This window comes from Trachemys scripta, chromosome 12 (assembly GCF_013100865.1).
Source record: "Trachemys scripta elegans isolate TJP31775 chromosome 12, CAS_Tse_1.0, whole genome shotgun sequence".
Lineage (NCBI taxonomy): Eukaryota > Metazoa > Chordata > Testudines > Emydidae > Trachemys > Trachemys scripta.
The window spans coordinates 1,040,652-1,097,608 of record NC_048309.1 but is presented as its reverse complement, the minus strand read 5'-3'; the positions used below and the strand labels follow the sequence as shown (position 1 = coordinate 1,097,608).

Below are 56,957 nucleotides of genomic sequence, written 5' to 3'. Positions count from 1 at the left end.
TGCTACGGTGTTGGGCTGCTGTGGTGTTTTCCCCGCTACAGGGACGTTACATTTAATTATATTATAGTCACTATTACTAAGGGGTCCAGCTATATTCACCTCTTGGATCTGATCCTGTGCTCCACTTAGGACTAAATCAAGAATTGCCTCTCCTCTTGTGGGTTCCAGGACTAGCTGCTCCAAGAAGCAGTCATTTAAGGTGTGAAGAAACTTTATCTCTGCATCCCATCCTGAGGTGGCATGTACCCAGTCAATTGGGGATGGTTGAAATTCCCCATTGTTATTGAGTTTTTTATTTTAATAGCCTCTCTAAACTCCCTGAGCATTTCACAGTCATTATCACCATCCTGGTCAGGTGGTCAGTAATATATCCCTACTGCTATATTCTTATTATTCGAGCATGGAATTACTATCCATAGAGATTCTATGGCACAGTTTGGTTCATTTAAGATTTTTATTTCATTTGATTCTACTCTTTCTTTCACATATAATGCCACTCCCACACCAGCACGACCTGTTCTGTCCTTCTGATAGATTTTGTACCCTGGTATTACTATGCCCCATTGATTATCCTCATTCCACCAAGTTTAGATCAATATCTGCATTTTAATACAAGGCACTCTAGTTCACCCATCTTATTATTTAGACTTCTAGCATTTATATATAAGCCCTTTAAAAACTTGTCACTTTTTAGCTGTCTGCCATACATGATGTAATTGAATGGGACTTTTTTTCATTTGACTGTTTCTCATCAGATCCTGCCTGTATTTTATCTTCCAGCCTCTTCTCCTTACTAGGACATAGAGACTCTCCATTATGGACTCTTTGGTTGAGGTGTCTGTTCTTTGTTCTGGAATTGGCCTGAATACAGCTGAAACCCTAAGAATTTGAGGCACAAACACATCGGATACTCATATGACACTTTCTTGTTCCTTCTTTTTCTTGAACTCAGAACAAAAAATGACTGAACAAAATGGTTTTCAGTTAAAATGTAAAATTGCACATTAGCCATTGCTCTACAGCCCAGCCTGGGGCAGAACCTGCCACCCCTTGGGAGTTAAGTGATCGCCTCTCGTCTGACTCTCATTCTCCAGCCTTCCTGACCGCTGTGCTGCTTTTCATGCTGTCAACCATGACATCCGTCCCAACTGCCTGGGTCCGTGTGCTGGAGTCTCCGAGAACTGGCCAGCTTGCTCCCAGCTATCAGAATCCCCTTTGTTTGCACCATACAGCAGGGAGAGAGGCTGGTCTGCTGCATTGGGAGCTGGCCCTGAGAGACCTGGGTTCTACTCTCCCCACGGACTTCCTGTCTGACCCCAGGCCAGTGCTTTAAGGACAGAATTTCAAAACCTTTTAAGCGCTCAAAGATGCAGCTAGATATCTAGTGGGGTTTACAAAGCACCAAACCTTCTAGGTATTTGGCTGTATTTTTTATGAGATTGGGTGGGGCATGGGGGGGGGGGCATTGCAGCCCAACAGTGGACGTCGATAGTGGGGGAGGGGTGCAATTTAAAGGTTAAGCCGCCCCCCGAAGAGCTTGGTCACGCCAGTGGCGTAGCCAGGTTCTAACATCAGGGGAAGCGAACACATTTAAAAAAGGCACCACCTGACGCCATATCAAATTACTAGTTACATACTTTTAAATTTGTTATACATATTTATTTTGTACTTAAAATAAAAACACAAGAATGATCTTGTTTTATAAGTACGTGTGTTATTTTGCATTTAATATAAAAAAGGTTTACAGTATTGTATATAAAATCAAAACATAATAAAAACACGTGTTATTTCCTTATTTTATATTTCAAAGATAAGATCAAAACACTATGATAATCTATGAAGCACTACAACCGCCTCTTTCGTCTAAGCTTCATTCTAGCAAAATGATCTATTCACCCATGTGAAAAAGAGACTCCGTATTGTCTGGAGCCACCAGATTTCCGCCTTTTGTGAATTAAAAACTCCAAAGAAGAAGCAGATCCAGTGTGGGTCGCTTTAAGAAGGTCTCAGATGGAGTAAAAGCGGTTAAGGAAGTTGAGCAGCCCTATGACCAAGTGCCTGTGTGTGGCCAGCTTGTTGGGAAGACAATGGTGTTGGGACAGGAATGTCTCCATGCTAATTCTTTCAGTGAGCAGTCTGTGCTTCAGGGTCTGAGGACAGATTTGGTTACTGGGGTTTCAAAGCAGAACAGTTTTATGACCGAATGCTTGAGGATGCAGGGGAGAGCAAGCAAACTCTCACCCTCAGACTCTTTGGATTTGTGTGGTATCTCTGTAAGACAGAGTCCAGCCTTGGAAATGATAGCAGTTAAGGATATGAAAACTGGTGGACTGGCTCCTGTCTGTGGTAATGCAAATTACTTGCCTGGCTGGGAGAGGAAGGACTTGCTAATAGCTGTTAGCCCAGCGAGCCCACCCCATCAGCTAGTGAATTCTGTTAAGAAAGAGAAATCAGGGTTTGATCCTGCAGGACCAGGAGGAAAGAGAAAACTGAATTTTGCAAAGGGAAGCCACAGGTTAACCCTAAATTGCCCAAACTCCAATGGTATTGAGCCAAAGGTGTGGCATGACAAACATGATTGTAAATGGACACGTGCAATGAATTTGTTGTTATTGCTAACAGTAATTTTTGTAACAAATGTGTTGCTATTACCACAAACTGTAAAAATGTACAATGTGCCTAATCATTTGAAAAATCCCTTGAACATGTTAAAAGGAATACATAAGAACACACGTTATGTTAAAAGGCCTTGTTATACTGGTGTTTCACAGGTAATGCCTATAAACAGTATTGGAACTTTTCACAGGGGAAAAGACATTCCAGACCTAATGTGCTGTGTGAAAAGGGAAACTGAGGCACACTACCATATTGCTTTCATGGCTAAATGCCAAGATTCCTGTACTATGAACAACATTAATATCTACATTAATTTGATGTTAACTGGGTTCCAAACATTTGCCAGAGCTTGTATGGATAAAGTAGCTGTTTTCTTTAGCTCTTGGGAAGATCACGAGTCATACAAGAATCCTGCTGCAAGAGCAGATCCAATCCACTATTGTTCTAACCAAGTTTTACCTTGAGTTTGTAAAGAGATTCAATCAGGTTATTGAACATGACTTTGATAAACCATTTCTGTTATACAGTGGTATGGCTTCTAACCATGTACTAGCTGTGGCGAGACAGACCCAAGGATGGGGAGCTCTTGGGATGCAGTCAGTGATGTTTATGTCATCCCTTCCTGCATCCATTTTGCGTTGGGGGTGTGATGTTATTGATATAATTTGGGACCATATAGAACATGGTTGCAACCAAAGTCCAGTAGTGGCACCAAATCTTGTATAAAGGGGGGTCAAATGACGTGTCTAAGACAAGGTTCTGGTTTACTGGTTATGATTATGCTCTCTGTATGTGTGTATCAATTTTGTAGTTGAAGTTATGAATATTGGCTCTATACTGTCTGTATTTCAAACTTATGCTATGCTTCTGGGAGACATCCCAGACAAGCTGGTGTTAGCTCTGCCTAGCCTGCTTGATGGCCCATTAAGAACCATCAGCTATACAATTGACCCATGAAGAGAAGGCAAATATGCCTTGAGACTCAGCAAAGTATGCAGGAACTGGCCCATGTGACTCCAGACTCCATTTTGCTGTAATTTTCCACAGTAAGAACAAAGAGGTGTTACACCTGGAAAAGACTATAAAAGGCTGATGCCTCATCTCCATCTTGTCTTTAATCCTGCTTCTTACCTCTGGAGGGACTTTGCTACAAACAGAAGCTCTGAACAAAGGACTGAGGACCCATCCCAGCTGGGGATGTATTCCAGAAACTTAATTTGAACCTGCAGTTTATTCTATCACTGCTACAAGCCTGAACCAAGAACTTTGCCATTACTGTATCTAATTGATTCCATTTAGCCGATTCTAACCCTCATCTCTATCTTTTTCCTTTTATGAATAAACCTTTAATTTTAGATTCTAAAGGATTGGCTACAGCATGATTTGTGGGTAAAATCTGATTTGTATATTGACCTGGGTCTGGGGCTTGATCCTTTGGGATCAGGAGAACCGTTTTTCTTTTACTGGGGTATTGGTTTTCATAACCATTTGTCCCCATAACGAGTGGCACTGGTGGTGATACTGGGAAACTAGAGTGTCTAAGGGAATTGCTTGTGTGACTTGTGGTTAGCCAGTGGGGTGAGACCAAAGTCTTCACTGTCTGGCTGGTTTTGTTTGCCTTAAAGGTAGAAAAACCCCAGCCTTGGGCTGTGACTGCCCTGTTTTAGCAATTTGTCCTGAATTGGCACTCTCAGTTGGGTCCCGCCAGAACCGCATCGTCACAACCCCCCCTTAATGCAATCCCAAAGCTGCTGCCCCAAGGGACTTGAGCCCCCAGGATCCCAATGAAAAGGGCTGGGGGGGAAGCTGGTTTGCTTTCTGAAAGGCAAATTCTGCATGAAAAAAGCAAGTCCTACTGATGTGTCATTGAATGAAGGAGAAGCCCGGAGCACTAGCTCCGCACTTGGGCACACCTGGAGTGTCAGCGTTCAGGCTTGCTGGCCTGGCCCCCATCCCCCATGCTCAGCTCACGCTGCCTTGCACTCCTCAGGCCGGGGTCACCACCCAGACAGGGGCAGGGGCAGCGCTGCATCTCGCTGTGAGGGGCCATTGCTCGCACGCCCCCGGTTGGACAGCCTCTCTCATCTCTCCTGAGGGGGCTGCTCTGCCATCTGTGCCCCTGGAAGCAGGCAGCACACAGGAGCAAGGGGGGGCACAGTCCCCCACATGAGAGAGACAATCGGACAGAAGTGGGCAGGGTCTGTTGGGGGTTCGCATGGGGGAGAGGGGGTGGGGGGCTGCACTGGGAGACTCTCCAATGCAGCACCTAGCCAGGCCGGCTCTGTGCATCATGAGGCCTCTCGGGAAAAGGAGGCAGCATGAGAGAGAGGCCGAGGAGGAGGTGCCCTTCCCCTCCCAGCTGGGTCTGCGAGTCCCTGATCTCAGAGTCTCAGCGCTGCCGGCCCCCAGCCCCCAGGCACTGGGCTGCAGCGCAAGCTAGAGGGCCTGATACAGAGAAGTCAGGACCAGTCAGAGCACTTCCCATGTCATCATGGGAACTCACTCCTGGAAAGCTGGGGGGGGGGTAATATGGGGGGGGGGGTGATATATATCCGGGTGGGGGGGGGAATAGGGGGGGTTTATGTAGTATGGGGGGGGGGGGAAGACGGGGGGGGGGTGTTGTAATAGGGGGGGGGAGGTGAGGCGGGGGTGGTNGGGGGGGGGGGGGTGATATATATCAGGGTGGGTGAGGTAATATGGGGGTGATATATATCAAGGTGGGTGAGGTAATATGGGGGGGGTGATATATATCAAGGTGGGTGAGGTAATATGGGGCGGGTGATATATATCAAGGTGGGTGAGGTAATATGGGGGGTGATATATATCAAGGTGGGTGAGGTAATATGGGGGGTAATATATATCAAGGTGGGTGAGGTAATATGGGGGGTGATATATATCAAGGTGGGTGAGGTAATATGGGGGGGTAATATATATCAAGGTGGGTGAGGTAATATGGGGGGGTGATATATATCAAGGTGGGTGAGGTAATATGGGGGGGGGTAATATATATCAAGGTGGGTGAGGTAAAATATTTTTTATTGGACCAGCTTCTGTTGGTGAGAGACACAAGCTTTTGAGCTTTCACAGAACTCTTCTTCAGGAAGAAGAAAACTCCGTGAAAGCTCAAAAGCTTGTCTCTCTCTCACCAACAAAAGTTGCTCCAATAAAAGCTATGACCTCACCCACCTTGTGGCTCTAATTTCCTGGGAACAACAGAGCTACACTACACCAACACAGCATACAAAAATGCAAGAGTCACATGAACAGCACAGAGTGACCATCACACCAGGACACTATTTTCACGATTCATCTTAGCATAATGTCATCATCACACCAAGGAAGTAGCACCAGCACAAGGAGATAAATATAGCCACATGTGCATGCCAAAAATTCACAGTACAAGCACACTGGGATCCACACAGCAGGATAGTGGAGTCAGTTTAGCTCTCAGTCTCTGAGTCCATCCCCACTAAACTGAGTCCATCGGTTCAGCTAAACACAAGGGCACCTGCAAATAGCTGTACTAACAGCAGGATCTACACTGGCCCAAGAGGAGGAGTTGCAGGGCACTAATTCCCAGTCCCAGTGCAAGGCAATATGGGATCCAGGCAGCAAGTCCTTAGAACCAGAATTTGTACTCCCAGGAGAGTGGGATGAAATTAGAGAAGTTACAGAAGGCAACTCCCAAGAAACAAGGCACTTGACCAAATGGCTGGGTGGATGTTAAACAATCATCACCAGCCATTGTGTGCAGCAAGTGAATGAGAATTAGTAATTTAATGAACAGGAGTACTTGTGGCACCTTAGAGACTAACAAATTTATTAGAGCATAAGCTTTCGTGGACTACAGCCCACTTCTTCGGATGCATATGCATCCGAGTACAAAGCTTATGCTCTAATAAATTTGTTAGTCTCTAAGGTGCCACAAGTATTCCTGTTCTTTTTGAGGATACAGACTAACACGGCTGCTACTCTGAAACCAGTAATTTAATGACCACCATCACCAGAGAATTACTCAACCCTGGGACTCCGCAATACGCCCCCTCCTCCTCCCAACATGATCACAAGACAAGCCCTTTGCTTAGGAGACAATTCAGGTTTCCCCTGATAGGAGAGGGAAAATCAGGCTACCTCTCCCTGCCCACCAACATGGTGCCTGGACTTATGTTTGCCAGAGCACATGGACTAAACACATATAATGTTTTCACCCCTCAGCTCACAGAGAGCACAGCAGATGGTTCCAGCCATCCCTTGGGAGACAATTCCATCCACACCCCCAAGGCAGAGATTGTAGCTATGAAGATTTCCCCTGATAGTTTTCCTCTCCTACCCACCCCCCACCCCATCCCTTCCCCACTGCCTCTTCCCTTCCACCCCTCACCCCTAAGAGGCAGTCACCCAGATGCCAGGGAGGAGGAACCAAGCGCACTACATGGCCTGGGCAGGGAGGGCAAGCAAGGACACCACACCCCACAGGAGACGCGCCTCCCTCCACCCCCCATGCCCGTCCTGGTCCAGCTGCCCGGCAGGGGCTGGTACTCTCAGTCTCTCTGTGCTGCGGGGGTGCGGGGGTGCCTCTGGCTGAGCCCCCTGCCCCCCACCATGCAGACGGCCATCCCACCAGCAGCCAGGTGCAGGCTCTCACAGCCACTGGGGGGGTTTCATCCACCCTGATATACACCTACCAGCTGCCGCTACTGGCTGCCTTTAGTGGGGTGAGAGGTGAGGAGCTGCTGTTGTAGAGCCAGAGGAAGCCGCCTGCCCCAGTGGCACAAGGAGCAGGTCGGACTGTCACGCCCCATCCCTTGCCCTCAGCCTTCTGCTGCATGTCACTGGAAGCCGAGCGGTTGGGGATCTTCTTCCTCTCGCTGGTACTGAGGCTCTCAGGAAATGCTGCTGCTCTTTGTCGAGGAGCAGCAGGTCAGGGAATTGCCTGATGGCAGAGGAGGCCACAGCCATAGTGAACCGCCAGCCAGCCCCAGCCTTGCCAGCAGCTCCGAGCAGCCAGAGCGTGGCCGGGAGCACAGGGTGGTCATCAAACCTCAGCCTGGCTGAGCAAAGGGGTGCGGGGCGAGGGGAAATGAAGCAGAGGAGACAGGGCGTGAAACAGCTACCCCGTCCCCAGCACCGCTTCCAGGTTTGCAAACGCAGCTGCAGTGGGAGTCGCCCTGTAAAAACACCCACGAGGGCAAGTTAAACCAAAATAGATCTTTTATCTTGGACTAGTACCTGAGCGAACCAATCAGTAATCCCATGCCCACTGCGCTAGGGATGTAAAAACACTTCTTTATCGAAACCTTCCCTGCCCCACCGTGCTTACATCCCAGACCCAGATCCTGCCAATGATTGGGCACACGTGTAGCAGGGCACCCTGGGTAACTGTACGGTAAAGTTAATGCATTGGCCTCTGCTGTCTCTGCTTCCCCAGTGGGGCTGCTGTTCAGTGGGACCCAGTGCTGCATGTGGGTCTATAACAGACACTACTGAGCAGCAGGAGAGTTTTCAGGATGTTGCTGAAATGTGACCGCAAACCTCACCCCCCACTCCAGGACTCAACAGCCCCGAACACTCAGCAGCCACCATCCCAGCTTCAGGGCTGCAGCACTGATGAATAGCGCTTGAGACTTCCCTGACACACCCAGGCAAGGCAATGGCTGCTGGATCCAGATAGCCATGTCCTGGCCCTCACCAGTCCTAGCTCTCCTGCGACGCCCCGCTACCTGTACACTGCCCTCGCCTCAACACAATGAGCTCCTCGAGAGAGATGAGCTCTGCAGCACACAGGGAGTCAACAGGAAACCCACCTGCCGGAGTGGGGAGGACCAGTCCCACCCAAGCCCCTGGAGGCTGGGTGATTTCCACCCATGGCTTCCAAGGCCCAGGGCCGGTGCAACCACTAGGCAAACTAGGCCGCCGCCTAGTGCGCCAAGATTTGGGGGCGCCGCCACCAATCAAGACGCTGGCTGCAGATCGCAGACTGTAGGGAGGTAGGACGTATATGATAAGAACCACGCTCCCAATGAATTGCTCTCCAGCCATTTAGAAAGCCAGTGAAGGCCTTTGATTGTGAATTGATAATTGTACAGATATTGCTGTGTTGGTACATTACAGTACTAGCTCCTCTGTCTTGTAGATTGCACAGCAGCCAGAAGGAGAGTGGAGCAGCTTGGGGGGGAGGCGGGGGGGAGTGTAAGACACCCCCCCGCCTCCCCCGCCGGGGCTGAGCTGTGCTGTCAGTGTGGTGCAGCCGGGGCCAGCTTGCACATGGCATGCTCGGAGAGCGGGCTGCAGGATTTCCAGGCAGGGGCTCTGCTGCTCCCTGGGGAGAGACGGGAGGGACGCCGCGGCTGGCAGCTCTGCGGGCTCTCTCGCGTGGAGGGGCGGCTAAGCCGCTTTAACCCCAGGAGCGCCGCCAGGTTTTCTGCCGCCCTAGGCGGCGGAAGGTCCCGCCCTGAAATGCCGCGCCCCACAGAGGCGGCGGAAGGTCCCGACACCGAAATACCACCGCGGTCGCCGCCCCCCAAATTGTAGCACCCTAGGGTTGTGCCAGCCCTTTTAACCCACGTCCCTGCGCCCCAGTTTTCTACCCTCCTGACCCTGCTTTGGCGTGAGGGCCGCGCACACTCTGCCTCACAGTCCTGCCTGCCCCATGCCCCCCTGCCGGAGTGAGAGCCCAGCACTCAACGCCCTGGCCCGGGCGCAGGACGGACTCGTGAAGGCAAAGCCGGCAACATGCTCCCATTGCCCTGTTGCAATTGCACTTGGCTCACTGCTGCATGCCAGGGACTGGAGAGGAGAGCGCCCATTTCACCTTGCGGCTCTTTGAATCCTACCCCCCCCCCCCCCCCCCCCGGCCAAACCCAGATTGCGCCCTCTCCCCCCCGTGACAAAGTGGGACTGTTCTTAATGTTTCCTCTGAATACTGTGTGGGTGCCTCAGTTTCCCCTATGCATTTCTTAAGTCTCTAGGGGACGAGAATGTTGCAGAGCAAAGGGCCATTGTGCATAAATGGCCGGCACTCTGTCTCCTGGCAACAAATGGCCGGGGCCCTTCCCCCCTGCAAGGGGATAGCTAAAGGTGAACAAAGCGATCAGGTGACCTCCTGGCCTGGGAAAGAGACAAAGCCAAGAGAAGGAGGGGCTGGAGGGGGTTTCAGTTGGGAGCTGGTTGGGGACAGGGAGTGAGGTGCAGACGTGGGTGTCTGTCCCACTGCCCTCCAAAATGGACCTGGCTGAGGGGTCCTGTTCTCTGTACCTACAAGCTCTGTTTTAGACCGTGTTCCTGTCATCTAATAAACCTCTGTTTTACTGACTGGCTGGGAGTCACGTCTGACTGAGTTGGAGTGCAGGACCCCGTGGCTTTCCCAGGACCACGTGGCTTCCCCAGGACCCAACCTGAGCGGACTCGCTGTGGGAAGCGCACAGAGGGGCATATGCTGAATGCTCCAAGGTCAGACCCAGGAAGGTGAAGCCGTGTGAGCTTCTTGCCCTGAAGACAGTCTGCTCCCAGAGAGGAGACTTCACCAGAGTCCTGATTGGCTTTGTAGGGAGCAGATACAGAGCATCGCCCGGGGACTCTGTGACAGAAGGCTGCTCCCCTTGCATTCCCCAGCCAAACCCGATCCTCCCAGTGACCGAACCCAGTCTGTTTCCCTTCCCCACCAAACCCAGTCCCCCAGTATGACGGAGTATCCGCCCTTCTAATTTTATAAAAACAACAAAGAGTCCAGTGGCACCTTAAAGACTAACAGATTTATTTGGGCATAAGCTTTTGTGGGTAAAAAAATCCCACTTCTTCAGAGGCATGGAGTGAAAGTTACAGATGCAGGCATTATTATACTCACACAGGAGGAGAAGGGAGTTACCTCACAAGTGGAGAACCAGTGCTGACAGGGCCAATTCAATCAGGGTGGATGTAATCCACTCCCAATAATAGATGAGGAGGTGTCAATTCCAGGAGAAGCAAAGCTGCTTCTGTAATGAGCCAGCCACTCCCAGTCCCTATTCAAGCCCAGATTAGTGGTGTTAAATTTGCAAATGAATTTTAGCTCTGCTGTTTCTGTTTGAAGTCTGTTTCTGAAGATTTTTTGTTCAAGAATAGTGACTTTTAAACCTGTTATAGAATGTCCAGGGAGATTGAAGTGTTCTCCTACTGGCTTTTGTATGTTACCATTCCTGATGTCCAATTTGTGTCCATTTATTCTTTTACATAAAGACTGTCCGGTTTGGCCAATGTACATGGCAGAGGAGCATTGCTGGCACATAATGGCATATATCCAGGGCCGGCTCTACAGTTGTTGCTGCCCCAAGCAGCGCGCCGAATTGCCGCCATGGACGGCGGGGGCAGTCCGTGTGCCGTGAGGGCAGCACGCGCATTTCCATGGCGGTGATAATGAAGCTACCGCCGAATTGCCGCCGCGGGCAGCTAAACATAGAACCTGCCACCGAATTGCCGCCGCGGAAACGCGCGTGCTGCCCTAACAGCACACGGACTGCCCCCGCCGTCAATTTGGCGCACTGCTTGGGGTGGCAAAAACCCACGGACTGCCGCCCCTGGCAGATTGCTGCCCCAAGCACCTGCTTGGAATGCTGGTGCCTGGAGCCGGCCCTGCATATATCACATTATTAGACGTGCAGGTGAACAAGCCCTTGATGGTGTGGCTGATGTGGCTGGGTCCACTGATGGTGTGTCGCCAGAGTAGATCTGGGGTCCAATAACGTGTATTAATTCTAATGAACAATGCCACATTACGCAGTATTCATTTTTGAAAGTTTATAATAAGCAATGCTCCGGGGAAAGTGGGGGGCCACAAGGTGGAAGTTTCACCTAGGGCACAAAATATCCTTGCACCGGCCCTGCCAAGGCCCCCCCCGGCTGGGGGCTGCTGCGCATTAGCCACACCCTGACCCTGATAAAATCCCCTCCGGGTCCCTGTGCAAGACCCAAACAAACACCAGGCCAGTGGTGAGCCCACGGTGGGCCCAGCCCTGCAAGCCTCAGGCAGGCGCAGAATTTGCCTCTCATGCACGGCCGCATTGGCCTGGCTGGAGTTCCCTCCCCCCATGCACCGAGTCCAACTATGCCTCGGAGCAGCCTGTGGCGGGTCAGTCAGGATGTTCCTGTTGGGACACTTGGGGGGTGGGAGGGGTTCTGCTCTGAGTTCCCAGGAGTCTGGGCTGGAGTCCTTGTACTCCTGGGAACAGACACGTGCTGAACACGCCCGACCCTCCTCGCCTGACGCACGCTCTGCTCCCTGCTCCTGGGCCGTTTTCTCCACCCGTCACTCGGGGCCGTTCCTCACTGGGCCGACCAGCAGGCCAGGGGCTCAGCTCACCCTGTGCCGCAGCTCGGAGCAGGGTCACTACATAGACCAAAGGGGCCTGACATATAGCAGCAGCTCGAGTCTCTCCCCCGCAGAGTGGAGCCGGCTGAAGAGCGGGCGTTGTGGCTGGATGTGCAAGGGCAGGACTGTTCTCTGATTGCTAATGACAGCAGCAGGGGGGCAGGGACGCTATCCCAGGGCTTCCATCCTAATGACGCCCCAGTGGCAGGATAGAGAGAGAGAATCCTGATTCCCAGGTACCTCATGGCCACTGCCCCCACATCACTCCCCCAAGCCCACCCACCACTGCCACGCACGGTCTTGTGCACAATTATCACCAGAAGCTGCAGCTCCAGCCCTTTAGTCAAACACAATCCCTGGGCTCACAGCGGGGGGAGGGAAATGGTCTGGCCTGTTGGCACGGAGTCCCCGGGGCAACGCTCTGGAACTGCTTCCTACGAAGCCAGGCAGGACTCTGGTGAAGTCTCCTCTCCCTCGGAGCAGACTGTCTCCAGGGCAAGAAGAACAGGAGTACTTGTGGCACCTTAGAGACTAACAAATTTATTAGAGCATAAGCTTTTGTGGACTACAGCCCACTTCTTCGGATGCATACAGAGTGGAATAAATATTGAGGAGATATATATACACACATACAGAGAGCATGAACAGGTGGGAGTTGTCTTACTTAATTGGTCTCTCAGAATTGGTAAGAGAAAAAAAACTTTTGAAGTGATAATCAAGATAGCCCAGTACAGACAGTTTGATAAGAAGTGTGAGAATACTTACATGGGGAGATAGATTCAATGTTTGTAATGGCTCAGCCATTCCCAGTCCTTATTCAATCCTTTGTTGATTGTGTCTAGTTTGCATATCAATTCCAGCTCAGCAGTCTCTCGTTGGAGTCTGTTTTTGAAGTTTTTCTGTTGTAAGATAGCCACCCGCAGGTCTGACATTGAATGGCCAGACAGGTTAAAGTGTTCTCCCACTGGTTTTTGAGTATTTTGATTCCTGATGTCAGATTTGTGTCCATTAATTCTTTTGCGTAGAGACTGTCCGGTTTGGCCAATGTACATGGCAGAGGGGCATTGCTGGCACATGATGGCATATATCACATTGGTAGATGTGCAAGTGAACGAGCCCCTGATGGTATGGCTGATGTGATTAGGTCCTATGATGATGTCACTTGAATAGATATGTGGACAGAGTTGGCATCGGGCTTTGTTACAAGGATAGGTTCCTGGGTCAGTGATGTGTGGTTGCTGGTGAGTATTTGCTTTAGGTTGGGGGGTTGTCTGTAAGCGAGGACAGGTCTGTCTCCCAAGATCTGTGAAAGTAAAGGATCATCTTTCAGGATAGGTTGTAGATCTCTGATGATGCGCTGGAGAGGTTTTAGTTGGGGGCTGAAGGTGACAGCTAGTGGTGTTCTGTTATTTTCTTTGTTGGGCCTGTCTTGTAGGAGGTGACTTCTGGGTACAAGAAGCTCACACGGCTTCACCTTCCTGGGTCTCTCCTGGGAGCATTCAGCATCCTCTGCCCCTCCGTGCACTTCCCACAGCGAGTCTGCCCAGGCGGGGTCCTGGGGAAGCCAAAGGGTCCTGCGCCCCCACTTTGCAGTCAGATGTGACTCTCAGCCAGCCAGTAAAACAGAGGTTTATTAGATGACAGGAACACGGTCTAAAACAGAGCTTGTAGGTACAGAGAACTGGACCCCTCAGCCGGGTCCATTCTGGGGCCCAGTGAGCCAGACACCCACATCTGTCCCCAGCCAGCCCCAAACTGAAACTCTCCAGCCCCTCCTCCTCTGCTTTGTCCCTTTCCCAGGCCAGGGGGTCACCTGATCTCTTTGTTCTCCAACACCTTCAGTTGGCATCTTTGCAGGGGAGGGGCCCAGGCCATTAGTTGCCAGAGTGCCGGCCATTCTCTGTGCAGACAGTATCACAGGGGCCTTCTTGGGCTCTGCAACAATTATACACCCTGATCCCCCCACCTAGATACCTAAGAACTGCATAGGGGAAACTGAGGCACCCCCACGGTACTCAGAGAAAACATTAAGAACATTCCCACTTTGTCACACCTGTGCCCTGCATCTGGCCTGACAGTCTGTGGCTCTGTCCACACTTGGAGCTGGGGGCGTGATTCCCACACTAGCTCTCATCCAGCGAGTTCACTAAACATGGAGTGTAGCTGGAGTAGCACTGGCAGCGGCCAGCAGGGCATGGGTTTGGCATCCCGAGTACGGATGCGTCCGAACCCCAGGGGTATGTCCTCGAGGCAGTTTGCCTCATGCCACCACTCGCCACGACCCCGCTACTCCAGCTACACACCAGTTCTTAGCTCACTAGCTGGATGAGAGCACGTCTACCGGAGCTGGCAATTCCCCCTAAGCCCCAAGGGCAGACATAGCCTGTGGATCTGTGAGTGGATCCAGGCACCAGCCCACCCCACAGGGACAGTTACCCTTGCTTGGGGGGTGAGCAGAACATGGCAGGCCCCACCGAGCTGCTCCACATGTGAATGGAGCTGCCACCCTCTCTGGAGGAGCCCGGTCCCACACAACGCAGGCAATAGTTCCCCACAAACAGCTTTGGGCTCTCCGCCTTCCAAGGGGATTTCTCAACACCCCGGCCCTGCCCAGAGGGAAGGGACAGGCCCCAGGGGCTATGACACAAGTTCTGTTGTGAAACGGAGTCAGGAGGAAGTTAGGTCCCTGTTGTTCAACTGTGAGCCAGCCCCTCCCTCTCCCACCCAGCCCCACCTGTGCCAAGGTTTAAATCCCAGCCCGGCTCAGCGCTGGGCACTCAGACCCGGCTCCCGGCAGCACCATGAAGTCAGGGGCCATCTTCCTCCTCCTGGGCCTCCTGGCCCTCTGGGCCCAGCTGCCGCCTGCATCTGCTCGAGGTGAGTAGAGAGAGCAGCTCAGGTCAGCAGAGAGGAGCCGCCTGCCAGCCCAGCACGGGCAGAGCGGCAGCTTCCCCTCCTGCCCTGCTGTGTTCATAGATATGAAGGGAGCCTCCCCTGGGTAAGCAGCTGGTACTCCTAGCCTTAGCTCTGCTAGTGCAGGTGGGCAGAGAGGGGCTCAGGGCCAGGGTCTGTGACTCTCCTCTCCCCGAAAGCCAGCGGGCTCCTCACCTCTTTGGTGGTGCCAGGTGAGTTCTGCTGGCTGCATGCAGGTGATTGGCCCACAGAACCCAGCAGTTCTCCCCACCTGTTCCAGGCTCGGCAGCAGGCCGGGACCCTCTGCCAGGGTGAAGGGACGAGCGAGGTCCGCAGAGCAGGCGGAAGCTCTGGGTACCAGGTCTCTCAGTGTGGAGCAGGAAGCCAGCGGGCAGGGGCCTGTCCTAGGCAGAAGCTGTGCAAGGAGGAGGGGACAGTCAGGGCAGCTTCAGGACGATACTGCTTGACTGCCATGTGCCTGTTCTGCCTTGCAGGACGACCTGGAATCTGCCCCAAGCCCCAAGGCCTGGGGCTCTGCGTGGAGAGATGCCGGGGGGACTATTCTTGTCCTCCAGGACGAAAGTGCTGCAGTAATGGGTGTGGACACGTCTGCATGAAAGCACTAATCCCACCGCCAGGTGAGGTCAGACCCAGGTTCACGTCCGACTCTGCCCTGGACTGGGACGCTCCCGGCATCTTGTGGGGGGATGTGCCCCTAACCAAGCAGGGAGGAGGGGATGGGGTCATTCAGCGGAGGGGCAGGACCCCAGCCCCACTAACCAGCCCTGGATGATCCCGCTGCCCCCAGCCCCCGGGCTCAGAGTTGCTACTCAGACCGGATGCGGTGGTTTCTTTCTTCTCCCCTATGGCAAGCTCCCAGCTCACAAGGCCGGGGCCAGGCCACGGGGTGTCTCTTCATTCCTAGCCTGGCCGCTCACAGCCTGGCTCAAACCCACCCTGCGTTCTCACCGGAGCTGGTCGGGTTGAGCTGGTGTCTCCAGATAAGGGGTGTGACTGCCAGGAGATTGTTCTGTGCTGCAGGGAGATCCGGCCGTTGTCCAAAGCCAACTGGCTTCGGCATTTGTGTGGAATTGTGCAGTTCTGATGTGCAGTGCCCCAGGGGACAGAAGTGCTGCAGCAACGGATGTGGCCACGTCTGTACAACAGTAATTTGAGGTAAGATTAGGGGAATCGCTGCGCTCGGAGCCCTGCCCCAGGCTCGGACACTGGGGATGTTCCAATCACAGGACCTCCACCCCCCCCAAGTCCACCTTGAGGGCTAATGGACAGTGGGAGGAGTCAGGCTCATTCAGTGAGAAAGAAGGACCTGCCAATTTGCCCAGAGCTGAAGCCAGAGGTGGATTCCTCTCTCCGGGCTGGGCCCATCAGTGGGCAGTTCCAGGCTGTAGCGTGTTCCTAGTGAGACCAGCTGGGCTCAGCGTGCACCAGCTCTGGGTTCCCCAGGCTGGCAGGCGCTTGCTGCCGCCCGTGCTCTCCCATGGTGAGCCTGGAATTCAGAGCGTCTCGAATGAGCAGCAGCAGCGCAGAGCAGGGATGAGAAGCAGCGAGCCCGTCACTCAGCACCTCCAGTGACAAGCAGGAAAGGGGGGCACTTTGGGAGTTTCCCAAGGGGTGGTTAGATTTTACAGCTGAAATCTAACAAACTGGGCTTGCCAATAGGACGTGTGTGATGGGCAGAATTCGCACAGGCTCCAGGGAGCGTTACCTCACTAGCTGAAATTCAGCGTTTAACGTGAGCAGAATTTCTCACACCAGGACACTGGGTTATTCTGAACCACCCGACAATCTGTTACTTGCCCAGGCTGGCAGCAGTTTGCCATCGACAGCTCACCACTCACGTGTGGGCACAAAGTTCTGGGCCTGGGCCCAACACCAATACAGTCATGAAGCAATTGTCAGAGCCTAGGCCTGAGGTTCAACAGGTACACCAAAGAACAATGCAAATCACTAAGATTTCCTATTGCATTGACACTTGACTGCCAGTTCGTTAGGATCGAACACACGCCTCACCCGCACGGCGTTTCTCCAAGGACTAAGGATGCACTTGTCTTTACGGCACTTTTCAGAGTGTGTCCCTGCTACTGGAACGAGTGGGTCCAAAAGGGGCAAGTTTAGAATTTCAAAAGCAGTTGCTTAAAGCTGTGGTTCAAATCTCTTAGGCCAGTTTGCTTGGAGCGCAGGCATCCAGCATCAGTTAACATCGACCCAGGTCTCACTTGGGAGCTCAGCTTGTCTGCAGGTGAAATGCTCCAGCCGCACAGTCGAGCCGCTGCAGGGCAGACGCTACCTCCACCGAGGGGAGGGGTCTCCCATGGCGCAGGGAATCCACCGCCCCGGGAGGCCGTAGCTAGGTCGACGGAGGAATTCTCCCGGCGACCTGGCGCTGTCTGCACCGGGGTTAGGTCACTTAACGACGCTGCTCAGGGGTGTGGGGTTTTCACACCCGGAGCCACGGAGCTGGGTCGACCTGACTTGAGTGTAGCCCAGGCTTTAGCAAGAAACCCGCAGTTCCAATGTTACAGACTATAAGAGAAACAATCTATATCTCGCTTCTTATTCTCTTACCCCGGGGCTGGGAGAAGAGTCCTTCCCACCCTGCTGCTCCAGGCAGCTGTCGGGCCCACTAGGGTTTCTGCAGCTACTTCGAGCCCAGTGGTGACCTCAGCTTACCGCACCCTGACTCCAGGGCTTGTTGGGGGAGGGGAAGCCAGGCCCACTCTGATGGCCGGTGCCCACTTGCCATCGGGGTGATCAGATTTCAGCTCTCTCCAATTCTCTGCTGCTTCCCTCTGTACCCACGAGATGGCTCTGGTGTAGAACAGATCTCTTCAGTCCTTTTCTCAGCAGGTTCAATTCATTTCAGGGGCTGTAGTTCAGAATTAGCCTACGTTATTCACTGAAATTTCCCCCTTTTTAAGCAATTTCTTTTAATAATTCAAAGTCGTACCCTGGTTCAGTGATTAGATGGGTCAGGTTCCTTTGCGAGCAGGGCCGGCTCTGGCTTTTTTGCCACCCACAGCAAAAAACACCCGGTCAGAACAGCGGGGGGGGAGGGGGGAAGAGGGAGAAGAAGAGGAAAACAAACCTGCCCCTGGCCGGGGGGGCAGGGGAAGACAACAAACTGGCCGGAGCAGCAAAAAAGGGGGGTGGGGGGAGGAAGGGGCATGGAGCCTGCCCCCGGCTGGAGCAGCAAAAGCGGGAGGGGGAGAACAAACCGGCTAGTCGGAGCAGCAAAGGGCGGGGGGGAAACAAACCTACCCCCGGCGGGAGCGGCGGGCAGGAGGGACGACAAACTGGCCCGCCTGCTGGAGCGGCGAAGGAAAGAAAAAATAAAAACAAACAAAAAATACCTGCGGGGCGGTGGGAGCGTGGGTGCAGGGGGACTCCCGGCCCTGCAGACCCCGGGCAGCGGAGTGCACACCCCAGCTAGCAGGGTGGGAGGGGGGGAGGGAAGGGGGGCAGCCATGGCTTCCTTAAGCGGGGCGCTTGCCACACGGCCCCTCCCGCTGCGCCGCCTGCTCAGAGGGCTCCGCGCCGCTCCGTTCGGCAGGCAGGGAAGGACGCGGGGTGCCCTACCGGGCTTGATGCAGGGCGCTCCCCTCCTCCGCCCCCTACAGGGCAGCGGGAGCAGTAAACCAAAAAGAAAAAACCTGCAGGGGCGGCCAAAGCGCTGAAGCGCAAAACAAAACAAAAAGGATTGGCTGGAATGCCGCCCTTTGAAATCTGCCGCCCCAAGCACCAGCTTGCTCGGCTGGTGCCTGGAGCCGGCCCTGTTCGCGAGCGATCCAGTGCCTCTGGCTTCTAGAGTGCCGCCAGCCTCTACCGTGAGAGCAAGCAACAGCCATTAGCCTCTTCTAAAAGTGGCGGGTGCGCTCCAGACGCTGTCTGAGTGCCGATTCGCCGTTCGCAATGCAGCGTTTACAATAGAACAAGAGACAATCTACACGAGAGAGTTGGATTCAAAGGGCAGACAGGTGTGCGACGTCTGGGACAAAACAGCTTAGCCTGTTCAATGGGATTTAGAAGGAAAACAATTGTCTGGTTTATAAGCTAGGAGAAAACCCAGGGGTTGTGTTTCTGGGGAGCCCAGGCAGTGAATCCCCAAGGGAACGCCATGGACCACACACTGTCACGTCTCCTAACTCAGACCCGCGGGATGGGCGGGTACGGCAGCAATGGGCGTGGGATGGAGCAGAACACAGCGTGGGGGCTGGGACCATTCTATCCAACTCAGGCTCATTCGCGTCTCTAACTCATGTCCCCTCCTTCTCTCCAAGGCTTGCGTTCCCTCCCCAGGCTTGGGACCCCTCTGCCGGCCATGGCATCACAACCTGCCTGAGGCCGGGGCCGGGCTGAGGAGTCCTTCCACGACGGATCTGCTACGAGGGCTGGGGAGAATGCTCCATTCCCCCGTCGCTCTTCCCTTCTGGTAGCTTACTCTCCCAAGCACCCCCTGCCCTCCATTAGCTGCTTCGGGGTGCCCTGCTGAGGGACTGCTTTGTGTCCTGAATTTGGGGCCCCTGGCCAGGGAGCCAAGGGCTGTTGCTGCAGCCTTGGGGTGTGTTCCTCTCTGGCCAGCTCAGCTTTGCTTTTCTCTCTTAATAAACGTGTGACGCATTAACCCACCTCTGCTTTATCGTCCCCGGCTCGCAGCCTTGGTGGTGCCCCACGCACCTCTCACGGCTCCCAGAACCCCCGTCATGAGACCCCCGGCCTGAGCCAGGCCAGGCCTGTGCTGACGTTCCTGTTTGGACCCGCAGGTTTCAAAGGGAGAAAGTTCACTCCGAGAGAAACGTGCTCCAGGGCTGCCCCCGATCTGAGACCAGTCCCAGGGCTCCGCCCGCCACCCCGAGCTAACCCAGGGGTCAATCCGACTCCAGTCCCTCGTAGAGCAACGGTGTCTCTCACCCTCCTGCTCGTCCTAGGGCACAGCAGCAAAGGTGCAGCTCCAGCTCGCCCCCTTGTGGCAGAGGTAGCAATGCAGCAACTCAGTCTCAGTTTCCCCCACGGCCCTTTGGCCTATCCAGCCTTGGAGTCCCTGGCCCTCTGGCCAGGCCACTTCACAGGGTCAGCCAGTCCAGGGCCACAACGTTATTTACCCAAGTCCAGCAGAGACACCGAAACAACCAGCCCTTCGGCTGATCACCACCTGATCGCAGGGGGCCTCCACTGTTGCAGACCACCCGGCTGTCTAGCCTCAGTTGGCCCCACAGCTCAGGGGCTGGCACGCTCCCCCCCCCTCGCCCAAGAGCTCAGGCAGGCTCCATGCCCCTTCCTCCTCCCACCCGTGGGCTTCCTCCCATTTTAAATGCTGTACCCAGGCCTAACCGCCCCACCAGTACACCCACAGAGGGGCACCTGAGCTCTTCCAGACCAGGACAGAGTCAAATACCCCCTTACGGGCACCCAGCACCAGGGTATCTGGGTGCCCATACAAAGAAACCCGTGCAAGCAGCTGGCAGTTCTAAAGACCAAGCCATTCCATGCCAACAGGCTCACCCCTCCAGCCGGGCATGACGGGACTGCAGTCACTTATCTACCCACCATGCCACCGTGCAGCAGCACCTCCTCCCCCGGGCCCCGGAATGGCAGTCAAGCCTGGCTGGGATACTGACGGGACCGCACGCACGAGAACTGGCAGCGGACGCTAAGCGTGGGGAGCTGCCAGCCCCAGCGAGGAGAGCAGGAGAGAAGCAGGAAACGTGGGTGGGACCTGGACAAATGCAGCTAATGCATCCGGGGAAAATAAGGCCAACGGCAAACCCGTAACGGGAGGGAGCATGGAGGGCAAACCTGGCCTGCAGCACTGGAGGGGCGAGCGCAGGGTGCTGGGCTATCAGCCGCAGGGCACTTGCCCAGAGGGTTCCCTTCAGGGATGGGTCCAGGCTCATTTGCTGGTGTCCTGCATCGGCCCGTTGGACTCCCCCTCCCCCAGCCAGGGACACCCCGGCCAGCAGCCTCCTGCCTGCTCTCTGCCTCTGGACACAGCCCCGCCCGAGAGGCAATCCGGGGCTGCCACAACTGCTCAGCAGCTACAGACATTGCCACCGCCGTCCCAGCGCCAGGCCAGGGGCTGCCAGGAGCCCCCCACGGGCAGAGAAGCCTCCTCCCTCTCGTTCGGCCCACGGGGCTGCTAACTAGGGCTCGGCGCTCGCTCTGAAGAACCAGCCCAGACGCAGCAGATCCCCGGCTCCTGGCAATGTGAGCAAGCCCAGCGGTGGGGTCAAATCCCCCGGGCCCCAGAAGCCCCATCAGCCTGCAGGAGACGTCCCCTCACCAGGCCCAGCAAGAGTCGGAGTGGCCTCTCCAGAGCCAGCGAGCCATGTGCCGAGTCCGGGGCAGGGGGCGAGCTCCTGCCTCGGTCCCTGAGCCAGCCGTGGCTCACACCAAACGGCTCCGGTGCAGGGAAGGGTTATAAAGATGTTTGCGTCTCGCTACCACTCAGCTGGCTTGGAGGGGCCTGGGACAGGAGCCAATTTAACAGGCTTGTCTTGCCCATGGAGCAGGGGGCTGGGCGCCCTGGAGCGCCTGGATTCTACTCCCCACTCTGCTCTGCCTCACACGGGGGCCTTGAGCAAGGCCCTTCTCCTCCGAGAGCCTCAGTTTCCCCACGAGAACATTCCATGCCAGGGTGACTGCCCAGTGCACTGGCCGTGGCAGGTGCCAACCCCGTGCAATGGCTCCACATCTCCTCGTTAGTGCTCATAAGGAGCTTTGAGCATGAAAAGAGCTAATTACTAACGAGGCCTGTGCTCAGTCAGCCATTGCTATCGGAGCGTGGGGGTGACTGGGCTCGGTACGGAGCGACTCTCCTCACAGGCTGTCCTGTGCCTGGAACACGAGGAGTCACGAGAAGCACTGGGCCTGTGGCCAGCCCTGCCCCTCGGTGCCAGCAGCTGCCCTTCACGCTGCAAGGGGCATTGGGGTGCCCCCACCCCCACCCAGCACAGCCACCTCCTCTCTGGGTGCTGCGAAGCCAGCCCTGCCAGAGACAACTCACCCATAAAGACATCAGAACGTCCGTACTGGGTCAGACCAAGGGTCCATCCAGCCCAGTATCCAGTCTGCCAACAGTGGCCAATAGCAGGTGCCCCAGAGGGAAGGAACAGAACAGGGAATCACCAAGTGATCCATCCCCTGTTGCCCATTCCCAGCTTCTGGCAAACAGAGGCTAGGGACACCATCCCTGCCCATCCTGGCTAATAGCCATGGATGGACCGATCCTCCAGGAACTTATCTAGTTCTTTTTTTAACCCTCTGGCAAGGAGTTCCACTGGTTGACTGTGCATTGTGTGAAGACATACTTCCTTGTTTGTTTGAAACCTGCTGCCTATTCATTTCATTGGGTGACTCCTAGTTCTTGTGTTATGAGGAGTAAATAACACTTCCTTATTTACTTTCTCCACCTCAGTCATGATTTTATAGATCTTTACCATATCCTCCCCCTTAATCATCTCTTTTTCAAGCTGAACCAGTCTTATTAATCTCTCCTGTGACAAAGTTCCTCCTCTATCTTGGTGGGTCCTGCGCTTAGTGGTAGATTTTCTTGCCTCAGAGATTCACCATGTGGGTTGGGGAACAGCTCAGAGACCTTCCCCTCTGGAAGAACCTACAGTCCAGGTCAATTGGGAGGTTTGGGGGGAACCTGGGCCCGCCCTCTACTCCGGGTTCCAGCCCATGGCCCTGTGGACTGCAGCTGTCTATAGTGCCTCCTGTAACAGCTGCATGACAGCTACAACTCCCTGTGCTACTTCCCCATGGCCTCCTTCAAACACCTTCCTTATTCTCACCACAGGACCTTCCTCCTGGTGTCTGACAACGCTTGTGCTTCTCAGTCCTCCTGCAGCACACCCTCTCACTCTCAGCTCCTTGTGCCTCTTGCTCCCAGCTCCTCACACTCACACCACAAAGTGAAGTGAGCTCCTTTTTAAAACCCAGGTGCCCTGATTAGCCTGCCTTAATTGATTCTAGCAGCTTCTTCTTAATTGGCTCCTGGTGTCCTAATTAGCCTGCCTGCCTTAACTGGTTCTAGCAGGTTCCTGATTACTCTAGTGCAGCCCCTGCTCTGGTCACTCAGGGAACAGAAAACTACTCATCCAGTGACCAGTATATTTGCCCTCTACCAGACTCCTGTACCCCACTGGTCTGGGTCTGTCACACTCCCCACATGGAAGCTGTTCCATACACCTAATCATTTTTGTTGCCCTTTTCTGGACTGTTTCCAATGCCAATATCTCTTCTTTGAGATGGGCCGACCACATCTGCATGCAGTATTCAAGATGTGGGCGTACCACGGATTTATATAGAGGCAATATAATATTTTCTGTCTTATTATCTATCCCTTTCTCAATGATTCCCAACATTCTATTTGCTTTTTTGACTGCCCTGCACATGGAGTGGATGTTTTCAGAGAACTATCCACAATGACTCCAAGAGCTTTCTTGAGTGGTAACAGCTACTTTAGACCCTGTGACAGGGTCGTTAGCTCACCGCTGCAGCGCCTCCTCCTGGTCATCTCGGGGAATTAGTTGGAGCCAGTAGAGCGCCCTCTTCAGGTGGCATCCCGCCTGTCGTCTCGCCTTTGTGGGGTGCACGGACTTGCGTTGCTCCCAACGTTTGGCATCCTCTTCTGGAACACTGTCCTCCGACAGTGTCCCTTTATCCATTCACACCCCCTTTCGGGGAGGGGGGGAGGTGGTTAATCAACAGCCCCACACCTTCAAGCCCGATCCTTGCAGTCCCGGATCTGGTGTGGTTCCAGCTGGCCACTCCCTGCAGCCTATGGCTGTGCGTATGGCACCACAGCACACCAAAGGAAAAAAAGGGGGGGGGGACTCAGACCCACCCACTACTCTGAGTCCCGGTCCAGAGGCCCTCAGGTGACAGTCTCGCTGTCCTCCTTCTCCTTCCTCCTCTGACTATCCCTCTGGACCGCTTCCCCAACAGCCCTTCTCTACGCTAGGCCTCCTCCTCCCAGGTCTGCCACCTGGCAGGCTATGGAGTAGGGCCTTCTCCTACTTTCTCAAGCTGGCCTGCACTGCGCTGTCTGCAGTGCTGGCCTCCCAGCTCTGGAGACAGACCTTCCCCTCTGAAGGCCTGGGACAGACTGACTGTTCTCCCTCTGAGCAGCCTTTTATGTGACTGAGCCGGGCCCTGATTGGCTGGCCCCAATCTGCCTTCTGATTGGCTCCCAGTAAGCCCTTCCCTGATTGGCCATGTGTCTACGCAGGCGCCTAGGCCTGCCGCAGCCCACCCTCTCTGGGTGTGGGGCAGTCCCCATCGTTTTATACGTAGAGTTGGGATGATGTTTTCCCATGTGCATTACTTTGCATTTATCAACATTGAATTTCATCTGCCATTTTGTTGCCTCTTCACCCACTTTTGGAAGATCTCTTTGTAGCTCTTCACTGTCTGCCTGGGACTTAACTGTCTTGAGTAGTTTTGTCCCATTGGTAGCAAAGCGCAGAGGCGCGAGAGCCCTTTGGCGATGCTGCAGATTGGAGATAGTTGCATCCTGCAGCAGAGGGCCCGGGCTGTGGCTTGGCCACGGTTCGCCAACACGCACATGGGGAGTTCACACAGGCTGAGGGAGACTTTCACGTGACTGCCACTTGGCAGAGAGGAGCAGGATGGACCTGAGCTTCAGGCGCTTGGCGAGGAGGCCAGGCCCATGCTGGGACGAGCGTGGGCACTGGCCTGGTGCGTCATGCAGGGAACCGCTCTCAGACACAAGGAGGTGCCACACCACACCGCCTTTCCCTCCAGAGCCTCCCTGTCAAAGTGCAGGGGGGGCCCCCTCTCCCCTCTGCAAACCCTGCTCATCACTCCAGCCCAGCAGGGTAAGGAGCAGCTCTGAGCTGCCCACCGGGGCACCAACAAACATGCAGCCCATTGGGATCGCACCAGCCCCCCATGCAACCCAGAGACACCCTCTGTCATCCAATCAATGCAGTGCCCACAGCAGCTGCCACCATGAATCATAGAATCACAGAATATTAGGGTTGGAAGAGACCTCAGGAGGTATCTAGTCCAACCCCCTGCTCAAAGCAGGACCAATCCCCAACTAAATCATCCCAGCCAGGGCTTTGCCAAGCCTGACCATAGTGCAATGGCCCAGTTCTTGTCTCATCTCCCATCCACCCTGCTCCTCCCATTCCTGCCGGGCTCTGGGCTTTGCCACACACAGCCTTGAGCATCCTCTGCTCTGCGGAGCAGGGCTCCCTCGAGGCAGGTGCAGGCTCCCTGCCTTTAGCATGCAGGCCCCAGAGCTCAGCTTTCAGACCCGTGCTTCCCACTCAGCAGCGCCCAGTCTCCCCATCAGCTCCATGCAGGGAAATCCCTCTGCGTCGAGGTGCTCAGGCCCTGCCCGGCTGAGCTCCCTGAGGGCCCTTCCTACCGTGGGGAAAAAGAACTGGGTGGCCTGCTTTATGGCAGCCAAAGTAACATCGAAGGCCCAAATTCAGGCCCTCTGACAGAAACTGACTATGTAGACGGCCTTTACGGAGAACAGTTCAGGTCAGGGCCTGACCAAAACTCAGCTGCACAGGCCCATGCCAAATACGGTCGTGGGCTATGATCAGAGGAGGGAGGGGGAAGAAGAAATGCGAAAGGCTTAGCAACATGATAACCGCTTGTGTATGAAAAACATGATAACCGCCTATATGAAGAAATCGCTCCTAGCAAAGGTCAACTTCCCTTGTAGGTTCCAGCTAACTGCCAAACTAGCCAATCATATATCATCTTTGGGCGTCCCGTAATAAACTCCTATGCCCTTAACCGTAAAACCCCAGAAAAAACAATACGTACCCTGACGAGAACAACACTCCAACTGGTGCCAAGTACCACCCATGTCGGAAACCACCAAGAAACCCCCCACCCAATAGGCACCCAATTCTCGTAAATAATAAGGAAGCTGCCGGGAAAAAAGGGACAGACCCCTACTCTTATTTTCGCATAAATGACCTATTATTGACGCATTATTTGTACTATGCTTGCGGTCTGACGAAATAAAGGCAGCCTGCGTGCTGTGCTAGGTGTGGTAGTTTTCAGACTGCTACCCCAACGCGTTGGTATGTATTGCAATAAACTGGCCTCAGGCTTGAGTCTGTGAACTAAAATCAATGCGTGGGTGACTTTTTCCATGACACTACCGCCCGGCCCTCCTTTGGCGCTAGCACACAGATCCTGGAAGGCTGGCAGCATTCCCGCTGCGGCCCAGCTCCCCACGGGCTGAGCCCTCGGGGCCAGCGGGAGGTGCCCCCATCTCTGACGCTCCCAGTTATTGGCTGGAAGTCTCTGGTGCTGCTTTTCCGACAGCCCCCAGCTGCTTGGGCCTTTCAGGGAGTTTCCCTCACGTGAATGTTGCATGGGGACCCAGAGGGAATCTCCACAGGGGCGCCCGGTTTCGAATCGTCACAGCGTGTGATGGCCCCTCGCTGACGGCGTGGCCGAGCCCGGCTAGAGACGGGAGCGGAGAGTCGCAGCCATTTCCACGGACAGCCCTGGACTCACCCGAGCAGCACCCAGTCCTTCGCCCCACCCTGCTCACTGGGCACAGCCGTGCAGGGGTGGGGGAGGAATGCTCATCCGGCTGCGTCACCGGCGACGCACTCATGGCTGCTTGGCCGGGGGCCCGCCCTGCCTGTTGCGTGTTACAGTTCTTGTCTTTTCAGTTTAACAGCCCCCTTGCTCTGGGCTGGCCGTGGCGCTAGGGAGAAGCATGTTTGCTGGCTGACGTGTGTGGACACCTGCCCTGGGAACGGAAGCGGATGGGAGCTTGTCAAATCCATCGCAGCCTCACCTTGGATTGCAGGGGAAGCCCATGCCGTGCCCGGGGGATCCAGAGAGACCCTCCCACTCAGTATGCGGGCTAACACCCTTGCTATCGCCCCGAAATGTCACACCTCTCCCATCACCACAGTACCAGACTAGCACCTCGCAGCGACCGGTGGATGATGGGTCCAGCTCCTGCTGCAGCCCCGCTTCCATCAGCTGCTTTATCCCCTCGATGAACAGCTGCCCCTTTGCGATACAGTGGGAGGGAGGGCTCAATACCCAGCCAGGGCTGTCCAGGACAGATGTTCTGGGCTGGTGACGCCCGTGGGACTGCTCCCATGTGCACCGGGCACCATGTGCGTTCGTGTCTGCAGGATGGGGGCTGAGCGCAGTAGTCAGACAGACAGACAGACTGAGGTCAAGATGTCCCAGAAAGCACAAGGCGCCATGAGCACTGCTCAGGCATATCCGCTGGTGGCCACGGGACGGGAGGGCAGGGCAGTCAGACTGTGCCATTCTCAACACACACAGCAGAGAAGCCAAATCCAGGTCCCACTGGAGTCAGTGACAAGCATCCCGTCAGCCATGGGCTCCAAAGTGTCCCCCCACCCCGAGGTGGTTCCCTGCCTCCCGAGAGGGTGGCCGTGCTGCCCCCAAAGCCCTCAAAAAAGCTGAGCCGAGTGTCTCCGCTGCAGGGAGAAATGAGCCAGCCAGGCACCAGAAGACGCGTCCCACTCCGTGGGACACAAGGTGCCGCATCTAGGTTTGCCCTTCGCCGCGTGAGCACGGGCACACAGAGACGGTGCCCCCCTAGCTGGGGAGCAGGCGGCGTGGTGCTTTGATGGAGCTCTTGTTCCTTGATTCCAACCCCCCAGGCATGGGACGGCACTTCAAAGGGCTGGTTAACGCCTACGCCGGGACAGCCGGTTTCCAGAGGGGAGCAGAAGCCTAGGACAGCGGGTGATGATTCTCCAGGGGAACTTCCATGACCTGGACTATCTGAAGCTGGCTGTAGCTCCAGATCCTGGGGGGTGCTTGGCCCCGCGGGGAGCTGCTGAGACACCCCGGGGCCTCCCGAACATCTCCCCAGAGAGACTCCAGCCAGCTCAGACTGGGCGAAAAGGACTCCAAGTGGAATCGAACTGACCCACACAGCCACTCACACCCACAGCTGCCAGCCCCTGTGGGGATGGTGCTGATCCCGCCCGGTGGCCCACGAACCAACCTGATAGAACACGGCCCCATCCCAGCCCTGATTTGCCCCCTGCTGGCAGTCGGAGCAGAAAGGCCCTGGCACGATTGGCCACGGACGCTGAGTGCCCCTCGCCCTCCAGCAAGCCCAGGCTGACGCTCCTGGGGGAGAGGGATGCCTTTAAAGCTAGTGGGTACGAGAGCGTCGTGCTCACGGCTCTTTCCTTGGCGGGTGGTGAACTGGGCAGCGTGGCTGCCATGTCACTCGCCGAGCTCCACCATGGGAGGGCCAGCCTCCTGCTCCCCAAGCACAGCCCCCTGCCACCTGAGCTGAAGCAGCCTCTTCACTAGTTGCTAGCAGTACTGGGCCCATGACACACAGATGGGCTGCTGTGATTCCACCCAGGAGAGGGCAGGGGTGCTGGGCACATACCAACCATGCCGTTACTGCATAACAGATGGCTAGAACGTGTCCCACCTCTGCCAGCTGCCTCAGTGCAGGTCTGCTGTAGACAACACCCACTTGGACCTCCTACCGCTCCCCTGAGAGAGCCCAGGGACAGACACCGCTGCAGCCAGGCAGCCAAGAGCGCTAGTGCCAAGCAGAGCAGTGCCCACAGGGATGGCCCTAGGAGCGGCACAGAATCACGCCCTGCCATCATGCCACGCCAGCACCAGGTGCCTGCAGATCTCCAGAGCACCCCGGGTTCATTTCCTCCCACTGTTGCTGCTTCCCTAGGGGGGTGCAGGGGCTGTACATGCCCATGGGTGGCAGCCCTGCCACAGGGCAGTGCAAGGTGGCAGAGGGAGTTGGCTGAACACATGCACAGATACACAGATTTTCTCAAGGTGGCCATGCAAAAATGTGTGTGCATCGTTTGCACGTGCAATCACAGTAAGCATGCACAAAGTGGGGGAGTCGTGCTTGTGAATGGCTGGCTAGGGGCCTGTGTGTCTGCACCCACCCAGCCTATATGTGCAGTCGTGGCGGGGCTCTGGGCCCAAACTGTCAAAGACCAGGCCCCGGCAGCCTCCCTGAGCAGTGCGACACAACGGCCCAGTCTCAGACGCTGGAGCAGAGAGTGCAGCACTAGTGTGCGGTGGCGAGTCCCCGGCACTGCCCGCTGAGCTGCTCTGGGCTCCCCGACTAGCCTGGCTCAAGTCTCTGCTCTTGCACGGCCCCCGTGTGAACCGGGTGAGGGGCAAGTTCCTTGGGACCAGTGAGGCTCCCCCAAAGGGACCCAGCTTTTTGTTTCCCAGAGTGCTGGCGCTGGGGTGTCTCAGGCAGCGCTCGGACACACGTTTCTTTCCTGACGAGAATGGGTGGCTGGGTTCCTCCAGCCCCCCCCGTGCCCCCGCAGACACCCTGGTCCAGCTGGAACGGTGCCGGGGTAAATGATTTCTCGGCTCATGACACTGCCTGGGGCAGGGCCGACAGTGAAATGAAAGGACACGTCTCCAGAAGGAGACCTGCCCCCTGCTCACCCAGCCGGACCCTGGCGAGTATAAATCCGGCCGGGCTCAGCGCAGGGCACTCACACCAGCAGCACCATGAAGCCAGGGACCATCCTCCTCCTCCTCATGGGACTCCTGGCCCTCTGGGCCGAGCTGCCACCTGCGGCTGGACAAGTCAGGCCCCAGACCCGGTTCTGGCCCCGGGGTGAGTGCAGACAGCAGCAGCCAGGCATGGCCCCTCTCCCAGCCCCCTTCCCCGTGCCCCATACGCCTGACGGAGGAGCCCGGGCCGGGCCGTGGGTGACAGGGCTCCCTGCCGTGCGTGTGTTGCTGTGAGGGGCTGGGTGCGCACAGTGGTTAGTGCACTGGGAGCAGAGGGTGGGCAGCGCTATACCTTGATCCTGAGTACGGGGGCATGGCCCTACTGCAGCTGAGCTGAGTGCCAGGCAGAGATCACTGTCCTGGCCACAGCTCATGTCTTCCTGGTGATGCTGGGGCTGAGTCTGACACTCCCCCGCCCTCTGGCTCCCAGCACAGAGGCTGGCCCGGGGTTGGGCCAGGGTCCCCAGGAGCAGCGACTGGGCTAGTGGAACGATCGAGGGGGCTGTAGGGAAGTGGTGGGGCCCCAGGTGGAGAGCGTGGGCCATGCACTCAGGGCGTGGAGCTGTGGATTCCACCTGTAGCCCCGCTGGCAGCCATCGACAATGCGGTGCGGCGGCCGGGGTCTCCCTAGGGCTGCACCGAGGTGGGAGAGCTCAGAACGCAAACCCCAGTGTGGGGAGCAGCTCTCCAGCCCTTCAGCGCCAGTACTCCCCTGACCCTCCCGCCGGCCCGTCAGCCGCCCCCCACCCCGCCCTCACTGCCTAGGACAGCGCCCAGGGGGCAGGGCTAAGGCCAGGCAGCTGCAGGAAATGGGCTTCCCTTCCTCCCTGGGGCTGGGGCTAGGGTCTGGCCTTTCTGTCAAAGGGGCAAGACATTGTGAGATGCAGCGCTGGGGGACCGAGCCAGGCCACACCCAGGAGCGTATCTGGCTCTGGGCAGGGCCCTCCCTTCTCCCCACATCTCAGAGCCTCCCCTGCTGGGAGAGCAAAAGGAAAGGGCCAGAGACGGGGCAAAAACTGAAACAAAACAAGCCAAGGGCGTCCCCCCCCACAGCTGAGAAATGCTGTGGAACAGGGGAGAGGTCACCTGGGGTCACTTCCCTGGGAACCGTAGCAATTAGACAAGCCACAGCTTGTAATCATTTACCGCTCTCCCTGCACAGGTGTGTGGGTGTGTGTGTGATGGGGGGGGTTGCACTGGCTAACCTCACTGCTACTCGCAAGGGACCAGACTTGCCCTCAGGGCCCCGTCCCCCTAAATCCAGGGGTGCACCCAGGGATGGCAACACAGCGGTGGTGGCAACGGGCCCCATCCTGTCCAGGCCTGCGGAGCCCGAACAACCTCACTGTGTCATCATGCCAGCCCTGCTGTGGGGGGAGCCCCTTGCTAGAGCCCAGGTGGAAGGAGCAGGCCGGCTACTCCTCCGCCTCCAACGTGGGCCCGTCGGGAACATCTCACCAGGAGCACCAGGCGGGCTGGGACTGGGTCTGCCAGCTGTCAGCAGACACCAAGCTCCTTTGGGCTCCTGGGTCCAGCGCCCCTCTGAGCTGCCAACCCCAGCCGGGTCTGGACCTGCACTGTGGAGACAGCCAGGCCGGGGAGAGCTTCAGGCACTGGGGGAGCTCAGCTGGCAGCCTGGCTTCTGAGGAGCCCCCTCCCCACCTGCTCTGCTCATGTACAAAACGATCAGGAAGGAGGAGACGGTATCGTGACCAGGAAGCAGCCTGGTCCTACTGTGACGCCCTGGCACGAGTGGAATGTGAGCATCTTGGGAAATGTCACACGTAGAAAGAGAGTCAGACTCTTTCCAGCTCCCAGGTATGAATGCCGAGGCTTGGACCGAATCCAAGCATGAGTCCGGGCTCCTTTCTCGGAACTGATGCCAGCGAGTTAATTCCCCCTCAGGCGCTCCGGCTGGCTGGAGGCGGCTCAAACCAGAACAGGTCTTTGAGCAGTTAATCTCCCAGGGGTCACGGTGTAACCTTGGGCTCGGTGCAAACCTGCCAGGGACTCCGGTGAGGGCGAGGGGGAAATGGCACTCCCAGCTGGGAATAGAGAGAATGGAAAGGTCATTTGGTGTCTCTGGGTGCAGCCAATTCTCCATCGGTGCCACAGGGCACCTGTAGAGAGTGAAGCCATTCTGTCCAGCCGGCCGTGAATCCATCTCCCGGCACAGGGTCACAGAAAGCAGGGGCCTCGCTCCAGCCTGCTCACTGGTTTACCTGTTCCCTTCTGCTATGGAGCACATCTCTGGGCTCCCTGCTGCCTTGGGCCTCTAGATGGCTTGTTATAAAGGTCCAGGGGGTTCGGGTCGCCATCCCGCCAAGGCCACCTAACCATCAACAGGAGCGCCACGCCAGGCAAACTGGTAAAGCTGCCGTGTCGGGAGCTGACAGGACCCACAAGGGAAGGGACACAGTTTAGCGGGTGCTGGCCAGTAGCTGGAACACTGGCTGCTCCCAACAGCCAAGGGGAAGCAGAGGGGCCACTCTTTGGAGCTCTTTGGAGCTCAGCTATCAGTACGGTTCCAAGTGCTTCTTGGGCCGACAGGTGCGTCCCGTGGGCTGAGCTGGGCAGAGGACAATTGGCTCAGATCCCCGTGGAGACACTTTGAGGTTCTGCCCTTTGCACCGCGGGCATGGGCCTCATAGGGCCAGCTCTGACTCTCTCCTGCCAAGGTAGACGGGACAGCGGGTTCTCCTTCGCAAGGGGCAGTCTGATTAGGGCTAGGGGTGCAGCCCCCTTGCTCAGCGGGGCTCTCTGTGGCAGTCTTCAGCCCTGCCAAAGTCAACTCCCCCAAGCCCTTCTAACAGGCCTGGGTCCGCCATGGGGAGGGGTTTGATGCTGGCAACTCATAACTGGTCCGTTCCTGTGTCCCATGTGTGGGCAGCACACAGGGTCCTCGGCAGGTGGGCAGCCAAACAATGGACTCTCCCAGGATTTCCTGGCTGTGGTGGAAGAGGAAGCACCATTTAGCATGTTGCCTGGTATTATCTGATATCTGTATCATCATAGCACCTTGGAGCCCCCGTCATGGACCACAGACCTGTGGTGCTAGGCGCTGTACAAACAGAACACAAGTCGCTCCCTGCCACAAGAGCTGACAACCTGCCTGCCACTCTTGGGGATTGTCTCAGGTCACCTTAGGCTTCCCCAGATGCCGCAGGGTGACGTCCGTGTCCCTATGCCAGCCCCTCTGGTGGAAACGGACCCCACCCCCCGCCGCCATCCTCTCCAGATGGGGATGCAGAGAGCTCTCCGGGAGCTGCAGTGCTACAGTCCAGCTCCCTGTGCTGTTGTGATCGGAGGGGAACGTGAACGGGCACCACTTCAGAGAGAGTGCTTGCTTCAGCTTCACCAGTAGAACCAGAGTCTGCTCCAAGCGAGAGAAACCGGAGCACCATCAACGCAGCTCTCTAGCAAGGCTACTGAGTGACAACAGCACCAGCCAATGGAAACCAAAGCTAGAAGTTTACATCATCAAAGCCAACTGTCACTGGCTGCTGTGGGGTACGAGGGCTGGACACTGTTACTGTGATGCAGTTGAAAGGTGCTGAGGCATCGGTCTTCCCCACGGCCCGAGTCCTGGCGTCAGCAGGGGCCGGCTCCAGATTTTTTGCCGCCCCAAGCGGTGAAAAAACAAAACAAAACAGTGCCGCCGAGGAGGAAGACAGGGAGTGAAGGACCCGCCGCCGAATGAGCTGCCGCCGAAGTGCCGACGACAACGACCCGGACGTGCCGCCCCAACAACGGACGGAGTGCCGCCCCTTTCTATTGGCCGCCCCAGGCACCTGCTTCCTTCGCTGGTGCCTGGAGCCGGCCCTGGGAGCAAGGACCCCCTGGTACCTGGTGTTGACACCTGCTCCAGACATGCAATCTGTGCGCCTCAGCTCAGCTCCCCCAGCTGTGTACACACGTGGCCGTCGGTAGCCGGCTGGGCATGTAGCTCTCCAGCCTGTGCGTGACACAGCTGGGCCTGTGTGTGTAGATCAGACACTAGGTAATCTGGGAGCGTGCCTCCGCTGGTGCCTGGTGGAGGAGTGGGCCCCACACACGGATCAACACGTGGCTGCTGCCCCTCCCCATGGGGCCATGGGGAAGGATTTATGGGGTTCACTCCCTGCTTTGTCCTCCCTTTTCCTCGCTCTGACGGAGTCCCGGCACAGGTGTGGGTTATATGAAAGAGCCCTCTCCTCGCCCTCTCCTGCGATGTCAGCCCTGGCTTTGTTATTACGTAGACGCTCCCGCACTCCCAGAGCAGAGTGTGCGAGAGCAAACAGCCTGTTGATTTACGGCTGCTCCACACCTTGCCTCATTGTTGATTCTGGACTTTAAATTACTTGACAATGTGCACAGGGACAGAGCTGCCAAACTCGGTGTGACCTCAGAGCCTCAAGAGCTTGCCCGGAGCCCAGGCGTGTGCCCAAAGCCTGTGCCGTGTCCCTGTGACACGGACACATCTGTCTGCAGCAGATGCTGTTTCCGTGTCCAATGTTGCCTGGAGCAAGCCAGTCTCTGGCTGTGCCTCAGTTTCCCCACCTGAGATGTGGGGATAAGGAGACGTGGACGTTCACCTGCCATGCTCCATAACATGGAGTGACAACACCCTCCCTTACTTCTTGAGCGCACTGAGACGCTGAATTCATTACGGTCTGTGAAAGGACTCTGCTACTGGGTGGCTACAGGGATGGGTGCAGCATCTGCTTCTCCCATCCCAATGCTCCCAGGCTTTTGGTTCAGCCGAACTGCTCCACTTCCTCTGACCTGGGACAGTGGGAACTGCTCTCAGCCCTGGGTGGGCTCACTGTCTGCAGGGGAGCCCATCCCCGTGCTCTCCGAGGGCCTGCGCTCGTGTTAGCTCCATTGTGCTCCATCAGGCCTTTAGCTACTATAGGTTCTGCAGGTTCTTCCTGTCCCCTCCCAAACACGAGGCGGGAGCGTTGCCAGCACAGTGGCAGTTGCTTTCCCCCCCGGAGGCTCCTGCAGCAGAGCTGTGCTTGAGTGATTCCCACAAGCCGTAGGGAGTCAGTGCGCCCCGGCCCCAACCCAAAGCAGGGAAGCGTCAGTGCAGGGGGGCGTTTCTAAGGGGGTTGCTAAGGGATCAGTTCTAGGCCCAATGCCATTCAACATTTCCCTGTTACCTCCCTCGCTGGAGAGAAAGTCCCAGGCAGTGCAGGGCTGGTTAATCTGGTGGGGAACGGCAGAACAGGAGCCGGGGGCTGGGAGTTAGACGGTCCAGTCAGGCATAAGACACAGACTGTTAACAGTGCAGGCAGCGATCAGCCACTGGACCAACTCCCCAGGGAAATGTGGAGTCTCCTCTCAATGCTTCTCATGCAGGCTGGAGCCTTTCTGGGAGGTGCTTTAGTCAACCACAGGTGGTTGGGCTCAGCACTGGGGGCCGGGAGAAATTTGGTGGCCTGGGAACTGCCCGAGGTCAGACTGGATGATCGAAGGGTCTCTTTTGGCCTTAAGTTCTGTGACTTGATGAAATCACAGTCCTTGGGTTCCTGTGTCCAGCCTGCTGCAGTTTGGGGGGACCCAGGCTGCTCCCGCTGCACCAGCTCTCGGACACTGAGCCGTCCGTCTCGATGGGCCATGAGGGCACAGCTATTCGGTGCCACACTCAGCAACGCACGGAGCACGGTCAGCCAGCGATTCTCCCGCTCACCAGGACGCAGCAGCCACTGAGATGTGCCACGCACAGAAACACCCCCAGGGGAGCTGCAAACCCCAGCTGCTCCCAAGAAACCCGCGTAAGCAGCAAGTTCTTGAATTGCCCTGGCCCCCCGTGTCTGGGGACCAGCGGTGGCTCTGGGGGGCTGCCCGGGAGCCGCAGCAGCGTGCTGTCAGCCTGCCCACTGTGTACTACAGAAGATGCTGGGTCCCTTCGGAGCTCTCACTTCCTGGTTCGCAGGCGGGCCAGAGCAGATACCTGATACCTGCGGATTGTGCAATGGAATGAAGAGGGAGAGCGACTCTCCTCTAAATCACCTGGGAACCAGTCCCCTCCCTCCCCGGCTGCAGCCCCGCCTGTGGGAACGCTTAAAGTCCAGCCTGGGTAGGTCTGGACAGTCGGAGCCGGCTCCCCACAGCACCATGGTGAAGTCCAGCAGCATCGTCCTCCTGGTGGGGCTCCTGGCGCTCTGGGCCGAGCTGCCGTCTGCATCTGGCCAGAACATTACCAGTGAGTAGGAACGTCACGCCCCATCCCATGTCCCTGCCGAGGGCACCGGTCCTATGTACGCAGCCCTTCGGCTGGAGGGACCCCCAGGGGAGGGGGTCTTGTGCATCGAGAGCCAGGATGGAGCCAGGACCTGGCCCCACATCCTCTAGCTTTCAGGTGCTCCAGGGCCTCTCGCCATGAACAATGTCTGTGAGCCCTGGTCCTCGGGGACAGGGGATGCATTCGCTGCCCTCTGGGCCCACAGCCTGGCCCTCTCCCTGGGACCAGTGTGACCCTGGCTACACCGTGGGCCTTTCCCATTTCAGAGAAAGAGGGCGTGTGCCCAGACACAGTGGTGGAGGCGGCTAACTGCACGGAGCAATGCCAGGCCGACAGCGACTGCGAGGAGAACCTCAAGTGCTGCCAGACAAGCTGCGGATGGTCTTGTCAGCTCCCCAACGGTAACGCACCCCCTTAGCGCTTCTGCGTGTCGCCCGGCCCACTGTGTCCCCGCCACTGCCCTGCCCAGGGGCTACTGGCTGGGAGCACTTTGAACTGGGCTCCGCCTTGCACTGCCAGGTTTGTTGAGCGGCCGGGATGTGCTGAAGTAGCAGGTGGCGCGGGCGGGGGTGTGTGAAGGGAGCAAGGGCTGTCTGCAGGTCAGCTCCACCGTGCTGGGCTTCTGGTCAGAACCGATACTGCACCTGTACTAAGTGGTGGTACCCACAGGCCCCGGGTGCAGGGAGGGCCCCCACCATGCCAGGCACTGCACGGTTCCCAAGCTGGGGCCCTGGGTTGGGGCTGCGCCGGGCGCTGCACCGTTCCCAAGCTGGGGCCCCGGGTGGGGGCTGTGCCGGGTGCTGCACCGTTCCCAAGCTGGGGCCCCAGATGAGGGCTGTGCTGGGCACTGCACGGTTCCCGGGCTGGAGCTGCGCCGGGTGCTGCACCGATCCTGAGCTGGGGCCCCGGGTGGGGGCTGTGCCGGGTGCTGCACCATTCCCAAGCTGGGGCCCCAGGTGGGGGCTGTGCCGGGCGCTGCACCGATCCTGAGCTGGGGCCCTGGGTGGGGGCTGTGCCAGGCGCTGCACGGTTCCCAAGCTGGGGCCCCGGGTGGGGGCTGTGCCGGGTAGCTAATGCAACACCAATTTTTAAAAAAGGCTCCAGAGGTGATCCTGGCAATTGCAGGCCGGTGACCCTAATTTCAGTACCGGGCAAACTGGTTGAAACTACAGTAAAGAACAGAATTGTCGGACACATAGATGACCATGATTTAGTGAGGAAGAGTCAACACAGATTTTGTAAAGGGAAATCACGTCTCACCAATCTATTACAATTATTTGAGGGCGTCAACAAACATGTGGAAAAGGATGATCCAGTGGATATAGTGTGTTTAGATTTTCAGAAAGCCTCTGACAAGGTCCCTCCCCAAAGGCTCTTAAGCAAAGTAAGTTGTCATGGGATAAGAGGGAAGGTCCTCTCATAGACCAGTAACTGGTTAAAGACAGGAAACAAAGGATGGAAATAAATGGTCAGTTTTTACAGTGGAGAGAGGTAAATAGCAGGGTCCCCCAGGGGTCTGTACTGGGACCGGTGCTATTCATCATGTTCATAAATGAACTGGAAAAAGGGGTAAACAGTGAGGTGGCAAAGTTTGTAGATGATACAAAATTATTGAAGAGAGTGAAGTCGAAAGCTGACTGCGAAGAGCTACAAAGGGATCTCACAAAAAGTGGCAGATGAAATTTAATGTTGATAAATGCAAAGTAATGCACATCGGAAAACAGAATCCCAATGATGGGGTTTGAATTAGCTGTTACCACTCTATGTGCAGCGGCAGTCAAAAACGCGAACAATGTTAGGAACCATTAGGAAAGTGATAGATAATAAGACAGTAAATATCATGATGCCTCTATATAAATCCATGGTATGCCCACATCTTGAATACTGCGTGCAGTTCTGGTCACCTCCATCTTAAAAAAGAGAGATTAAAACTGGAAACGGTACAGAGAACGGCAACAAAAATGATTGGGGGTATAGAAGAGCTTCGATGCATGAGAGATTACAAAGACTGGGACTGTTCAGCTCGGAAAAGAGACGACTAAGGGCGGATGTGATAGAGATCTATAAAATCTTGACTGGGGTGGAGAAAGTGAAGTGTTATTTACCTTTTTGTATGAGACAAGAATCAGGATCACCCAATGAAATTAACAGGCAACAGGTTTAAAACAAACAAAGGGAAGTACTTCATCACCCAACGCACAGTCAGCCTGTGGAACTCCTTGCCAGGGGATGTTGTGGAGGCCAGAAGTATAACTGGGTTCAGCAAAGAATTAGCTAAGTTCCTAGAGGACAGGTCTATCAATGGCCATTAGCTAAGATGGTCAAGGACGCAACCCCATGCTCTGGATGTCCATAAGCCTCTGATTGTCAGAAGCTGGGAGTAGATGACAGGGGATGGATCACTTGATAATTGCCCTGTTCTGTTCCCTGCCTCTGAAGTATCTGGCACTGGCCATTGTCGGAAGACAGGATACTGGGCTAGATGGACATTGGTCTGACCCACTATGGCCGTTCTGATGGTCTTCTTAGGTGGGGCCCTGGGTGGGGCACAAACTCAGCAGACAGGCATGTCTGAAGGCAGTTTGTAGTCTCCTGCACAGAAATGCACGGCCCCATGTTCCTGAGTCCCCTCCTGCCCCCCAGGATCTGCAGTTATTCTGAGCAGAAGTTGCCCAGCCTTTGCTTGGTTTTGAGCCCAGTTTGGCTGGGAAGCAGACTGCAGCCTGGGATCGGGCTCTGCTGTAACTTACATGCCTGTGCGGCGGGGGGGCAGGAGGGCCCCAGTGCGGGGAGTGGAGTTACAGTGCCGTGAGACCCCCAGCCAGGCCCTACAGATCCACGCATGCGATGTGCCAGGCTGACTGCTCAGATCCAGTGGGCCCAGGGCAGCTGCACTTTGCCCCACATGCTCTGGAAGCTGTGGCAGGCAGCCCCCCCCCCCCACACACACACACACCGACCTGTGCCCCGCGGGGAGGCAGGAAGCCCTTGTGCTCTGCCTGTCAGTCACCACAGCAGGCCAAGGAGAGTCAGGAATTGCTTATATCTGCTCCTCCAACATCCGGCCCCTTCAGAGCACTCCAGCAAACTGTGCAGCCTCCTTCCAGCCGAAGAGAGGCCAGCAGAGACGTGTTTGGGCTTCAGGAAACCAGGAGTCCCTTCTTCCCAAGCCCATGTATATTGCTTGCTGCACCTCTGTGAGACTCGGTCCCGTCTCCAGGCTGGGGGGACACAATGCTGGTGGGCCGCTGAACTGGACCAGAAGCTGGATATGAGTCAGCAGTGTGCCCTTGTTGCCAAGAAGGCCAATGGCATATTGGGCTGCATTAGTAGGAGCATTGCCAGCAGATCGAGGGAAGTGATTATTCCCCTCTATTCGACACTGGTGAGGCCACATCTGGAGTAATTGCATCCAGTTTTGATCCCCCCACTACAGAAGGGAGGTGGACTAATTGGAGAGAGTCCAGCGGAGGGCAACGAAAATGATTAGGGGGCTGGAGCACATGACTTATGAGGAGAGGCTGAGGGAACGGGAGTTATTTAGTCTGCAGAAGAGTGAGGGGGGATTTGATAGCAGCCTTCAACTACCTGAAGGGGGGTTCCAAAGGGGATGGAGCTCAGCTGTTCTCAGTGGTGGCAGATGACAGAACAAGGAGCAATGGTCTCAAGTTGCAGTGGGGGAGGTCTCGGTTGGATATTAGGAAAAACTTTTTCACTAGGAGGGTGGTGAAGCACTGGAATGGGTTACCGAGGGAGGTGGTGGAATCTCCTTCCTTAGAGGTTTTTAAGGTCAGGCTTGACAAAGCCCTGGCTGGGATGATTTAATTGGAAATTGGCCCAGCTTTGAGCAGGAGGCTGGACTAGATACCTCCTGAGGTCCCTTCCAACCCTGAGATTCTATGATCCTATGAGAGCAATGCCTGAAGGTGAGGAATTGCCAGGAGGCAAGAGGGATCAGGATGGTCCCGTCTGACATTAAAGTCAATGACTCTGTAAGAAAGGGAACACTCAAGCTACTTGCCGTGCTAGGGAAAGCTTCTGCCTGGGATAATCCCCAGAGAGGGGAGCCCTGCCTAGGGGATCTTTTTCTGGGGAAAAGGCAATACACCGCATTTATTGAGCATGGGTGAGGAGCTGGGCTCTGTCGGTCGCGATCCGATGCGCTGAGGCTTTGCAGGACTGAACCCAGAGTTCTATGGCAAAACACCCCAGCTTTATGGTTGTAAATTCCCACTTTAGTCTATGGATTTTGCAATGCCATTCTGTAATCGTTAGTCCTTAAGTGGAGTTCATCTTGGGGTTTTCCGCTGTTATATCTTATTTGTTGTCTTGCCAATGGGGGTGTTTGCCTCACTTTTGAGGTTGTCGATGCTGCTAACTCGTTTAGCATCAGATACAATGGATGTTTTCTGATTGTTTCCTGCTGACTCTCCAAGTCTCTCACTTCTTCTTGACCATTTGGACATTTGTGAGGCTTTCACACTCATCCTTAACCATGCACACGTCCTTTACTCACCCCAAACAATTGTACAGAGAATGTCGGACAGGATTCCATTTTCGAAAAGGTTATATGGTTACTAAAGGGATTACAAAAGAACCTTACACAACTTCGTTTGCAATGCAGATAAGAAACAAGACCTTCTAGCAAATACTGTAATGAAAACTTATCCTAAAACAAAAGGACATAATCAGCCATAGGGACTGTTCTGGTCTGTTCCTGCCTTAACATCAGTTCAGACACAGGCAGCCTGTCTGATGCGTTTCTACCAATGACCCCTTAGGCCATTGCTTTCTGCTATTCCAAAAGAGTGGCTGGCCGGATATGGGCAAATCATGCATTAATACAGGGTACATTGTGATATCCTTCATTCTAAATTATCCAAAATACAAACATCAAATCCTACTACTACATAGCCCCTTTTGACCCCTCAAGAACAATTCTTGACTGGGTCAGATTTTATACGATTGTTTCATAGCAATATACTGAGAGACAATTTGAGCTTGTGGTTGTAATTTAATAAACATTCTGTTTGTCCAACAGCACATATAAGACATTCCTAGCAAGCAAACACAAACACAACTAGTAATGGGTGAAACACAATAGACAATATGCCCTTAGAGGTCGGGGACAAGCCTGTAAAAATGGTGTGCCAGTGGTAGGCTGTCAGTTCTTTTTCAGATTTAGCAGTTTTTAGCATGTCTCTATTTGCATGTAATATTTGAATGACACGCTTCCCTGTATCCCTCTGTGTCTGTTGTAACAGTGTCTGAGCCACCTTGTTTCTGATAACACGTGATCAGGTAGATCGCGCCAATCCAGGCCATGAGGAACAAAGAAATTAACCGGGGTAGCTGTTATAGTGCTCTGTGCTTCTTCTATCTTTGGTACATAGTACGTGTGGTTGCTAGTATCTAATGTTGTCACCTCCCAGCTTATAGAGAGCCGAGAAGCGATATATGGGCATTACATCTACATTCATCCACTGGGGGTTGGCTAATATTTGCATCCTCCCAAAATACTGTTTCCCAGGCTGTAACACCTGCACATTGTCCGTTGTACAAAACACATCACATTTTCTAGTTTGTCTCATACACATGTTCCCAATGATGTGTCCTTGCTGCCTGGTTCTGTGGTGACAGGTAGGGACAAGCACACCCATTTCTGAGGGCTCCACTCCGTACACCCTCGGGTGTCCAATCATTTCTTCTCTTTCCCAGCCCACTGACCCATAACCCGGGGTAGCCAAAAAGATCCCATGTCAGTTTTGGGAGTGGGCTCACTTTCCATATTTCTGTCTCCCCGGACTGTCAGTGAGCAATTTTAACAATAATTTCACCTAATAACAAATCAGGCTTAACCATGCTGGAAACATAATGCATCCATTCCTATTTGTAGGTGTCAAACAAGGACCTCTTCCATTGTTTTAAAAGCTGCATTAATACCCAAACATTCCCAGATATTACCCAAAACATTTTGTGTTCAAGTGATGCTAAACTAAGAATTTGCATCTCAGTACATTCTATGGCCAAGGCAGTTTTATTCCCTAATTCGATTTGTTGTTTATACAGCAGCCAGGAGGTGGTGTTTTGCCACCGCCACATATTCCGTGTTGCTTTTGGGTTTCCCAGACCTATTTGTACCAAATCCACAGTATTATCTGCCTGCTTGTGAATGAGACTAGCTTGCAGTTGTGACAAGGAATTTAACTTATTCTTAATTACCTCCAGGTCTACAGTATTCATAATCCCTGCTCCAAAACCAATCCCTCCTACTATGGTGTCTGCTACCTGAGGGTGTTTCCCTGTTAACAGACTGGCATTCCTTCACCTCTGCCCTTCTGCAACATTGGCTTCTGTAAATACAGTGAAAATTCATATTAATCCTTTTCTGCCTAATGCAGTAGGTTGGTTTTTTGTTTTGTGGGGTTTTTTTTGGTAACACAATACACAACAATGCTAGCAACAAAACAAACAACACAAAAGACAATTTTTGTCGCGACAGTAGATCCATGGGATTCTGGGTTGCTCTTCAGCTGGTACCAGCTTTTTCTGATTTTATGAAAGACAAAAAGAACATGTTTCTCCCCCTTTTGGGGTGGGAGATTATTGCTGAAAATATCCCTTCCTTTTACAAATACCCTTGCTGATTGCAGGCTGTGATACAGCATGGCCAGAGGGCAGCAGAAGAGGGTTAGACGGGAGCCTTATTCCCTGTAGAGGGAAGAAAGTTTGCGATAGATTAATTAAAGCACCTGAAGCCAATTAAAGTACCTGACCCCCTCCCCCCCTTGCTTCAATCAGACAGGGGAAGGAGTTGAAGTAGAGCGGATTGGGGTTGAAGCAGAGAGCAGGTCAGAGGGTAGCAGAGGAAAGTTTGGAGAAGTGCTGTGGTGGGCTAAGAAGACCAAGATCCTAGGTAAAGGGACACCTGGCTTGTGCAGAGGGAGGGCAGGAAGCCCCCCCAAGCTGAAGGGCAGGAGAGGGAAGTAGCCCAGGGGAAGGAACCATTAGTTCAAGTGGTTTACCACTATCCCTAGGGCTGGGACCCGGAGTACAGGGCGGGCCTGGGTCCCTTCCTCCCTCTCCACTCCCCTCCTCTAGGACACTAGTGGGGCAGTTAATATCCCAGTTCAGGGGCAAGAAATGGTGCCCTGAACCCCATCCCCCCCAAGAAGAGAGAGTGCGAGACCCATCAGAGTAGTGCCAGCAATTTGCCACATGGCAAAACAGAGGAATTACCCCCATACTTTCTGTGTGTTTGTTCTATAGGCAGGCCAGGTTTCAATGGCTTCTACCTTTTAAGGGTTTAGGGGAAATTATCCCACTGTTCAGTTATTAAATTCATGAGGTGATGTACCTCCGTTTCCCTTCTTATACAGCAGACCAAGTTTGTAATGTTTTTTCTGCTGTGCTAAGCTTGAAGTTTATTCACAGGGAATAGCTGAGAAGTATCATTACCATATGACCTTAAAGGGGTGTGGGTTTTTTTTTTCTTTCAAAAAATCATACACACTATCCATTGTTACAGGGGTACTTCTTAACATTACATTTATCCCAATGTTTAATGCTAACAATGACATTAGCATCAAATCTATTCAAGGTATCTTGTTATACCATGAACTCTATCCTTGGGGTTTGGGTGACTTAAAAGCTAGGATGCCATGCATATAAGCAGACCCCTTTTGTACCTGTCTTCAGATTTCAGCCCTGTGCATACTGCATTTTTCTACTTAGGGTTAACCTGTCCCTCTCTTATTCTTAGGTTTGACTCCTTTTTCCACCTTCCTCTGGATGGGAGGGTCAGAACTGGAGCCTTTTGGTTTCAGGTAGTTTGTTTGCTGACCAAGTATGTCCTTTATCTGCAGCCCCTTTGTGCTGCCATTTATGGGCAGTTCTCTCCTTCCTCTATCAGCTAGGTAATTTGCATTAACACAGACACTTTCCTGCTTGCTTTTGGATCCAAAGCCATCAGCAGAGCTCAGAGACTCTGTCTTAAAAGCAACAGAGGGTCCTGTGGCACCTTTAAGACTAACAGAAGTATTGGGAGCATAAGCTTTCGTGGGTAAGAACCTCACTTCTTCAGATGCAAGTGAAGTGCCTTAAAAGGGACACAATCAACTTCCACCCGAGTTTTGATTTCTTTCTACTTTCAACTCCTGCTTTCAAAACACACAGTGATCTGAAAAAGAAAACACAACCTATGATGGCTCCCTTTGGAGCCCTAAAAGGATTTTAATTAAATAGGATGATATGTTTGCATTTCTCTCACCCCTTCTACAATGGACACTGCACATGTCCTGGGAAAAATGCACATTTCTTCCATAGTTTAACTTCTATAACATTATATAAGCCAGATCCCTTTTTACATAAGGTGTAACTGTTTCTTTTGTGTTCAGAGTTTTCACGTACCTTTATCAAAGTGACAGTCTGATTACACAGAGCCACCTTAAAGCTCAGTGTTCCTAATGTTGCTTTTTTGTTTTGTGCACCTCACCCCTGCTGTTGCTCTTAAGGGGCACTGTCTTCTTTCATTTCTTATTCTTTTACGACAGCTCTTAGCTGCTCTTTTGTTACCAAAAACCAAATCCAGACTCTCTTCCCATCCTCCTGGGTTTGACTGCCCTGCTTCAGCCACGACTTTGGTCTTTAAAAAGATATTGAACATTATAAAGCATTGAGGTACCTTAAGAGTTAAATGCTAAATACCAAAGACAAACAACACCAGTTACCTGTGTGTGGCAAAAAGTCGGTCAGGTTTGCAACTTCGAATGAAAGATTCAAATGGATTTTTAGTGGTATTCAAAAACAAAACAAAACCGATTTATTTTAAACTTACAAAACAAGAATGTTACAAACCAGGAGTGTTGATTTAGATCCTTAAAACCTCACGTATTTATCCAATATATTTACACACACAGATCCATACACACACACACAGATCCGTACACACACTTTTCTTAACATCCCCTTACACTGCTTTCATTTTTACACAGCTGTACATAGATTACTGCTTCGTTTTATACATTTAGGAGCAGTTAAGTTCCAATAGAAACTCCTTATGTTCTTTTAGCAAAGTTGACTAAATTGTTCATAGTCAAATGATTTAAATCAGATTGTCTCTTTGCCTGACTTATTTACAGACATTCCTTTGGAAATGGGCCCATTTTCCCTTCAGAATGGCTGCAAAGAAACCAAGAATTCTCTTTCTAGAACTCTTTTCCTTTTTAACATTTTCACAAAGTTTAGCTGCTTAATTCCCCCCAGCCTCTGCAGGGTAATGTCTCACTCTTTCCTTCAATCACTTGCTTATCTCCCAAACTGACACTTTCATCCCCCAGATTTCACCATTCCCAGTATTGACCCAGGGAGCTGAAATCCCCAGGCCTGGACTTACTGCTTCCCTTACTCCTGCCACTCTGCCCTCAGGGCTCCCAACCTGTTTTCCAAGCTCTTTATCTGTTGTCTGCCTGCTTGTCTGGGCCCAATCCTGCTTTCCTCTTTGAACGGCCCCTTCCCATGGGCACAGGCTTTGTCCCACTACCAATTTAGTGAGGAGGGTGGGCTCCTTAACTAGCCCCCACCCCTCGTGGTCTCTTTCCTTAAACATTTCTCTCAAAATGGTGAAATTACAACAATATCTCGATGTGACGACCTGGGACTGTTCTTAATGTGGTCTGTGAATGCTGAGTGGGGAGTTTGGCTGGGACAGTCTGCATTGGGGGATGGGAGACTGGCCTTGAGGGAAGATACCTGAGCATGTAACCTGAGAACCCAGGAAGGGGGTTGGAGCCAGGTGACACCTCTGCCCAGGAAACTGGACAAAGGCTGGGGGAGGAGCCGGGGGAGGCCGGGTGAGAGAGGCTGGAGGGAGTTGGAGTTTTTGAGGAGCTGGCTGGTAATGGAGGAGAGCCCGGACGGGGCTCTGACCCCCCCAATGGGGCTGTGGTGCCCTTGGGACCCCAAGATGGACCTAACTGAGGGGGTCCTGTTTTCTGTGCCTGCAAGACCTGTCTTGGACTGTGTTCCTGTCGTCTAAATAAACCTTCTGCTTTACTGGCTGGCTGAGAGTCATGGTGAATCGCAGGAAGCCGGGGGTGCAGGGCCTTGTGTCTCCCCACACTCAGTGACACTCACACTCCTATATCCTTCAGAGTGAGGTCTTACAGAAACCTACTCCTTATGTGCCCACGCTTGTGCTGGGATTTACACAACACACACAGTCTATACCCTCTAAAAACTCTGCCTGGCAGAGCAGGAGGGGGAAACGCTAAGCCCCCTACCTTTTGATCCTGCTACGACCGGGGGTATATTCACCTGTGCAATTTTTCCTGGACAGATGGGTGGGAGTGAGGAGTCTAATCCTCCCCCTTATGGCCCCGCACCTCTATGACTGGGGGGATGTATATACCTAGATAGTTTGTATAGATCTTCTCTGTATAGTTTTCCCTAAGAGATGGGTCGGAGCGAGGACTTTAATCCTTCCCCTATTGCCTGGCACGTCTATGACCGGGGGTGTGCACACCTGACTGATCGATCACTTGATACGGATGGGATACCTTTTAGAAGTATTTAGCAATAATTTCAACAATCACAGTGCATGTCTTCCCCCCTTTCGCAATTTGCCACCAAAAATGTTATGCTTATAAGAAGCACACGGGATCTTTTTCAGGGGAAAAGACAATCTGCTGCGTTTATTGAAAACACAAGTGTTAGCGAGCACGCACGCGCGCACACACACACACACACACACATGTCCTCCAGATAGTCTTATAGTTAGCAGTCTGTCGTAGCTCGAGTCAATCTAGTGGCCAGTTAGAGCACGAGTGAGGAGCCCAGGGGCTCGGTGATCGTTAGTCCTTAAGTGAAGTTAATCTTGGGGTTTTCCGCTGTTATCTCTGATTTGTTGTCTCACCTTCAGCCCCGATGTAGGTGGACGGGAGAGTGCTCCGACCGGAGAGTGCTCCGTCTCCGGGGGAACTGGATTCTCTACAGCGACAGGAGCGCCCCTGCCGGCCGTGTGGCTAGGCATTGTCACTCGGGCGGCACAGCAGCGTTTGAGTGTAGACAGGCCCTGAGCACTCCAGACCTGACCCCAAGCACGTGCATGTGTGCGCCCAGAGCTGGCTACGTGCACAGGCGCTGGGGCTGCACGCAGCCAAGGCAGGGGCACATAAGGAGGCCGATTGGAAAGTGAGGCCCCTCGTCTCCTTCGCAAAGAGCCCCTGAGCCAGGTCGTGCCCCTGGGGTGCAGACACTTTCCTTTCAGAGCAGCTAGCCCTGCTCCCGGTCCTGAGCCCAGGGGCCGGGGACCCTCACGCGGAACTCACACTGTCTCCTGCCCTTCCAGTGAAACCCGGCTCGTGCCCATTGGTGTCAGGCGGAATCCCCTTACTGGGCCTGTGCAAGAACCAATGCACAGTGGACTCGCAATGCACAGGGACCATGAAGTGCTGCATCAATGGCTGTCGCAAACGGGCGTGTGTCCGGCCAAATTTTTAAAGGTGAGCGTAGCAGTTCTGGGGCCGTGGGGTAGAGAGCACAGTCCCCGTGTGCGCTCTGGGGCCGCGGGGTAGATAGCACAGTCCCCGTGTGCGCTCTGGGGCCGCGGGGTACAGAGCACAGCCCTCTTCTTCTCCCCCTCCCTCCCCCCGGGTGCGCTCCGGGGCGGCAGTGTGGAGTGGGGTGGTGGTCAGAGTTCCTCTAATTTTTTCCCACCCATGTGTGGAATGAATTTTGTTATGTGACACGTCACCTCCATCTTAGTGCACAGAACAAAATTCATGTGGTGGGGGTGGGGCCGAGGGGTTCGGAATGTGGGAGGGGGCTCAGGGCTGGGGCAGAGGGTTGGGTGAGGGCTCCAGCTGGGGGTGCAGGCTCTGGGGTGGGGGTGGGGATGAGGGGTTTGGGGTGCAGGAGGGGGCTCCGCCTCCGGGGCTATGATGGGGGGAGAGGAGACTTCCCCCCCGCCCCCAGCAACACCTGGGCTGGGGGGGAGAGGTCCCTTTTGTTTGCTGCGGCAGCTCCAGGGCTGGGGCCGCAGGATAGGCAGGCTTGGGCTGGGGGAGGGGTGCTGTGGCAGAGTGGGGGCTGGGGGAGGGGAGGGGCACCGCGGCTGGGTTTGGGCTGGAGTAGGGGTGTCCCAGCCATGGCAGGGTGGGGGCGGGCTAGGGTCACCGGTCCCCTGACCTGCTGCATGGCCACACAGCTTACAGGGAAGTTAGGGTGCGGGGTGCCCTGCCACCTATCTCCTGTGCGTAGGTCTCATGGCCAGGCACTGTGGGATCTCCTTTCTCACTGCACAGCTATGTGAGAAGCCCAGAGGCCATGAGGATGGGCAGACAGCCAGACTTGGAGGGAGATCTGCTCCTTGTCCCCCCTCAGGTAGTCAGTGTCATTTGCCCTATGGGGCCGGCCTGTCACTGGGGCGTTGCAGAGCAGGACAATAGAGCCGGAGAACAAGTATCACCCCAATCCCAACCTAGCCCAGAGCGTCACGGTGGGCAGGGCTGATCCTGCGCACCAGCCTCCCCTCCGGAGATCTCCGCTGGCCCCAGGGCTCAGCCTGGGCCCCAGGCCTCCAGCCGGGCTCTCCGTACGGATTCCCTACACTGAGTAGGGCACATGAGGGGCCCCAGACACAGCCTGCAGGCCAGCAGGGGCTGGCAGTGCCCAGGAGGCAATTCACTGTCAGCACCATCCGTGCACCCCGTGCTGATGGGGTGGGCAGTGAGTCCTGCTCACAGCCTGTTCCCTGTCTCCTCATTGCGTGACCTTCCCTTTGCAGATGCCTCCTAGAACTGCCCATCACCAGGCCAAGGAGGAGTGGTGCTCTGAAATGCCTGTCGCTCTGCACACGACTCCCAGTGCCCCAACATGGAGCTGTCCTGCTCCCCAGCTCCCTGCCCAGGGCTCTCACGGACCAGCACATCCAGACCCCAATAAAACAGCCTCACCCTGCAGCTCTGGTGGTCGTGTCTGCATCTTCTCCAGCTCTTTGGGCCAGGTACCTGGCCCTGCGCCCCTGTTTCCGCCAGTACACCTGCCTCGCCCGTAGGCCCAGGTGCCCAGCTGGGCTCCAGTCCTACACCCCTGCCTCACCTCAGACATTGCACCAGCTCGCTCTGCACCGTGCAAATGGCTTGCCAAGTGGGTGCATGCCCAATTTACACCTACACTCAGGTGCAGCTGTCCGTGCACAATCCAGGGCTGGGGCTGAGAATGTCCCCGTGGTGCCCTCCTGGTCCTGCCAGGCTGGGACAGGGCAGTTGGACACCTTGCTCTCCCCCACACACTGAGTTTGTCCAGCCCCTTCCTGCACTGTAACCTCCATCCGGCCCTTGGGCAGCAGCGGTGAGAGAGCTGGGCCGTTCCTGGCATCGTGTCTCTGCTCTAAGACACGGGGCAGCAAGGGCTGGGAGGGCCTAGGCATAGACTCTTTGCACGTCTCGTGGAATGGCCCTGAAGTGACGCAGCAACGAATCCAGCCCTGCAGCTTGGCGGGGCCTGGCACACTGCCTGGCTGGGTGACTCCCCCCGGCCACAGCACATCCTGCCTTGGCAGAGGCTGAACCGCTCTTTGCAAGGACCTGCTGGGCTGTGCCCGGTTCTCAGGCCCGGGCAGCTACACAGAGCCCCTCACGTGCCTCATTCCCATCATCCCGGAACTCCCCCCGTGCCCCTCCGGGACAGCCGGTGGCTCCGCCTGCGACACAGAACACGCAGTTCTGCTCCTGGGGCAAGCAAACAGTCAGGGCGCCCGGGCAGAGGGCCAGGGATGCAGCCAGGCAGGGCGAGCGGCACCCGTGCCAAAGGAATGAGGAAACCCGAACCCCTCCCACCATTGCCTGCCCTGCCTCTCGCACGGCCCTGGGCCCCTGTGCTGTCAGCAGCCTGGCATGGCCCCAAAGGCACAATGGCTGGATTCTGGCTCAGCCGGAGCACCCCAGGGCTGCTGCCGGAAGCCCAGGTTCCCCCAGGAGCAGGGCTGGTCGTTGCCTCCCCTGCTGGGCTCTGCCTGTGTGATTCTCCCCGGGGGCTGGCTCTCGGGCCCAGCCGTGGTACACGTAGCCAAGCTGGCTTGGTGCCCTCATGCCTCTATGTGCCCAGGAGCCGTTCTCAGGGAGAGGTGACACCTGCTGCTCATTCCCTCGTTCCACAGGGACCCGTCTACACCCTGGGCATCCAAGCTGTCCTGACCCCTCTATTTCTGGCTTTGCCTCACCTTCCCTGCTGCCAGGAGGGGGCTCGCACTTGCTTGGGACATAGGGGCCTCGACCACATGGGGAAAGGGCTCCCCAGGCCTCAGAGCACAGGGATGGAGACAACTCTGGCACCAGCAAGGGCCACATCCAGAGGGCTGGGCTGCACTGGCCCCATGTCTGGGCACTGGCAGGGCCAGGCAGCAGGTCCACCCTTGCCAGGCTGGCCTCAGTGGGTCTGACTCTCAGCCAAGGGGACGCCGTCTCTGAAGAGGGCCGGGGCTCAGAGCTAAAGGGGACCTGGTGGCCTGGCTCTGAGCCGGGGAGGGCTCAGTGCTGGGAGCCCAGCACCCTGCCTGACCATGCCCCGGGGAGAGGAGTGTCCCAGGCTGGCTGGCAGCGAGCACGCAGCATTGTTCTCTGGTTGATGTTTGTTTAAAACGAGCACCGGGAGAGGCCGGGCCTCTGAAAGCTGAAGCACACACTGGTCCCCTCTCTCCCTGGGATCAGAAGCCCCAGCCCCTGGGAGCTTGGACCCTGGCATGGCAGATGCGTGGGTGCTGCACCTGGCTGGCATGGGCTGGGTGTATCAGAGACCCTGCACTCATGCTAATCCTGGGGGCAACATGGGCTAACGTGGGCACCAAACATGGGCGTGTCTGAGCCTCCCTTAGCAGGTGGGGGGGTGCTGTGTGGCAGAGTCCCTCCCCTTTCCCCTGAGTAGGTGGGAGGAGGGTCACTGCATGCCCAGGTCTCTGCCCTCTATGCCCATCCCTGCCCATCCCAGCAGAGCCCAGGCAGCAGGCCCTGGGGGCTGGGCTGGGGACAGGCTACAGGCACCATAGCTCCCATGGACCCCTTGCGAACGCCCCGCTGGGGGACGTCTCTTCCTCACATCAGCAGGCAGAAGGGGGGCAGGGGCCTGGCACAGCTCAGCCTGCGAGTGGGGAGGCACCGGGAGGGCTCTTGGCGAGCGATGAGCCACCAGCTAATGGCTTGGCGCAGGTCTGTGAGGGCAGCTGTGCCCGGGTACCCTGAACACGCCGTGGACCGAATCACTTGCAGAGCCACCTGGCAGTGCAGGTCCGGTCGGGCCCTGGCGTATCCTGGCACATGGCCCCCTTCACCCTGCAATCCCGCCAGGCTCCCCCTGCTCCCCCGTCCCACTCCACTGGCCTCTCCGCCAGGCAGCTCAGCCGGGGTGAGGATTTCAGCTCCCGTGGGAGGCGGGAGAAACAGGCCACTATCACTGCACTTCCCGCCTGGAACATGGCGAACGCTCCCGAACGGCGCCCGTGGCTGTCCATTGGCCCACGGCTTGCGGCCCTGGCACCGTCACTGTCTGGCTAGATCCTGGCCAGCGGGTCTCCGAACAGCACAACCCAGGAAACCAGCCGCTTGGCCTGGACGGTGCAGCCGGCCACAGACAGAGCCAGTGTTCTCACCTGGGGCTGGGAGCTGGGCAGGGTGTGCCATGTGGCTTCTATGCCCATCACAGCCGGCCAGCCTGGGGCTACCAAACGCTTGCATCAAAGTGCTGAAGGAGGCGCTGCGGACAGAGGAACCCACTGGTGAGCAGGAGGGAGGCAGACGCCCTGGAGAGCGCTGTGGGCTGCCTGCCCAGCTCTGCTCCCAGGAGTCTCCTACGTCCGGATTGCTATTGTGCTGAGCACGCCCGCGGCACAGCCCCCTCCCAGCACCGGTACTCCAGCCAACGCATTGTGACTACAATGAGCTGGATTCTGGCAGGTGAGCCAGCCCCTCCCCTGCCTGACCCAGCCCCCTCTGGGCCACAGTTTAAATCCTGGCCTGGCTCAGTTCCGGCACTCAGACCCGGCTCCCGGCACCACCATGGAGTCAGGAGGCATCTTCCTCCCCCTGGGGCTCCTGGCCATCTGGGCCGTGCTGTCGCCTGCATCAGGGCAGGAGAAAGGAGGTTAGTAACAGGCGCGTGCTAGACTCAACGAGCAGGATTGATGTAGCTTAACAATGGGGTGAGCTGATTCCCGTCTCTTGCGCACTGGCCTGGGGAACAAACGTTCATTAAGGGGCTCTCCAGTCTAGCCGAGGAAAGTCTAACACCGTCCATGGCTGGAAGTGGAAGCCAGGTTCTTGTACATTTTTAACAGTGACCACTGGACCAGTTACCAGCGGTGGTGGTGGATTCTCCATCACTGACCGGTTTTTAACTCCACTGGCTGGTTTTCTAACAGATCCACACTAGGAATTGTTTGGGAGCAGTTCCCTGGCCTGTGCTATATTGGAGGTGAGGCTAGATCCGGGGTAGGCAACCTATGGCACGCAAGCTGATTTTCAGTGGCAGTCACACTGCCCAGGTCCTGGCCACCGGTCCGGGGGCTCTGCATTTTAATTTCATTTTAAATGAAGCTTCTTAAACATTTTAAAAACCTTATTTACTTTACATACAACAATAGTTTAGTTCTATATTATAGACTTCTAGAAAGAGACCTGAAAGCGTTACAATGTATCACTGGCGTGGGAAACCTTACATTAGAGCGAATAAATGAAGACTCGGCCCAGCACCTCTGAGGTTGCCGACCCCTGGGCTAGATGGTCAGTGGTTCCGTCTGGCTGGGAATCTGGGCAGCTGTGCGTACAGAGAGTGGGTGCCTCCCAGTCCAGCGGACGCACCTGTTCTCTCAGGTGGAGGCAGGTTGCTATGTTCTTATTCCTCAAACCATAGAGCTGGGTCCCTTGGGTGCCGCCGCTAGCAGCTGGGCTCCAGTCTCCTTTCTCTGTACAGGTAAAGTGGGTGACTGTCCGGCCGGGAGGATTGAGTTTGTGCGTCCCTCCAGGATCTACTGTCTCTCAGACTGGAGCTGCCCCGGGAACGAGAAGTGCTGCAATACTGGCCACATGAGAACCTGCCTCCTCCCTGACAGAGGTACGTCCTGCTCGCCCGGATTGCAGAGACAGTGGGGGAGCTGCCCAGAGCGTGGCAGCAGGGCAAGCAAACCGTGGGACTGGGCAGGGATGGAAATGGGCAGGGACCGTCCAGGAGAGCAGTCAGTGCCATTTGGAGGACCATGGCCCTGCGCCATTGATTTAGTCACCCACGACACCGCTGGTACGGCAGGAGTGCTGTTTGTTTAGCCTGATGTTCCCGTTCTTAGTGCGCAAGTGGGTCGGGGGTTTGCGTCCCAGGACTAGCAGCACAGCAGGTCTTCAGTCTCTGCGGGGCGAGCTGCCCCTGCCTTCCTCTCTCCCTGGAGCCACCGCCTGGGCACTGGGGTTTGGGCTGAGGCTCTAAAGGAGGAAGCTGCGTGTACGCCCTTTGTGACCACTTCTGCTCCAGGATGCTGTACGGGCTGTAAATAAACACGCTCCACCCAGCACCCAGACAGTGCCTCCAGATTTCTCTTCCAATGGGAGACCAACCTGCAAGGCCCCCAAGCCTGCTACTGCTTGGCAAAGGGGCGACGCGGCAGAGAGTGGCCACCCCCGAGCAGGGCAGCAGACCCTCAGAGCGCTGGGGGGGGAGGGCTGACTGGCAGGGGAGACTGTTCAGACAAGCTGGAGCGGCTTGGCTGGGATATCTAAGGTTGCAGAGCATCTAGTGCAAACTCGAGGGAGGGCTGGAGCCGGCAGCCCGGCAGCCTGTGCTCTGGGCCCATGCCCCCGCCGGCCAGCCAGGAGCTCCCAGCTGGCTTTCCCACCGTTGAATGCACAGCCAGGGAAGCAGCAGAAGCCCCTGTGTTGTGCTACCCTCATCTTGCATGTGCACGGGGGCTCCGTTCCCGGCACACCCATGTGTCCTGGGCATGGTGACTGCACTGTGCATCTCCTGTTCTGCAGTGAACCCAGGCTACTGCCCGGAGCCCAACACCGGGGTGGCAGAGCCCTGCCTGGTGAGCTGCCAGAATGACTCTGCGTGTGCCGGCGGGGCCAAGTGCTGTGCCGAGGGCTGCCGTGTTCGCTGCACGAGCGCCCAGCCAGGTAGGCCCCAGGGGAGCGCATGGCCTCTTGGCTCTGTGATCCCCACCCCCAGCTGTGCCCAGGGGCAGGCTGCTTGGCTGGCTGATGTACAAGGAGGGCGGCGGACAGGCCGTAACCAAGGGCCACCCTTGCCCCAGCCGGCCCCCACATGTGCCCTCCCCACCTCTCAGGAGAGACGCTGGCCGGGAGTGTCTGCGCTGCCCTCTGCTTATGGATCTAGACCCCAATGCGCTTTGGCACCGGCTGTGGGAGCCACTGAGCAGCAGCCGGGGCCTGGCCCCAGATGGGGGCCCTGACGTTCCAGCCCATGGCCTGCAGCTCCAAACCTGTCCCTCCCCGGGACCCAGCGGGAGGGAATCGCCCCGGGACAGAGCTGAGGGTGGCATGTTCCCTGCCCCTCTCGATTGCACACCCAGCACTGCTCTGCACGGCACAACAGCTGCCCTATAGCAAGAGGGAGAAGGGTCAGGAAGCGAGGGCAGAGACCCTGCACCACAAAAAAGCCTGGGGCAGGGGGCACAGGGACTGAGCAGGGCAGGCCCTGGGGCAGGGGGCCCTGCCTTCCCTCCTGGCTGGCTGTGGCCCTGAGAACTCTCCAGGCAGGCCTGGGGTCCGACAGCTGGTGGGGCTGGGGGTCGGGTGCTTATGTCTATGCTGCCGTCTCACTTCCAGCCAAGCCTGGTGTCTGCTCAAAGAGACGCGTGTCACAGGATTTCATTCCTTGCACAAACCAGTGCGACGACGACAGGCACTGCCCCGAGGGCCAGAAATGCTGTTTCGCTGGCTGCGGCCTGGCCTGCATGAGCCCCTACGCAGGTACCAGCGTGAGTCTGACCCCCGCACTGCTGCTGCCCCCCCAGATCCCACTGCTGCGGCACCAGGGCTCGGCACCACCCCCCCCCCCCCATACTCACCCCTGGGGCACCAGGGCTCAGCACCCCCCACCCCCAGCACTCACCCCTGCCACTGGTCTCTCTGGAGACCCCAGGAGCGGCCCCGATCCCATTCAGGTCAGAGCCTCCCATGCTTGGGCTGCACGCGCTGGGGTCTTAAACTCGCCATCCCATGAGCCCAAATACAGCTCCCACACGCGTGTGCACACCCAAACACGCATCACGTGGCACCTGCTGCCGTGGCTCGGCTCACCCAGTCCCAAGGGAAGCCGGGGCCCCCCACGCAGCCCCCGGCAGGCTGGACTCACGGCTCCTCTTTCCCCAGAGAAGGCGGGTGTGTGCCCAGCCGTGCAGCTGGAGCAGCCCGAGGGGCTGTGCCTGGACGCGTGTGTGGACGACGCCGACTGCCCGGGAGACGAGAAGTGCTGTGCCACGGGCTGTGGCTCTAAGTGCCGAGTGCCCCTGCCAGGTACCACGTGCCGAGCGTGCCCGCACCACGGGGTGAGGCGGGAATCCCACGCTAGGATCCCCCTGAGCAGCCTTCGCGATGGGGCCTGGGCCAGGCGGGGGTATGTGGCAGTGACTGGGACGCGCTTCTGGACCTCTTACTAAAGAGCAAGGGGAAACCCAGCCACCTCGTCAATAAATCAACTCAGTAATGTAGGGACAGACCCACCCCCGGCCTAGGGTGACCAGATGTCCCGATTGTATAGGGACACTCCTGCTATTTGTTTTCAGAGTAGCAACCGTGTTAGTCTGTATCCGCAAAAAGAACAGGAGTACTTGTGGCACCTTAGAGACTAACACATTTATTAGAGCATAAGCTTTCGTGGACTACAGCCCACTTCGGATGCATGTAGAATAGAAGATATATCTCCTCAATATATGTTCCACTCTATATGCATCCGAAGAAGTGGGCTGTAGCCCACGAAAGCTTATGCTCTAATAAATGTGTTAGTCTCTAAGGTGCCACAAGTACTCCTGGTCTTTTTCCTGATATTTGGGGTTTTATCTTGCATTGGGGCCTATTACCCCCCACCCCCTGTCCTGATTTGTCACACTTGCTGTCTGGTCACCCTACCCCAGCCTGAGCCAGCCCTGAAGGGACAGGGTTAGGGCCACCCAGGCCAGGCTAGTCCATCCCTGTCGTCTACGAGGCAGCTGCACCATTCTCTGGCAGCCGGTCGGGGCTGGGTGGGACGCTGGGCTGGCTAGGCCCGGGCTGAGCCAGTCTGGCACCCCCGGGCGACGTGGGCAGCAGGCTGGGAAGTAGTGGCCTGTGGGGTCTGCGGGCAGGGAGCCCAGGGAGCAGGCTGCCGGCCGGAGTCTCAGCAGGACCCTCCAGGGGCAGGTAGGCTGTGTCTGAGCGCCCAGGCTGGGGACCCTGCTCTGTGTTCCAGTGCGGCCCGGCGTGTGCCCAGCCATAGCCCAGAGGTTTCTCGTCTCGTGCCGGCGGATGTGTCGGAGCGACAGTGACTGCCCCGCCGCGAGGAAGTGCTGCAGCAATGGCTGTGGGCAGCTCTGCATGGAGCCCGTGCTCGGTAAGGTCCTGCCTTCTCCCGCATCCATTGCTGACCCCGCACTCGCCCCAGCCCTGTGGGGCCAGGGACCTGCCCGCAGCCTGTTCGTGCCCCCCCCCGGGCTGGCCGGAGCAGCCGCTCAGCAGACGGCGATGCACAGGGATGGAGCTTAGCTGGCGGCTGGACCAGGGCCTCTCTTCGCCCACCCTTGGCCCCACGCTCTGCCACGTTTCCCTGCATTGCAGTGAAGCCCGGCCGGTGCCCAGCTCGAGCGCCCGAGGGCAGCGAGGACCCATGCTTTTTTCGATGCCTGAAGGACGGTGACTGTCCAGGGAACGGGAAGTGCTGCTTGATCAGCTGTGGCCGCGCCTGCCTCTCCCCGACGCAGGGTAAGCGCTCGCAGGACGTCCCGGGAGATCGGAGCAGGTGCTGATCACTGGTCCATGAGGGGCCAGGACCCCACCCCCAGACTTGCCCTGCAGGATCCCGGCCTCCCAGGGGCTCAGAGGCTCAGCGGAGGCTGGTCTGGGACACGGTCAGCCAGGAGCTCGCAGCACCTGCACGGAGAGGTTGTGGCTGGAGGCCAGGGAGCGGGCGCGTGCTGAGGACAGGGCTGCGTCTGTGGGCACAGGGAGCCAGAGAGGGGTCCGTGGGGAAGGTGGGACACGAGCAGGGAGCTGTGGAGAGGACAGCAGAGGCCGGGGTCTCCCTGGCCCTAGCCAGCCTGGTGCTCTGTGCATCCCCTCA

The 56,957-nt window shown here is 56.0% G+C and overlaps 2 protein-coding genes across 2 annotated transcripts; both read left to right on the top strand.

Moving 5' to 3' along the window:
• Positions 1–14,676: 14,676 nt before the first annotated feature.
• LOC117885978 (WAP four-disulfide core domain protein 3-like) lies at positions 14,677–19,518 on the top strand. Its single transcript, XM_034787583.1, has 4 exons — positions 14,677–14,836; positions 15,085–15,510; positions 15,914–16,048; positions 19,171–19,518. The coding sequence occupies exons 1-3, from the start codon at positions 14,761–14,763 to the stop codon at positions 16,045–16,047; spliced, it is 636 nt and encodes a 211-aa protein (XP_034643474.1). The 5' UTR covers positions 14,677–14,760; the 3' UTR covers position 16,048; positions 19,171–19,518.
• Positions 19,519–35,401: 15,883 nt separating this feature from the next.
• LOC117885716 (waprin-Phi1-like) lies at positions 35,402–48,594 on the top strand. The gene is made up of 4 exons (XM_034787134.1): positions 35,402–35,603; positions 35,909–36,043; positions 46,990–47,143; positions 48,427–48,594. The coding sequence occupies exons 1-3, from the start codon at positions 35,516–35,518 to the stop codon at positions 47,139–47,141; spliced, it is 375 nt and encodes a 124-aa protein (XP_034643025.1). The 5' UTR covers positions 35,402–35,515; the 3' UTR covers positions 47,142–47,143; positions 48,427–48,594.
• Positions 48,595–56,957: the final 8,363 nt, after the last annotated feature.

Coding starts and splice junctions, on each gene's coding strand:
- LOC117885716 (XM_034787134.1), top strand. CDS start 35,516: ATGGTGAAGTCCAGCAGCATCGTCCTCCTGGTGGGGCTCCTGGCGCTC. Junction 35,604..35,908: donor ATCTGGCCAGAACATTACCA/GTGAGTAGGAAC, acceptor TTCCCATTTCAG/AGAAAGAGGGCGTGTGCCCA. Junction 36,044..46,989: donor GTCTTGTCAGCTCCCCAACG/GTAACGCACCCC, acceptor CTGCCCTTCCAG/TGAAACCCGGCTCGTGCCCA.
- LOC117885978 (XM_034787583.1), top strand. CDS start 14,761: ATGAAGTCAGGGGCCATCTTCCTCCTCCTGGGCCTCCTGGCCCTCTGG. Junction 14,837..15,084: donor GCCGCCTGCATCTGCTCGAG/GTGAGTAGAGAG, acceptor TGGTGGTGCCAG/GTGAGTTCTGCTGGCTGCAT. Junction 15,511..15,913: donor AGCACTAATCCCACCGCCAG/GTGAGGTCAGAC, acceptor TCTGTGCTGCAG/GGAGATCCGGCCGTTGTCCA.